At 39.3% G+C, this 72089-nt stretch overlaps 2 protein-coding genes across 2 annotated transcripts; both read left to right on the top strand.

Annotated features, from left to right (window-relative positions):
- Positions 1-7805: 7805 nt before the first annotated feature.
- Positions 7806-8591, top strand: GJB6 (gap junction protein beta 6; the record flags this gene model as incomplete). Its single annotated transcript, XM_081278911.1, has 1 exon — positions 7806-8591. The coding sequence occupies one exon, from the start codon at positions 7806-7808 to the stop codon at positions 8589-8591; it is 786 nt and encodes a 261-aa protein (XP_081135037.1).
- A 29963-nt stretch (positions 8592-38554) lies between these two features.
- On the top strand, positions 38555-43015 carry GJB2 (gap junction protein beta 2; the record flags this gene model as incomplete). The annotated part of the gene is made up of 2 exons (XM_081309199.1): positions 38555-38828; positions 42313-43015. Exon 2 carries the CDS (start codon positions 42335-42337, stop codon positions 43013-43015), a length of 681 nt encoding a protein of 226 aa, XP_081165325.1. The 5' UTR covers positions 38555-38828; positions 42313-42334.
- Between the last annotated feature and the right edge of the window lie 29074 nt (positions 43016-72089).

Below are 72089 nucleotides of genomic sequence, written 5' to 3' on the forward strand. Positions count from 1 at the left end.
TCACCCGCCGGAGAGCGGCGGCGCCGGAGCCGACCTGTCGGTCCCGCCGGAGAGGAGGGCGCCGTTCCGCGCCCAGAGCCCGCGTCCCCGCGAACAGGTACGCTGGCTCCCGACGCCCGGCGACAGGGATGGCTAACCCCAGGGCGCGAGCGGGCGGGACTGTTCGGGGGATCAGCGGGCAGAGGGGTTCCTCCGAGAAGCCGGAGTGGGTGAAGTCGATGTCCTTGTCCCCTTCCAGGCCCCTGGCGTCCTTTCCCAGGTGAGCCTGTAGTTGCAGAACAGAGTCGCCGACGGGGGTGGGGGCCGCGCTTCGGACTGCCAGACATCTTATCTGCCTCTCATCCGCATCCTCCGGTCTGCGCGCAGCCCGCGGGTTGCGTCCTGCTGGCGGGTGGGCGCCACCAGCGCCGCCCCCTCCTCTGCACGCTCTAAGGAACGAGGATGGACTGGTTTGACTGCAGCATGGTGCCCCTCTGACTTGCACGACAGGTTTTATAAATGTATCATATTATGTGTGTAAGTGGACAGAGGGGGGGGGGGACGTGCCCCTTTCCTCCATTTCCTTCATTGTGTTTTGGAGATTGTGCGTTGTGGGTTTTCTTCGCTTTGGGGGAAGGAGATCTCCAACGTGTCGCGCTTGAATGTGGGAAGCAGAAAGTCAGAACCAGGGAAGGTGTTTAACTTCAGCCAAACTTGCAACTTGGAGCGGGAGGAGAATCCTTGAGAGAACTGACCAGTACGAGCTGTATACTTTAAGTCTGAGGAACTTGTGAAATGCAGGTGACAATCATGTGGACAACAGTAATTAAAAATAATTAGTGACACATCTCAGTTAAGAAGTGCATACACGGGTCTGTACTTCCTGTCGGATAAAGGAGAATAGCCCTAGATGTCCCTGACATCCTATGTTTTGCTGACTTGGGCTCGCCTCCCTTTCTGAGGAGCAGGACCATAGACTTGGGTGAGTGAGGTCTGCACGCAATTATGGCAGCCTGAAGAGGTTATGGACCTGCAGCAGTGATAGGGAGGGGGCGGGGGACCTAGCCCAGTAACTTCAGTGTCCCCTAAGTGGACTCTCATTGTCAGTTTGTCACTTGGTTTAGTTTAACCGTGGGCCTTTGTTCTTTTTCCTCAAGTAGACTTTATGCTTTTCTTGCCCCAGTTCTAGCAAAATGTAAGCAGTGTTCTAGAAGAAAATGTCCTGACCCAAAGAATCTCCTTAGAATTGCAGGATGCTTCTCAAAACTGCTCCTGTGGAGAGCTTTGTGCGTTGTTTGGACCCTGTAGAGTCTTTGGTGATGTTGTTTGCACTGTGCCAAGTATGGGGGAGGTGGGGCCGGTTATGAGGGAGAACACCAAGTCTCTAGTCCGTCTGGGGATCATGAAGGGTCCCCCTTTGCCATCCCTACAAGGAATAAAACCTGAAAGGTGTTGGTCAGTCCACCTGATCCACTGGTGGATGATTTTTTTATAAGACAAATTCTGATACAGGTAATGGTGACCTTATTCTTTTTCTCTTCTGAATTATAAGAGAGTTGAGAAGGAAAGGGACTACATAAGTATGGTCTGGCATTTCAGTAGGATGAAAGGAAAATTCTAACTTACATATCTTCACTGTGCATCTTTTGATTCAATCTGAATTTTCCAGGAATTATTAGTAGTTTGTGTAAATTAGCCAAAATGTTAAAAGACATAAATTTGTGGAAAAATAACTTTTGGTCTGTGAGGGCAAAATCTTCCCATGGGTACATTGTCAGAGCTTAAGATTTCTGTTTTACTTGCTCAACCCATGAGCAAGGAACTGAGCTCTAGGGGGCCTTTTTCATTTTTTTCCCAGAGTCATTGAAATCTAGTTGAACTTATATGTTTGGGAAGGACAGAGATTTGCTTTAATGAGCAGACACTGCTAACAAGACCCAGAGAAAGGAAGTTAAACTTAATGGAAATTATTTTTGAAATTTCCAATTCTTAAGTGAAGTAAGAAACATGGAATTCTGTGGATTGTCTGTTTTTATATTTAAACTCATAGAAAAAAAGTTCCGATTTTATTGAGTTAATTTTGAAGAAGTATATGAATCCCAAATATATTGTCATCATTAGTCATTACTTTAAAAACACAATTGCTGAAATTTTTCATCATTACATTTAAAAATCTACTACTGGGTTATCCCTGGAATGACCTGAGATTTCTAGAGAAAAAAAAAATCAATTCTTCTGAATTAAAGAATGAGTATGAGATTTAAAAAGAAAACTTGCTGATTTGGGGATACCAATTCCTCAAACTCTTTCTCATGACTGTTTTTTAATGTTTGAGGGGTGGCCTTGAGGTTTGGGGATAGGTGGTATTATTATTATTATTATTATTATTATTATTATTATTTTGATAGAGGAATAACTAAAGAGCACCTTTTGTTTTGTTTTGAATGAGTTTAAAGTGTGAAGCATTGAGTAATTGACAGTGTCTGAACTTGCCCTATAACAATTCTGGGGATGAAGGGGAAAAACTACCCACAAAATTCATTCAATAAACATGTGTGGCAGGAGTTCAAAGAGCATGCTCACAGGTACTATTTTTTGCTCAACAGGTGACATCCTTGCTGACTTCAGAAAGCAAAGAAAGATTTTATTTGTATCCCCACTGTGGACAGCTGACTTCTGGGCAATCAGGTGGTGGAGGAGAAGAAAGTCAGAAGCCTTGAAGAGGGACCTTGCCCTCATTTCTTCCAGCCTGACTCCTGGGAGTCCTTAGCAATAGGCTCAGGTTTGCTTGTTTTGCTTGGTCCTTATTTCCCTTTTATCCATGCACACTTCTCAACTCTCTAGAGCTCATGTGGACGATGTGAAGAGGGTGTTCTCTCCTCAAATCTATCAAATATTCACTGAATGACTCTGAAAGGACCACAAGGGAACAAAACCATGTAGAAAGTGAAAGGTCTTTGCCACCCCTTATGGTATGCTCAGAGGTAATGCTCTAATTTTTAGGATTTTAGTTTGGATTCTGTCTCCAGTGAAACTAAAATCGCACTCTTAAACCAATAGTGATTAAATTCTTAAATAAAAAGTTTTTAAATTACAAAGAAATCACATTGTTGTTAGAATGCCAATAGACCTAAATGATTTGAATTGTGAAAGGAAAGAGCAATTGATCTTTATAATACTTTGTGTATCCTCCTAAGTAAGGTCACTGTGTTATTTATTTGGGGAGCTAAATATTTATGACTGGAGCTTTAGTATCAAGAATTTGGCATGAATATATTTATTATAATTAGATATGCCACAAGACCAGATACATTTTACCTTTTTAAGTTTAAATATAACCACTTGCTTATAAGACGACCTCTATTTGTTCCTTATAAGACAGCCAGAAAGATGCCAGTTAAAACAAACCTCTGGTTTAAAAAGAAGGAGTTAATAGTTTACTTTTTATTGAAATAGCTCCTCCCATTGGTTCCAGCCCTGTTGATACAGGAAAGCAAAGAGGGATTTCTTTTATTGCCATTACAAAGGGTTCCAATGGTGCAGTAATTTTGGAAAGTAATGAGTGACAATTTCCCCAAGATTGTTATGCCTTCCAATTTTCTGTAACAAGGTATCTGTGAAAGATTATCCTTGGGGTTATGTGTTTTTACAAGGGAAGTCTCAGGGCTTCCATGGCCCCCACTTCTTTTCCAGGCCCATTCCTTAGACTGCCCCCACATTGGCCATAGTGCCTTTGCCCATTGACAAGGCAAGGTAGGAAGAGCAAGTGGAGCCCAGGGCCCCCTTCATCCTGACTAAATCTTCGGCTGTCTGTCACCTCCTTGCTCCCATGGCTCTTTGGGTGGGTAAGAGTCTCCTAGAGGCCACTAAGCCCTCCCAGTGACTGCAGTAATGTATTGGGAAATTTAGGGCTTAGTAATACCAGCATGGCACATTATCCTGGCCATAATACCAGAAGGTTCTTGGGTTTACATGCATAGATTTTTCTCTTGTTTTGAAAACCAAGATATTTGTCCTTCTCCAGCCATTGGGTCACTCTCTCATTCTGAATAATAACATTTAGATCACCTATGAAAAATCCCCCCAAATCAAAAACAATTCTTATATGATCCAGAAATCATAGAGTATACTCTATTCATAAAAGCATCATTCATGAAAGCCTAAAGGTGGAAGCAACATAAATGTTGATTGACAGATGAGTGGATAAACAAAATGTGGTATATGCATACAAAGAAATACTATACAGTCTTTAAAAAGAAGGAAATTCTGACACACACTACATCATGAACAAATCTTGAGGACATTATGCTAAGTGACTAAGGCCAACCACAAAAAGACAAGTACTTATGATCCCACTTATATGATATATGTAGAGTAGTCAAAATCATAGACACAGAAAGAAGATAATGACTGCTGAGGTCTGGAGGGAGAGAAAAATGGGGAGTTATTTTCATGGATCCTGAGTTTCTGTTTGGGAAAATGAAAGAGTTCCAGAGATCTATTTCACAGCAATGTGAATATACTTCACACTACTGAACTATGCACTTAAATTAAAAAGTATCTCAACAAAAGCAAAGAAAAATAAAGCTTCTAGAACATAGAAAAATGCAGATTCCATCTGCACTCTTTCTAGTACTCTAATATCTAATTCTTCTGGGAATAGAAGAATAGAATAAGTTCTCAGAAAGTATGCTCCCGCTTGACATCTCTTTCATGTTTTAAAAAATAGTTTTTAGCCAGGTACAGTGGCTATAACTTTCTTTTTTTTTTTTTAAAGAGAGAGGGAGAGAGTGAGAGAATTTTTAATGTTTATTTATTTTTTTTTTTTTTTTTAGTTTTCGGTGGAAACAACATCTTTCTTTGTAGGTGGTGCTGAGGATCGAACACGGGCCGCACGCATGCCAGGCGGGCGTGCTACCGCTTGAGCCACATCCCCAGCCCTGGTGGCTATAACTTTCTATAACTTCCTATAACTTTAATATCCCTGCTGAGCTGCTGGGATTACAGGAGGCTGAAGCAGGAGGATGGCGAGTTCAAAACCAGCCTCAGCAACTCAGTGAGACCCTGTCTCTATATAAAATACAAAATAGGTCTGAGGATGTGGCTCAATGGCCAAGTGCCCCTGAGTTCAATCACCAGTACCAAAAAAAAATGTTTTTAGAATAAATTATTTTTTATAAAATAGGGACATTAAAATAGACTTTCTGGACTAAGGGTGTGGCTCAGTGGTAGAGCACTTGCCTAGCATGCTTAAGGCCCTGGATTCTAGCCCTAGCATCACAAATTTTTTTTTAATTTTTAAAAAAAAGAAGAAGAAACTAATTTCTACCTCTTATTGATTATCTATTAAAATTATACCATCTGATCCAAGGATTGTGCCCAATATTTTGTACTTTGGGTTCAACTATCTTATTTTTCTTTTTCCTATTCTAACTTTTTAACTTTTTTATGTTCTGTTTTTATAAGGTTTACCTCATGTAGTATTCTAACCCGCTGAATCATGTTTATAGGTTTGGGCCACTCCACTTGAGTGTGGGGGTCTGAGTCATTTTCTTTCTTTCTATGACTTTAAAATCTCCACTCCTTGGGCTAAGGGAGACATCCCCTTCTTCTCTTACTTGACCCACTTAACCGTAGAGAATGGTCATTGAGAAGCCTCAATTTCCTATCTTTTCAAATCTTCAGCTATGAAATCCTACTCCTCTTTTCTTTTTAATTTAAAAAATTACAGTTCTTCCCCTAAAGTCTAGGCTAAGTTACTTCCATCCTGTGAGGTTCCCATTTGTACCACAGTGTGAGCTTTTCAAATCAATATGAGTTTGTATTTAAGAATCCAAATGTTCTTATCATATTCTATTTTAAAACATTTTGTTCTCCATAGTATTCAAGCAACTTTTAGATCTATAAACATTTTGACACCCGGGCCAAGGAAGGAGAAAGTTTTTGAACCAAGATGTGGACATTTCTAGCTCTGCCCTGAAGGCACCCTTCTGCCCTCCCCTTATAGTATGTGCCCCAACTTCCACTGCCTGGTTCAGAAGGAGGAAGAATCAGTACAGAAGTTATCAGAGGGATGGTTGTGGATGCTTCCTTACACCTAGCCCTAGTATCTTTCTGAGAAAACTGTGGTGTCTAAAAGCCAAACCCAGGGCAAAAACTGAGTTTCTCAGAAAGCCAATTAAAATGGGAGCTGGACTTTTATACCACAGGACTGCTGACTGTATTAAGGGTATAAAAGATGTTGCTTCAGGTGCACATTAGCCTCCCATTCCAAAGGGAGGGGGGTTAGTGTGGGGATCCAGGCACTTCTGGAATTGGGCAGGCTGCCTTCATTTACCCAGTTGCTTTGAGGAGTAGCTAACATCATCAGAGGTCAGGTCAGTGGACAAGGGCACAGGACCTGGGAGCTTAGAGGGGAAGGTTGACCAGCATCCCTTACCCATTTAGGGACAAGAAAATCTAAGACAAGCGGGCAGAATAACATTGGTGACTCCATCGTACCTCAACAGTGTATGAAAAATTGCCTGAGTGCATTCTTCTGGGGCAAGTGTCTTCCATTTTCCAAAGTTTCTCAAAGGATCCATCATTCATCTTATCTTGTTGTTTTGTTTTAAGAGAATGCTGACCAGTTCTTTAGTCTTCCTTGACAATGTAGGATAAAAATGCAGCTATTTGAATTATAACCAACATTTCTATAAATGCAAATGAGTCTATTTTCTCTCGGGATGTTTAATCAGTCATTAGCAGAGAGGGAGGCTCTGGGCTACAGTGACAGCCCCCTTCAACAGTGACTCTAAAGTCTTGTGTGAACAAGACCCATTTTTTGAGACCTGGTTACATGGAAGAATAAGGAAGCAATTTGTGTAAAACTTTTTGATTCTCTTTTGGAGGAGGGTAGTTGACACATTAGCTTTCCTAAGACTACATGATTTGATTCAAGCTAGATGTAAGTATAAAAATGATGCGATTCAAGCTAGATGTAAGCATAAAAATATCGTACAGAGTGAACTAATAAGTATTTGGTTTATTTTTCCCCTTCTTACTCTGCTTGATCAACCAGATAATGTCATTCTAACAAATGATTTTTTTTGCTTAGATAAACTATCTAATTAAATAAAATCTGTGGAAGTTCTATGAGCCCTTGGGTAAAAACAAACTGACATAATGTGTATTTGCATAGTGATTAAAAGGGAATTTGACTCGTCACAGTGGTGCACACCTGTAATCCCAGGGACTCCAGAGGCTGAGGCAGGAGGATCCCAAGTTCATGGCCAGCCTCAGCAATTTAGTGAGACCAATTTAGTGAGATCAAAAAACAGCAGAATATGTTTAGAGTGGGCCTTCCTTATTAGAAAACCTCTTCTAACAGATTAGGGGTTGAAGTTATAAAATACCAACTTAGTGGTATTTAACTCAAAATAAAAAGTAAATAAGGACTGAAATGTAGCTCAGTGGTAGAGCCCACCCCTGGTTTCAATCCACAGTACCAAAAATAAGGGCAAGGGGAGCTTGGACATGAATTTGTTTACCTGTGTTCCAGGATTAATGGCCAATAGCAGCATAATAGGTAATCTGAATTCAATTGAACTGAAAAGGTCCTAAACCTAAACCTTCCCTCAAAACAGTTATTTCTGGTCAAAAACAGCAGAATGTGTTTAAGTGGACCTTTATTCTTAGAAAAACTCTTACTAACAGATTAGGGTGTTGAAGTTATAAAATATCACAGTCTAAAAGAACTTTGCTCATGTCTATGACATCACCATGATACTACTTTATCAATTCACAGGCACTTTGCCTTTTTGCCTGTTTAGGAATAAAACAACACAATGGATTGGGGGACCCTGCACACTTTCATTGGGGGTGTGAACAAACACTCCACCAGCATTGGGAAGGTGTGGATCACAGTCATCTTTATTTTCCGGGTCATGATCCTCGTGGTGGCTGCCCAGGAAGTGTGGGGTGATGAACAGGAAGACTTTGTCTGCAATACTCTGCAACCAGGATGCAAGAACGTGTGCTACGACCACTTCTTCCCCATCTCCCACATCCGCCTGTGGGCCTTGCAGCTGATCTTTGTGTCCACCCCGGCACTGCTGGTGGCCATGCATGTGGCCTACTACAGACACGAAACTGCCCGCAGGTTCAGGAAAGGAGAGAAGAAAAATGAATTCAAAGACCTAGAAGACATAAAAAAGCAGAAGGTTCGAATAGAGGGGTCCCTGTGGTGGACATACACCAGCAGCATCTTCTTCCGAATTATCTTCGAAGCTGCCTTTATGTATGTGTTTTACTTCCTCTACAATGGGTACCACCTGCCCTGGGTGCTGAAATGTGGGATTGAGCCCTGCCCCAATCTTGTTGACTGCTTTATTTCCAGACCAACTGAGAAAACTGTGTTTACGATTTTTATGATTTCTGCATCTGTGATTTGCATGTTGCTTAATGTGGCAGAGCTGTGTTATCTGCTGCTGAAAGTGTGTTTTAGGAGATCCAAAAGAACCCAGACCCAAAGAAATCACCCAAACCATGCCATAAAAGAGAGTAAGCAAAATGAAATGAATGAGCTGATCTCAGATAGTGGTCAAAATGCAATCACAGGTTTTCCAAGTTAAGCATTTCAAGATAAAGTGTTGTCACATCCTAATGAAACATTTGTCTTCTCCAGGAGAAGACAACCTGAAAATCCCCTCTCTAGGCTGTAAAGTTTGTCTTTATAAATGACTTTCATAATAAGTAGATACTTGAGTTCACTTTTTGTAGAATACTTGTGCCATTCACATGTGACATAATCAAATACATGGTTCATCTCTGAAAACAAAACACTGGTTGAGACTGAGACTTGAAGTCACTTTAACGAGTTCATTTTATGCGGATCATCTGACCTAGTAGGTTTTCCTGAAAATTTATTTTACTGCTGTTGTTAAAGAACTTTTTTCTAGAAACTGATACTTTTATTAGTAAAAGATATTTTTATAGGATTGAATGTTTTAGTTCTGACTTTGAATTTATATAAAGTATTTTTATAATGACCAGCCTTCCTTATCTGAAAAAAATACATATGATGTTAGTTTTAGAACTGTACCACAGGTATCTCAATTTTGAATTTAAAAAAGGTCTATCTTGTAAATATTGTTTTGCATTGTCTATTGAGAAATTTATGAACTGTCATGATACTTTCAAGGTGGAAAGTGTTCTTTGTACAATATATTTTTACTGCTTCCTGAATGTAGATGGAGCTATATGGAAGTGGGATGCTTTTTAAAACTAGCCTGTTTGCCAATTGTTATGAAACAAACATAAATGTGATCGATTCAATAAAGCTCAAACCCATTGCTCAAGTCTTCATATGTGCTATGGGTCTCCGTTCCTTCTGGGTCCCTTGCTGCCATCACTAGTGGTGTGATAAGCTGATTGTGTTACTTTTGCTAGGGAGGCCACTAGCTACTGTGCTTAAAGTTGCTAGGACTTCAACAGAGATTCTTGCATTCTCATGATAAATGAGCACAGGTTGAGTTTAGCAACCTAACAGGTCCTCAGCTTGGAGAGGGATAGGCAGACTGCTTGTAGGACTCTTGGAAAATGTCCTTTGGGTCAGTTAAGACAAGATTAGGAAGATCTTCAACAGCTTTCCTAGTCCAGTCTATGTTGCTATAACAAAACACCTGAAACTGGGTGACATATAGTAAAGAAGGTTTATTTAGCTAAATGTTCTGGAGTTCCAAGATCTTGGCACTGGCATCTGCTCAACTCTGGATACATCAAAACATGACTTCATGATCAGAGCATATTTGGAGGGAAAGATCACATGGCAAGACAGAAGGTAAGCAAATGAAATGCCAGTCCCACTTATAACAATCCACTCTCAAGGGTCTTCCTGATAGAGTAGCATTGATCCCTTCCAAGGGAAGTGCTCCCATGATCTAATTACCTTACAATAGGCTCCACCTCTTAAAAGTTCCTCCACCTCAACATCACCACACTTGCCCCAGGCGTCTAGCACATGAAGCTTTGGGCAACACACTCAAACCATACCCAAACCACAAAAGCAGCCTTCAAACAAAGCTCGTTTTGAAAGACTCATTACCTAATCCCTTCAGTCCATAGTGACTTTACACCCAGAGATGGGGAAATCTCTCTCTCCCCAGGGATTTCCAGATTGAACACAGAGGGAAGGTGGGTATGAATGAGTCAGCCAGCCACAGACTGGTCACTCTTGGGAGTAATGAGGCACACACAAATGCAGCCTCTGTATAAAAGGATGGCCAGCCTAGGGCACCTTCAGGACACTGATGAATAATGGCACCAAACCAGAAAACTCCTAATGAATTATGAACATATATGAAGGCTTGCTATGGCACTTTGATTCCTAAAGGAACTGTTCAGAACCTCTCTCCAGAAAAACAAAAAAGTGATTCTCATTTTCTTCACAGTCTAAAGCAAATCATGGTTGTATCAGTTCATCTGAATATTCTAGCACCAATTTATAAAAATCAAGAATTAACCTTTTTAATCCATTTTTCTTAATCATGCTAGAATTAAAAAATAAAAATCATTTTACTTTTATCTAAATTAACATTGATTTGTAACTATTTTATAGTAAAATGACAGCTGGAGTAGTTGTGATGGGTGTAGTAATTTTTTAAAGGGAATCTGTTGCTTTTCAAAACATTTCCTAAAGTGGGGGAAGAAAATTTATAGACTTTCCAAGCACATCTGTGTTTTTTCAGTACTGTTATTATGACTTTAAAAAGAAGTAATTTAACTTTCTTTTTTATAAGAAATTAGTAATAAGTGTCCTTTGTACTTCTGTGAAAGGACTTATTTTTTCACTTTAATAATTTATTAATTTTAAAATATTTGTATCATTTGCAACAACTTACATTTTAATTTTTGGTGTGTTATCAGTTGAATGGGATAAAGCTCTTAGATATTCCAAAATATTTATAAAACATCTCATAGACTGTTGAAATCATTTCCAAAATGGTGATTATCTAACAACTAGTCATAAATTTTTTTAAGCACAAATCACACATTTTGTAAGTCTGTGAATTTATTTTAACTCTCGCTTTTAATTGATATATCAGGTATGTTTTAGAAAAATCTTTGAGAACACCAAAGGAAACTACCCCAGAATCTAATGTAGTTTGTTGTTAACAATGCATTAATGAAAGTATATTGCTAATAACATATTTCCTCAAGAAATATAAAGTTGAATAGTTTTATTGTAGAAAAGTATGTTACATTTCACCATGAAGTTCAATAAATCATCTTTTTTGTGAAGAAGAAAAAAAAAGAATTAACCTTTTAAAACAAAGTCACAATTTCATCATCGCTAGTCATCACTAATTTATCCTCTGATGTTCCTTTCTTTTGAAGTGGCTATTTAGGTATAAAATGAAGCCTATACACAGGTATAAGGCAGGGTCAGGGCAGATAATGCATCCTTGGTACAGTCCCAGCCTGGATGGAAGAGGGATTTCCTTCCCACCCTGCTCCTGAGAACACTTCTCTTCTTCGGGACTATACATATTTATTTATAATATGCAACGATATGTACACATAAGATACACAGAACTGCACGATTTAAATGAGTCTGATTTGATGAATCTTGACCTATGTTAACCCTTGGGATGCCAACACTAATTCAAGGGAATAAAGGGAGATCCATTACCTCCAAAAGTTCCTATGCTCCGTGTGTGTGTGTGTGTGTGTGTGTGTGTGTGTGTGTACAAGAGCATTTAACATAAGATCCACCTTTTTGGGAAAATATTTGAAGTGTACAATACCATATCATTAACTTCAGACACAATGTTGTACAGCAGATCTCTAGAACTTATTCATGTAGCATCACTGAAACTTTATACGTGTTGAATAACAACTCCCCGTTTCCTCAAACCCAATGGCCAACGGTGGACACCATTATTGTATTCATTGCTTCTATTAGGGTGACTGTTTTAGAGAGTTCCTATAAGTAGGATCATTCAGTGTTAGTCCTTCTGTATCTGGCTTATTTCACCAAGTATAATGTCCTCAGAGTTCATCCACATGGTAGCATAAGAGAAGATTTCCTCCCATATTAAGGTTAAATAATATTCCATTTATATGTATATACCACATTCTCTTTGTTCAAGTATGCATAAAAACTACAATGAAATATCATTTTGCAACTGTTAAGATGGCCATTATAAAAAAAAAAAATGGGGCTGGGAGTATAGCTCAGTGGTAGAGATCTTACCTGGTGTGCACAAGGCCCTGAATCCCATCTCCATAATTGATAAATAAATAAGTAAATAATGAGTGCTGGTGAAGATATGAAGAAATTGGAACCCTCTTGTTCTGTTGGTGGTAATGTAACTTGGGGCAAATGGTAAGAAAAACGGTATGGAAATTCCTCAAAATATTAAAACTGGACCTACCAGCAATCACGCTTCTGTGTGCATAGGCTAGAGAAGTGAAAAGAGAGGCTTGCACTTTCATGTTCACTGCAGCATCATTCACAATAGCCACAGGGCAGAAACAAAACCCTTTTTTTTATCTTCCACACCTTCCTCTTTCCTTTCCTTCTGCTCTTTAACCTTGCTAGATGCTCTTTCCCTCCACCTATGTTACCCCCCTTGCCATCTTCTCCAGCCTCCCATCAGGGCACCCAATTTTCCTCTCCCTATCTATTTCTCAGCACTGAATCTGGGTCCATCTTCTCCACTGAACCAAAGCCATTATCAGCACCAATGACTTCCTCAACACCAAATCCATTGGTTTCTTCTACCTATAACTTTTAAAAATATTTTTCTGGATTCCTAAATACTTCCTGACTTAACCTTGGGTTTCCTGACCTACCTCCAACTATGCCTCTGTCTTCTTCTGGCTTCTCTTCCTTTCCCCATCCCTGAGTGAAGTTACCACCAAGAAACATTCTTTCCTCACCCTACATTTTTCCTTGGTAATCTCACTTATCTGTACAATTACCTTGTAAGATCTTAGCCCCATAGGGTATGGAAAGATAAATAACTTGCCCAAGGTCACAGCTAATAAGTAGCACAGCTGAGAATCACATCAAGGCAGACTATCTGCAAAATCCTGGGCTTAGCCAGAACTCTGCCTCGCCTCCCACAGCTCTATGAATGGTGACAAACTTGTAACGTGTGAACCTACATATTTATTCCTCAGTTTCAACTGTTATCTATTCATGGCTAAACACTTTTCCAACCAATCCCCCCACCCACCCACCTGCTTCTCCCTTACTCTGGTTTTTCTAAAGCCAATCCAACACATATTATTTCATCTATAAATAGTCCAGTATGGATCTTTAAAGAATATGAAACTGATTCATAAAATTGCAATTTTTCTATTCCTAAGTACTGTTCAAATTGTTTTTCAGGAAACAGGCACAGAACCTTAGCTATGTTCTCATAGCTTAAAATGACTTTGAGAGCCTGGTCAACCAAAAGTTTCTGAGGATATGTAGAACTTGAGAAAGAACAGGACCTCATGGATGTAGATTAGAAGCAAGGGGTACTGCCAAGTGTAGCGGGACCAACCAGAATTATCCACCTGGTCCATATTGCACCTGGACCAGTGTACTGGGTGTAGACTGTTCCACCAAAAGACTCCTGATTACAGCCCATCATCCCTCTGTTTCCCCTTACCCTTGACCAGTCCCTTCATTACTGGCCAACTTGAGAGACAGATATGAGGACATTTCCTATATTCTCATTGATTGACCATCAATAAAACTCATTTTATGAATAGCAGTGCCATAGCATTGAGTTCTATGTGTATTTGGCAGCAAGCCCTTGCTTGGTAACAAATTCATACAAAACTTTTAAAACACAATGCCAGGCAGCCCGGAGATCCTGACAGAGGCCTGCCACCTTCCCCTCCACACCACAGCCCATCCTGTGCCTGCCCCGGGAGCCACCCTGTGCTGGGATTCCTTATTCACCAAAGCATGGCTCCTTGGCCCAACATTAGGGTACATATAGGCTTGAGGCTACCACCACCACAAAACTGGGATATCGCAGCTTCTATCAAGGGACAACAATAAGGATCTGGTAAGACATCACCAAGGTCCCATTGGGCCTGGCTGCACCAGAGTTTTTCTCTACTTGTGGTGCTAACAGTTATCCTGTTGCTGAGGTAACAGGAAGTCTTGTACGGGGTTTCCTATCTTGTTTCTCCTACTAACAGCCACTCTTATGATTAGCCTCTCACTAGTCATGTGATCTAATACCTCTATATTCTCACATCCTACCTCATAAACATCTCAGCCAACCTTCCAGTCCCCCCATCTATCATTAAAAACTGTAAGCCATTATGCAAACCCATTGACTATTTATGGTAGAAAATAACTGATCTCATCATTTCTGATTATAGTGACAAAATTGTAAGTGTAAAAATAGAAGCTAACTGATATATGGCTGCACATAGGGTACATTGAGTACTGTAATATTGAGCTTGCCCTTAAAAGTGGGTATTGATAACCTATAGGGACACTATAAGACAAAGGGGCAGAAGCTGTAATACCTCAGATCTACACTGTGAGAGAGGAAGACACATAGATGTCATGAAAAAACAAAGGAGGAAAGTACCCCAAACAAACAAAGATACTACAACAATAGAATCCACAGATAGCTCAGTAGGTGAAATTTCAAAGGAGGAGTTCAGATACATAACTAAAATGATTTAGGAATTAAAGAATGACCTAAGTGAGCAGATACAGGCAAAAATCAATCACTCCAACAAAGAGATAAGAAAGCAAATACATGTTGTAAGAGATTACTCCAAGAAAAAAAGAGAGATACTTTAAAAAAAAACAGAACTCCTTGAAATGAAAGAAACAATATACCAATTTAAAAACTCAATAGATAGCATCACCAGCAAACTAGATCACTTGGAAGACAGGACCTCAGACAATGAAGACAAAATATACCATCTTGAAAATAAAGTTGACCTCACAGTGAAGATGGTAAGAAACCATGAACAGAATATCCAAGAATTATGGGATACCATCAAAAGACCACATTTAAGATTTATTGGGAGAGAGGAAGGTTCAGAGTTTCAAATCAAAGGAATGCACAATCTCTTCAATGAAATAATATCAGAAAATTTTCCAAGCATGAAGAATGAATTGGAAAATCAAATACAAGAGGACTATATGACACCAAATGTACAAAATTGCAACAGATCTACACCAAGACACATTATAATGAAAATGCCTAGCATACAGAATAAGGATAGAATTTTAAAGGCTGCAAGAGAGAAAAATCAGATTACCTATAAGGGAAGACTAATTTGGATCTCAGCAAATTTTTCAACCCATACTCTCAAAGCCAGGAGATCCTGGAACAACATATACCAAACTCTAAAAGATATTGGATGCCAACCAAGAATCTTATATCCAGAAAAATTAAGATTCAAATTTGACAATGAAATAAAAACCTTCTATAATAAACAAAAGCTAAAAGAATTTACAGCAAGAAAGCCTGCACTACAGAACATTCTTGGCAAAATATCCATGAGGAGGAAATGAAAATCTGCAAAGGGAAGAACTACAAGAAAGGAAAAGCCAACCAAAGGAAAAACCAAGTCAAGCTAAATACCAAAAATAAATAAAAATGACCAGTAATACAAATCATGTCTCAATAATAACCATAAACGTTAATGGCCTAAACTCACCAATCAAAAGACATAGGCTGGTAGGTTGGATTTTTTAAAAAAATACCCAATAATATGCTGCCTTCAAGACACTCATCTCATAGGAAAAGACACCCACAGACTGAAGGTGAAAGGTTGAAACAAAATATACCATTCACATGGTCTATGTAAACAAGCAGGGGTTTCCATCCTCATAGCAAATAAAGTAGACTTCAAGCCAAAGTTAATCAAAAGGGATAAAGATGAACATTTCATACTGCTTAATGGAACTATACATCAACAAGAATAAGGATAATAGTTATAAGTATATATGGAAACTCTTCTCAAGTTCAAGAGTCAAATAGACCACAATACAATAATTCTGGGTGACTTTAACACACCTCTTTCACCACTTGATTTATCTTCCAAACAAAAGCTAAACAAAGAAATTATACAATTCAATAATACAATCAATAAGTAGACTTAACTGACAAATACACTTTCTTCTCAACAGCACATGGATCCTTCTCTAAAATAGACCATATATTTTTATGCCACAAAGCAAATCTTAGAAAAAACAAAAAAGTAGGAATACTACCCTGCATTCTATCAGATCACAATAGAATGAAATTAGAAATCAATGATAAAATGAAAAAATATACTTCAACACCTAAGACTAAATAATATGCTATTGAATGAACAATGGGTTGCAAAAGATATTGAGGAGGAAATTTTAAAATTCTTAGAGGTAAATGAGAACACCAATACAACATATCAAAATCTCTGGGACACTATGAAGGCATTTTATGCACGGAGTTCATTCCTTCAAAAAAGAAAAAGTCAACAAATAAATGACCTAACATTACATCTCAAAGCCCTAGAAAAAGAAGAACAAATCAACCCCCAAAGCAGTAGAAGACAGGAAATAATTAAAATTAAAATGAAATCAATGAAAAAACAATTGAAAAAGTTACAAAACAAAAGTTGATTCTTTGAAAAAAATAAATAAAATTGATAAACCATTAGCCATGCTAATGAAGAAAAGGAGAGAGAAAACTCAAATTACTAACATCCATGATGAAAAGGAAATATTACAATGGACACTACAGAAATACAGAAGATAATTAGAAATTATTTTGAAAATTTGTACTCCAATAAAATAGAAAATATTGAAGGCATCAACAAATTTCTAGAGGCATATGATATGCCCAAACTAAATCAGGATTATATACACAATTTAAATAGATCAATTTCAAGCAAGGAAATAGAGAATGCCATCAGAAGCCTACCAATCAAGAAAAGTCCAGGATTGGATGGATACACAGCTGAGTTCTACCAGACCTTTGAAGAAGAACTAACACTACTTCATGAAATACTTCACTTTCAAACACATTCTTTGAGGCCAATATTGCCCTGATTCCAAAACCAGACAAAGACACACCAAAGAAAAAAAAAAACTTCAGACCAATATCTCTAATGAATATAGATGCAAAAATTTTCAATAAAATTCTAGCAAATCAAATACAAAAATATATCAAAAAGATAGTGGGGTTCAAGTAGAGTTCATCCCAGGGATGCAAGTTTGGTTCAACATACAGAAATCAATAAATGTAATACATTTATGTAAATACAGCATAGCTTCATGTTCAAAACGCTAGAAAAACTAGGGATATTAGAAACATAACTCAACATTGTAAAGTATATCTATGCTAAACCCCAGGCCAACATCATTCTAAATGGAGAAACATTGAAGGCATTCCCTCCAAAAATTGGAACAAGACAGGGATGCCTTCTTTCACCACTTCTATTTAACATAGTTCTTGAAACTCTAGCCAGAGCAATCAGACAGATGAAAGAAAGTAAAGAGATTCTGATAGGTAAAGAAGAACTCAAATTATCACTATTTGCCGATGATATGATTCTATACCTAGAAGACCCAAAACATTCCACCATAAATCTCCTAGAGCTAATAAATGAATTCAGCAAAGTAGTTGGATATAAAATCAACACCCATAAATCAAAGGCATTTCTGTATATCAGTGACAAATCCTCAGAAAAAGAAACTAGGAAAAACACTTAATTTACAATAGCCTCAAAAAAAAAAATAAAACACTTGGGAATAAACTTAATGAAAGAGGTGAAAGACCTCTAAGATGAAAACTACAGCATTCTAAAGAAAGAAATTAAAGAAGACCTTAGAAGATGGAAAGATCTACCTTGTTCTTGGAGAGATAGAATTAATATTGTCAAAATGACCATACTACCAAAAGCACTATACAGATTCAATGCAATACCAATCAAAATCTCAATGACATTCCTCATAGAAATAGAAAAGGCAATCAGAAATTTATCTGGAAAAATAAGAGACCCAGAATAGCCAAAGCAATCCTTAGCAAGAAGAGTGAAGTGTAGTAATGGTGGCATTACTATACCAGAACTTAAACTATACTACAGAGCAATAGTAACAAAAACAGCATGGCACTGGCACAAAAATAGACCTGTAGACCAATGGTACAGAATAGAGGACACAGAGACTAACCCATATAACTACAGTTGTCTTATATTAGACAAAGGAGCTAAAAATGTACATTGGAGAAAAGATAGCCTCTTCAACAAATGGTGCTTGGAAAACTGGAAATCCACATTTAACAAAATGCAATTAACCTCTATCTCTCACCATGCACAAAACTCAAATCAAAGTGGGCCAAGGACCTAGGAATTAAACCCAAGACTTGCACCTAATGGAAGAAAAAGTAGGCCCAAATCTCCATCATGTCAGATTAGGCCCCAACTTACTTAATAAGACTCCTATAGAGCAAGAATTAAAACCAAGAATCAATAAATGGGATGAATTCAAACTAACAAGCTTCTTCTCAGCAAAAGAAACAATCAGTGAGGTGAATAGAGCGCTTACATCTTGGAAGCAAATTTTTACTACAAGCACATCAGATAGAGCACTAATCTCTAGGATATATAAAGCACTCAAAAACCTTAACACCAAAAAAAACAAATAACCCAGTCAATAAATGAGCCAAGGATCTGAACAGGCATTTTTCAGAAGAGGATATACAATCAATCAACAAATATATGAAAAAATGTTCAACATCTCTAGCAATTAGAAAAATGCAAATCAAAACTACTCTAAGATTATATCTCACGCCAGTTAGAATGGCAGCTATCAAGAATACAAACAAGTGGTGGCAAGGATGTGGGGGAAAAGGCACACTCATACATTGCTGGTGGGACTGCAAATTGGTGTACCTAATCTGGAAAGCAGTATGGAGACTCCTTGGAAAACTTGGAATGGAACCACCATTTGATACAGCTATCCCACTCTTTGGTTTATACCTAAAGGAATTAAAAACAGCATACTACAGGGACACAGCCATATCAATGTTTAAACATTATTCAGCATTAAGAGAATAAAATCATGGCATTTTCAGGTAAATGGATGGAGTTGGAGAATATAATGCTAAGTAAGTAAGCCAATCCCCCAAAAACCAAAGACCAAATGTTTTCTTTGATATGAAGATGCTGACTCATAATGGCGATGGGGAGCGTAGGGAGCATGGGAGAAATGGAGGAATTTTAGACAGGGCAAAAGGGAGGAAGGGGGAGGGAGAGGGCAAGGGGGTAGGAATGATGGTGAAATGAGTTAAACATCATTACCCTAAGTACATGTATGAAGACACAAATGGTGTGAAAATACTTTGTGTATAGTGAGTGACTTCAAAAATTGTGCTCTGTATGTATAATATGAAATGAATTGCATTCTGTCATCATGTATAACAAATTAGAATAAATAAAAAGTTTAATTAAAAAACACAATGCCAACCCCTCTGGAAAGCAGTATAGAGATTCCTCAGAAAAGTTGGACTGGAACTACCATTTGACCCAGTTATCCCACTCCTGGGCATATACCCAAAGGACTTAAAATCAACATACACAGACACATCAATGTTTTTAGCAGCTCAATTCACAATAGCTAAAACTATCGAACCAACCTAGGTGCCCTTCAATAGATGAATAGATTTTTTTAAATGTCGTGTATAAATTACTCAGCCATGAAGAATGAAATTATGGCATTTGCTGGTAAATGGATGGAACTAGAGACTATCATGCTAAGTGAAATAAGTGGGTCCCAGAAAATCAAAGGTCAAATGTGCTCTCTGATATGTGGATGTTGACTCACAACAGGTGGTATGCAGGGAGGGGTGGAGGTTCATGGATTAGGACAGAGGGAATGGGGGGAAGTGGGGACTGAGAATGGAAAAGACAGTAGAATGAATCAGACATATATATTTCCTATGTTCATATATAAATCTATGACCAGTGTAACTCCACATCATGTACAACCACAAAAATGGGAAGTTATACTCCCTATATGTATGATATATCAAAATACATTCTACTGTTATGTATAACTAAAAAGGATTTATGTATAAATAAGAAATTTTTAAAAACACATCATAATAAAACTCCAGTCAACATTCATAATTCCCTAGCCATCCTATAAATGTTCCTTTCTTCTAAAAAACTTAATATTTGGGAATAGTTCTAAATTCATATGCAGGTATAAGAAATAATGAAGAAGGCTGGGGATGTGGCTCAAGCGGTAACACACTTGCCTGGCATGCGCGGGGCGCCGGGTTTGATCCTCAGCACCACATAAAAAGAAAATAAAGTTGTTGTGTCCACTGAAAACTAAAATAAATATTTAAAAATTCTCTCTCTCTCAAAAAAAAAAAAAGAAAGAAAGAAAGAATGAAGAGATCTCGTGTTCTTTTGCAACATCTTGCAAAACTTTAGAACAGAGGCTCCTTAACTTATGATGGGGTTACATCCTGATGAACCCTTCATAAATTTAAAGGTATAATACATTGATAACAAATTTAATCCATCCAGCATACTGAACATCACAGATGTTCACAGCACACTGTATCTGTGGATTCCCCTCATCATCCTGGAGTTGGCTGGGATCTGTGGTCACTGCCACAGCTCATTATCACAAGAGAGGATCAGACCACATATTGCTATCCCAGGAATGATCCAGATTCAAAATTTAAAGTACAATTTCTACTGAAAATTACTTTAGTACCATTGTAAATTTGGAAACTTGTAAGTCAAAAGTCAGAGTGCTTCTAGACAAGATCACAACCAGGAAATTGACATTAATAAGGTCAGAATACCAACATTTCTGTAAGGAGCCCATGTTGCCATTTTCTACCCACACCCAAATCCCTCCCTTCTCACCCATCACTTCCCCACCTTCAAGCCTGGCAAACACTAATATGCTACTACTTCTATAATGTTATCATTCAAGAATGTTATATAAGAGGAATCATATAGTATATAACCTTTGGGCATCAGATTTTTTTCTCTCAGCATAATTCTATGGAAATTCATCCACATCCTTGTGTCTTTGATAGTTTGTTTCTTTTTATTGAGAGTAGTATTCAATATTATACATGTACCAGAGTTTTTTAGTTATTTACCCAATTGAAGGACATCTGAAATTTTTCTGGTTTTTTTATTTATGTGAATAATAAACATTCATGTACAGGTTTTTCTTGAACAAGTTTTCATTTCTCTATAATAAATTCCCTGGAGTCCAGTTGCTGGACTACATGGTAGGTACACTGTTCGATTTTAAGACACTGACAAACTGTTTTCTACAGCAGCTGTATCATTTTACATACCCACACTTTAATTAAGTGTGTGGTCCATCTTCAGTTAATTCTTATATAAATCTGAGACTAAGTTAGGATTCATATGTTTTGCCTATGAATGCCCAATAGGCCCAGTACTGTTTGATGTTTTTCCATTGAACTGCTTTTGTTGTTGTTCTTGTTCTTGTTTGCCAAAAAACAATTGGACATGTCCATTTCTGGGTTTTCTGTTCTGATCCATTAACCTTTGGGTCCATCCCTCCACCAATATTCAACTGTCCTGATTATAGTAATTATCTTTGCTGGCATAACAGTGGTAGGATATGTTTTTCCTGGGACATTTGGCTGAAGTGAACATGCTATTGTCTAAAATGTTTGTGTCTCGCTAGGATTCCCCTTTACTTGTCCTTTGGCTAAAGACAGAAGGCTTTTCCTGGGTTATTCTCTGTGGTGTTTTGAACCACTAGCTTTCCAACCCCTCTGCCCTCAGCATGAATTTCCCAGTGGATCTCCCTCTCCACATTCCCTGTTCCTAAGCTTCCTCAGGGCACTGTGTTGTTTCCCAAGGGTCATTCACTCATCCCCACCTCTTGGGTGTTGCTTAAGCTATCTCCTACATGGAAGTCCTGCCTCTGTCCCCTCCTCCAGCTTGTCCTTCTAAAGTGGTTGGAAGTCTTCATTGTGGAGGTCCCCTGCCTCACCCCCAGCAGAACCACTCCTTCCTTGCCCTCCTGCCCAGCCTTGCTCTGAAGGTGTTTGAGCATTCTTTATGCCAGGACAGGGGCTCCTAGTCAAAGCAGAGATGATCTCACTCCTTTTCCCCACCCCAACCTGTCTCTTCATGTAGTGTGCCCCAACAAGTGCGCATTGGACTAATCTGAGTATGAAAGACCAGCATTTTCTTCCCCAAATTTTTGGCATGGCTATTGGGAAAGGGAAAAGGCTCATTAACTTCCCTGCCCTGGAGATGGGAAGCCCAGTGAACAACTTCCCTATTTGCCAGGCTTGCAGTTGCCATGGTTTCTCCAAACCACAGGGAGTACTAGGTGAATGCTGATTGACAAACAGAGCCCATTTGGCCAAGGTCTTTTCAGGTCATTTTAATAAGAAAAAAAAACTGGTGAATTAACAGAATGCCTTGAAACCATTCAGATGACAGAGTGCAGTGAGAAAAATTCACCAAGATGAGGAATGAAATTAAGTGGAAAACAGTCAAGAATTTCTTTAAAGATTTTAACACTGGCAGCAGATAGTCCATCATTCATAAGCCTCAGAAACATGAAGGTACTTGTTAGTCTAAATTATTTCTAAGCATGATTTACTAGGCAGGTACTAAAGTAATATCTTTCTAGTTTTTTTCTAACATAATTTTTAAATTTATGGATTCAGGATTAATGTGGTATTTTAAGTTCTGATTAGCCCTAAGCTATAAGGAATTATTTCTTTGTATACCATGTTGCTCTTATTCATCTCTTATTCACTCAGTCGTTAGTTTTCTATACAAAATATATTGGTACAACTGGAAGCAGTCTCTTCTGGCTGATCATGGGTGTCTATTAAACTTTCCTGTGTTTGGAAAAGGGGAGGCAAAAATCCAGAGGAAAATTTAATGGTTTTGGTTGAACTTCAGCCCTGAGAGATCTATGAATGGTCTAATAAACTGCTCACAGGAAACAGACACTCCTCAAGAATTAGTATTTGGATTCGGCCCCAATACCAGAGATGCTCTTGGCTGAAAATGTGCCACAACCTCTAATCTACTTCCTAGATGCTTGGAATTTGAAACTTACCATATTGTACCTCCTGTCTGTTCACCACAGCTCGACTATGAACAGATGACTGACTCCCCTCAGTTGGAGCCAAAATGAGGTCAAAATCTTAAGCATACCCTAAAGTGCCTCTGTCAAAATTACACTTAGCTTGGGCTCTTGTAACAGAATATCATAGATAGAGTGGCTTTTAAACCAAGGAAATTCATTTCTCACAGTTCTGGAGGCTGGGAGGTCCAAAATAAGGCACCAACAGATCTAGTGTCTAGAGAGGGCCTGCTTCCTGGTTCATTGAAGGGGAGTATTTTGTTCTGTGCTCACCTGGGGAGGGGCAACAGAGCTCTCTAGGGTCTCTTTTTAAAGGTACTAATTCCATTCCCCCTAATCACCTCCCAAAGGCCCCACATTGTAGTACCATCACATTGGGGGTGAAGATTTCAACATATGATTTGGGAAGGGGATATAGCATTTAGTCCACAATGAGTTCCAAGTTCAATTACAAGATCACAAGGGCCAAATTCACATAGACTACTAACCATGGATCCCCAAACCTACTGGGCCAGGATTTCTGATCTCAAAGCTTAGAAATCTGTACTTTAGACAAACTCCCCGAGTAGATATTTTAAATACCAGCTTCATTCCAGGTTCTCACAGAGCAGCCAAACTTGTCAAATTTCAATGTGCCTAAGAATCACCCGGTGGGGTCATACAATTTGTCCCAATGCCATCCCCAAAGTATAATAATTCAGTCAGCCTGAGGTGAGCTTGGGAATCCATATTTTCACAAGTTTCTTGGGCCATCCTCATGCTGATCTTCAGAAATAGTCCCAGACACGCCATTTCAAGCAGGCTCCTTGAAATAGCTCTCTCTTTTGAAGTTTCCACTCCCAGAAATGCATGGTAAGTTTGTGTACTTTCAGCCATAGGGTGACAAAAACAGTGTTTAAATGTTCTAGATTGAATCCCAAAATAGGAGTTTCCACCTTTCATAACTTGTTCCCTGGAAAGAATGGAAGTGCAGGACACGGTCATTTTTGGCCGCCCTCCCCCACACCAGTCACACCACTTCTGTGACCACCCTTAGTACTTCTAAGGACTTCCCTGGCATCCATCTGGTCTACCAGTGTTTGATAAGTCTGGAAATTATTCTTTCCAAGATTACATTCGATCATCACTCTTCTCACAAAAGAAGCCACATTAAAGAACTCTGATAAGTCTTTCAGGATCCCCTTTCCATCTTTACCCCACTTAGTTTACTCATTTTTTGCTTCCTTTGGTGCTACAGACCTTACTGCTTTTTCTGCCAGCTCCTTTGCTTTGTGTTCCTGGGGCTATCTTCTTTCTCCTGTCTTTCAAAATGTTCTCCTTTTATCTTTTCTGATACTAGCAAAAGGTCAGGAGCTGCTAAGCCTGTCACAAGGTGAGAACCAAGTGTCCCCATTTGCTCCGGGCCTCTCAGATTCACAGTCTTGGATGTGGATGGGAAGTGATCACAGGCACAGAGAAATCATTTGAGTAAAGATGATAATTCCAATCACTTCTCTAAAGATGGGACACACCTGGGTCCAGTAGTTTTTTCTTTCAGCTATGACTTCCTTCATTATAAAGAGGAAATCTTTTTAAATTGGAAACTATGGTTTCTCAAGCATCCACTGTCCACCTTAAGTCAAGTGCTGCTTCAGGCATTGTGTGTTCTACATGGAGTACGTGTGTCACCCCCATCCCCCAAAGGGACACACAGCCCCTGAGGGCTGAACTATTTTGCCTAAGGCCACAGAGTTGATAAGGAAAGGAACAAAAACTCAAATTCCAGAGTCTCTGATATCCTCCAACACATGGCCCTCAGGAGACTGGGAAACTGGAACAGGTATGGACTGTGGGGCTTAGCTGTTCTTGAGCACCTTTTCCAAGGTGCTATGTTCTGCCCTCAAACACCACATCCCAGTGCACAGGACTGGGAGAGGGAGTCAAACAAGGGCAAGGCTGGAAGTAACTTGCTCCCTAATATGGAGGGTGTCTATGCCCTCTTTCCTGGTCCATGAGCGTTCATTCCACCAGCCTGTCACTTGTCTCCTCATCGGACATCAGAAAATCATTCCCATCTGGGCATCAACATGATTACACTTGTAATCCCAGCAACTCAGGGGTCTGAGGCAGGAGGATCATCAGTTCAAGGCCAGCCTTAGCAACTTAGCAAGACCCTGTCTCAAAACATTTTTAAAAATTAAAACAGAAGAAATCTATTCTTACAGTACATGCCAATACTGTAAACATGTTTATTTTTTGATTCTGAAATCTAGTTTAAAGAATTTACCCTATAGAAAAATTACTTTGCACAAAGATTCATATCCAAGGGTGTTTTTCAAAAAAAAAGGAAATGATTTACATATCCTATGTTAAAGAATAACTTAGAGACATTAGTATTTGCAAAACATTTACTCATTTGTGTGAAGAAAAGCAGGCGTTTGGCCACTACTGTTGTGTATTTAAAAAAATAATAAAATCAATAAAAGATAATAAAAGAAGAAAGAAATAGTAAAAACAAAAAAAAGAAAAAAGAAAAGCAGGTGTTTGGCTGTTGTAAATAGAGGGGAAAAAGCAAACAGAATTTGAAAAAAAAATCAAGGGAAAGACTGAAAAATGGTATAAGAACGAGAAGCCTTTTCCTTCTTTCTTTCTTTTTTCTTTTTCCCCAAAACCTTGAGAGCTTCACTTGGAGTCTTTAAGTCAGACTGTCTCCCCTTCATATCTTCAAGTGACCTCTTAACAACTCCACCTCAGTGAAACCCAGTCTACACCATTTCCCTCAGATTCCCTCTCAGTCAGTTGGAAAATGGTTGAGCAAATTAGAGTTGAACTATGTTGTGGAGTAATAAGAAGTTGTTAAATAAAACAAGACAGATCAATAAGCACTCACATGGCAAAACTGCATGTGCTGTGAACCCTTGTGTGCACACATACAGGGTGTATGTGTGTCCAAAGGTATAGAAGAGTAGACAATCTCACACCAAAAGGTTCATGAGCAGGACATAGACAAGACTTTCAATTTTCATTCTGCAGGATTCTGTACTTGTTTGTGTGTCAATTGCCTAGTACTTGTCCTTTAAAAAATCAGTAAACAGTTAACTTACCCTGAAAAGAAATTTTCTTTGTACTTAGGCACAATGTCACCAAGTAGGTTTTTTTTTTAACTGCAGATATAGCCATGTCACTTGTCAAATTATCAAATTGCTTCTATACTACCTGGTAAATAACATACAATTGTCCTTTAGTATCCACAGAGGATTAGTTCCAGGAGCCCTGCAGATACCAAAATCCTAGAATGTTCAAGTCCTTGATATAAAATGGTGTGGTGTTTGCATAGAGCCTAACTCATTCTTTCTTATTTTGAGTCATCTCTAAATTACTCATAATACCTAAAGCAAAGTAAATACTATGTACATAGTTGTTAATCTATAGTGGCTAGGGAATAATGATAAGGAACCTTCAGACAATAGAGGGCCTATTGTAATAGTAGTTATGATAAGAGGTAAGTAAAATAAAATAACTGTATAAATGCTACTATAAACTAAAATTTTGAGAGTTTCACAAGGGCAATTGATAAATGGGCCTCCAAGGACAGCTATATCTGGGAGTCTCCTACAACTCCACATACTAGTTCAGCAATGTACCAGAGGACAGACCAGATACACCATGGACTTCAGAGGAATCATCAGTCTATCACTATCTCAAATTATGTCATTTTTGTTTTTCAGTAATTATTAGTAATTACTTACAATTAATAAAAATTGTGATTCTTGTGTGAGTCATAAGTGACCAGTGTTTATATCTATAAAACAAAATTGACAGCATCTGAAATTGCCCTATAACAATTCTGGGGATGAAGGGGGAAAAACTACCCACAAAATTCATTCAATAAACATGTGTGGCAGGAGTTCAAAGAGCATGCTCACAGGTACTATTTTTTGCTCAACAGGTGACATCCTTGCTGACTTCAGAAAGCAAAGAAAGATTTTATTTGTATCCCCACTGTGGACAGCTGACTTCTAGGCAATCAGGTGGTGGAGGAGAAGAAAGTCAGAAGCCTTGAAGAGGGACCTTGCCCTCATTTCTTCCAGCCTGACTCCTGGGAGTCCTTAGCAGTAGGCTCAGGTTTGCTTGTTTTGCTTGGTCCTTATTTCCCTTTTATCCATGCGCACTTCTCAACTCTCTAGAGCTCACGTGGACGATGTGAGGAGTATGTTCTCTTCTCAGATCTATCAAATATTCACTGAATGACTTTGAAAGGACCACAAGAGAACAAAACTATGTAGAAAGTGGGAGGTCTTTGCCACCCCTTATGGTATGCTCAGAGGTAATGCTTTAATTTTTAGGACTTTAGTTTGGATTCTGTCTCCAGTGAAACTAAAATGGCACTTGTGTGAGTTATAAGTGACCAGTGTTTACATTTACAAATTCAGGGATCTATAATAAAATATTACAAATAAACTCTCAGGAATAGAAAACAGAGTGTGTGCAATTTTTAATTTTTCTTTTAAATATAAACAATAATCTTCAGAATCTACAGTAGAAAAAAATAATAAGCGATAGCATAGAGTATTTCCTTATAGTGTAAAAAAATCAATACAGCCTAGAACATTTTTTATATCATTCAGGAATCAGTAATAATTTATATTTTAGAAATAAAGACAATTTCAGGAGCTAGAGATGCACTTGATGGTAGAACACCTGCCTAATATACATGTGTATTCATACACAGAAGAAGAAAAAAATTGATTTCAACAAAGGCAATGGCTTATTATTACAAGAAACATAATCATTAAATAAAAATATGTTCAGGTCATTACATGTTGAAAATACATACATATATTTTATCAAAATAACAATTATTTTCAGTTAAAGCTCATGATCCAATAAAAGTAAATTTGTACTCATCAATAAGGAAAGACTTAGAAGTTCACCATAAAATAAGTTTTATGTAATCCATCATTTGAAGTAATAAAATTCTAAAATTTTACCAAAAGATATTTATAAACAATTTTTAATTCATAAAATATGATAAGAATTGTTAACATTATCTTGTGTATGGTTTTATTTTGATTTATTTATTTTTTAACTTTTAACAGGATTTTCCATCTGGTAGACTTATTGTCATATCCCCTTCAAACACGATGCATACAAAATAAAAAATTAAAATTAAAATTAAAAAAAAAACACGATGCATACCATATTTTAAAGATTACAGGCTGCCACTGAAAGAAAAATTTTATACAGTAACTGTATAAAAAACTGTATAAAAACTGTCCTACATGAAAAATATACTTAGAAATCATGTGAATAAAGAAAAAGAAAACATGGTTCAATCTCCCATGGAAGACAATTCGGAAATATCTATTAAAATTACAAATGTACTTACCTTTTGATCCAGCAAATCCAGGTCAGAGACATTATCCTATAGAGGGATCTGCATATGTATAAGATTATACACACACACACACACACACACACACACACACACACAAGGCTAGTGATTACAATATTAGTTGGTATTATTTAACACTTAAATGTCAATAGAATTTACCAGTGAAGCCATCTGGACCTGGAATTTTCTCTATGAGAAAGATTTTTTGTTATACATTCAGTTTTCTTAATGATATATTTTCTATCTCTTTTTGTGTCCATTTTGATAAGTGCGTTTTTAAAGGGATTTGTATTTTCCACTTCAATCAAGTTATTAAACTTATTGACATAATATCGTTCCTAATATTTCAGCTTTAATTCTTTACATATCTGTAGGATCTTCAATGATTTCCCTTCTTTCATTTCTTTTTTAAATTTTTCTTAGTTGTCAATGGATATTTATTTACTTATTTATTTATTTATATGCAGTGCTGAGAATAAGTGCTCACCACTGAGCTACAACCCCTGCCTTCCCCAATTTCATTTCTGATCCCATTGATTTCATTCCCCTCTCTCTCTCTCTCTCTCTCTCTCTCTCTCTCTCTCTCTCTCTCTCTCTCTCTCTCACCTCTCTCTTTTTGGTACTGAGGATTAAACCCAGGAATGCTTAACCACTGAGCCACATCCCCAGCCCTTTTTAAAAATATTTTATTAGAGACAGGATCTTGCTGAGTTGCTAAGTGCCTCACTAAATTGCTGAAACTGGCTTTGAACTTGCTATCCTCCTGCCTCAGCCTCCTGAGCTGCTGGGGTTTACAGGCAGAGGCCACCTTGGCCAGTCAACACATCTTTCTTTTTTTATTGATTGATCTTGCTAGGAATGCTAAAGACTGAGTTGGTGCGGTGGTATTTGGAGATGGAGATTGAGAGAGAATTAGGTATAAATGCGGTCACAGGGTGAATAAAGCCCCCATGATGGGATTAGTGCCTTCATAAGAGTTTGCTCTTCTCTCTCTTTGCTATGTGAGGACACCACAAGGAGCCTACTTTCCAGAAAAGGAAAGCAAGGAGAAGGGCCCTCATCAGAACCTGATCACTCTGGAATCCTTCTGATCTGGACTTCCAGTCTCCAGAACTGAGAAAATAAATTTATGATATTTAATCTGCTCAGACTGTAGTATTTTGTTATGGCAGCCAGATCAAACTAACAAAAGGAGTGTATTGATTTTATTAATATTTTCAGAGAACTAAACTTTGACTCACTTCGGTTTTCTCTAGTTCACTGGGTTTTTTGTCTTTGTTATTTCCTAGAAAGGAACACTTACATTGTCTTTCATTTGTTCTTCATTTTAAACTCTTAAGGTGGAAATGTAGTAATCAATTTTAAACTTTTATCCTTTTTAAAAGCTATGTATTCGAAGCAAAAAAAAAAATTTCCTTTAGCAAAAATGCTTCAGAGGCATCCAAAATTCTTGATATTTGTGTTTTTATTTCCATTCATTTAAAATCCTGTGGAGCTAGGGATGTGTCTCAGTGGTAGCATGCTTGCCTAGCATGCACAAGGCCCCGGGTTCAACCCCCAGCCTAAATAAATTGCACACATAAATAAAAGTAAAATATTTAAATTTGTGATTTATTCTTCCACCCATGTATTGTTGTTATTTAATTTCTAAATATTTGGCAATTTCTAGATATACAAATATAGATTTAGTTCTGCAAAACTCAGTGTTATTTCTATTCTTTGGAATTTATTGAATTTTGCTTCACAGTTCAGCACATTTTTTTCTCATATGTACTTGAAAAGCATGTGTTTTATGCAGTGACTGCACATGGTATTCTATAAATGTAAGTGAGGTCAGGTTAATTGATAATATTGTTTAAATATTCTATACCCTTAATAATTATTGTGAACATGTTCTATCAATTACCCAGTTATTCTAACTATGAATAACTTCGGTGCCTTCACTTTTGCCTCATGTATTTTGGTACTCTGTTATTTAGTGGATACCCATTTAGGATTGATGTCTTCTTGAGGAAATGGCCCTTTTACCATTTGAAACATCTATTTAAATTCTCGTAATCTTAATTTGAATTATGTTTTGTGTGGCACAGTCACTGCTGCCTCGTTATGATTTGTTTGTACTATATATGGTTTATTTTAGTCTATGTGTCTACTTCTATTAACTATTTTTCCCTCCTGATATAGGTCTCTTTTTCCTGTTTCTTCACATGATTTGTAAATTTTTTTTTTTTTACTGAATGCTGGACATTGCACATAAAAGAATTTCCAATGGTGTTTTGCTTTTGTTTTTGTTTTGTTTTCCAGTGAATGCAAGTTCTTCTCTTTGCCAGGTGGTTGGAATTAGAATCTGGTCATTCAGATTTATTTATTTGTTTGTTTGTTTGTTTGTTGTTTGATTGGGGAATTGAACCAGGGTACATTATCCCCAGTGCTTTTTATTTTTTATTTTAAGAGACAAGGTCTCACTAAGTTGCTTAGGGTCTCACTGAATTGCTGAGACTGGCTTCAAAATTGTTATCCTCCTGCCTCGAGCTGTGGAGCTGCTGGGATTACTGGTGTATACCACCACATGCAGAAATCAGATTTCAAGAGTAAAGTTGAGCTGAGACTAATTTGAAATGTTAATTAAATTGGATGCATCTCTGATACTTAATGGAAACAAGGACATTTCAACTAACTTCACTATACATACCTTTCTATAACTTCACTGTGGAATGGCTTGCCTCTTTGATCTTGTCTGTATTTGAGTAAGAAGAAGGCTGAGAAATATATTTCACATTACTTTGGCTCTTCTTTCATTCAATTCTAACATAGTTCCAAAATTCAAGAACTTGAAATTGTCTAGTTCTCCTTTCCAGTCTTCCCTGCCTCTGCCATTTTTGCAGTAAAATTGGGAGACAGTGATTGTTGAGTTAAACAATTTATTTTTGTATTTGGGTCAAGTATTTCTTGTCAGTTTTTGTTGGTATGACAAATACAAATTTAAAATGAGAAAAAGTTTATTTTGGCTTGATTTCAAAGATTTCAGTCCGTGGTTGGCTGGCTCTGTTGGCTTTGGGTCTGTGGTGATGCAGAACATCATGGGGAGTGAGTGGTAGAGTAAAGCTGTCAGCTGATAGTAGCCAAGAAGCAGAGAGAGAGAAGGCCAGGGTTCCAATATCCCCTTCAAGTGTACATCTCTCATGACCTAAATCACCTCCACCAAGCCCAACCTCCTAACCATTCCACAAGAACCCAGCAGCTGCAGATCAGAAGGTCAACATATGAGCTTCTGGGGAACACTTAAGATTCAAACCATAACAGGTCACTTCCAAATGCCAAACAATATGGCCACTCACACTGTTATTAAAGTCTCGACTGATTTTTCCTTAAGTCTACCATCTGTTCATTTACAGAGACCTGCTTCTCTACCTTCCCACACATATAGGGTACTTCCCCCAGATATGGAAACAGCTGTGTCCAGCTCACCATCACTCCCTGTAATTCAGTTCTTCAAAGCTTACTCAGTTAAATGTGCTTTGGAATTGCCATAGAAAAGTATGATTTTCATATATCAGGTTTTTATTATTTTTAACCAAGGGAATAATAGTATTCTGCATTCTATATCCTAATGGGAAGCAGAAGCTATGTAAACAATAGCAAAAGAATGAAAACCATCCAAATATCAATCAATTATGGATTTTTAATTGTTATTATATAGTCAGGTCAAGGAAAACATGTAAAAGAATGAGGAAAGTTTTTGTTTACTTACATAAAAATATTCCCATCATAAATCAAATAAGAAAAGCAAAGTATATTTTACGTTTCATGCAAAAGGAAGAAAAAAAGTAATGAATATTTATATAGATTCAAAACATGTATAGGTTTCTACCACATTCCTACATATCAAATGAATATTCCTCCATTTATAATAGGGTTACATCCCATGGGCATACCATGATAACTTGACAATGTCATAAATCAAAAATATATTTAATGTGCCAAACATCATAGTTTAGCAACACAGCACACAATAAAGTGTCATTTGTTTCCCCTGTGATGTCTGGGCTGAGTGGGGGCTAACTAGAAGCTGCAGTTCACTGCTACCTGCCCAGAATCATGAGAAAAGATCATACCACAGGTCACTAGCCCAGGAAAAGACCCAAATGAAGAATTTGAAGTATGATTTCTACTGAATTCATTTTGCTTTCACTCCATCAAGTCAAAAAATTGTAGGTTAAATCATCGCAAGTCCAAAATCATCTGGATGTAAAAATTCTGAAAAGACAAAAACAAAATTAGTAAAAGTTGCCCAGGCAGGCCTTGAACTTACTATTGTTGTTTTGTTTTGTTTTGCTTTGTTGGGGGAGGGGAGGCAGTAGTGCTGGGGATTGAACCCAGCGACTTACATATTCTATGCAAGTGATCTACCACTGAGCTACACCCTCAGTCCCCATTATGTATGTGGATTCTTAAGGCTCAATTTTTACTTGTATAAAATGAGATTTAAAACACTTTCTTCACAGAGTTCTGCAATAAATGAACATTTGACACACTTTGAAATATCAAATCGTGGATAAATAATTAACACAGACACCATTGTATTGGATTATACTCAGAGATTCCTTCATTTATGTGTATGTGCTTTTGTGTGTCAATTATATACTCTAAACTTAGTCACTCAATTATGTTACATCCACAACAGTCTATTGTTTTTCTTTGGTAAACTGTAAGCAGGGATTGTGTCTTTTCAAAACCTATCAACCTAGTAGTCTACATACATGTTGTGCAGCATGTAAGAAAAAGTGAATGTTTCCCACTGTATAATTATTAAGAGGCTAATATCAAGATTTTGCAGATTTCCCAATACTATCTTCACCCACTGAAAGTGTATATATGGGAGCCCCATATCATCAAAATAGTCTAATATTCTAAATCCCACACCACCACTGATTCATTTCAAAGCCAGTAAAGAGATGATAAAAGCATTATGTTTATTGCCTCCTCTTTTCCAAAGCACAGTTATCTCAAGTATGCTTTTGACATAAAAATTCTCCATCTGGTTATTTACATACAATCCACTAAAATGGCTCATTCATGACAGTTGCTATTAGATACCAATGCACTATTTATATACCTTTTCAGACAAATTATTTTATTTAGTTTGTAAAATAACAATCAGATGTTATTAGTGCTTCTCAGATCAGAAAGGGGAGCCCTGGTGCAAGAAGTATAATGATAAATTGTCCTTTCCCAATCTGCAAAAAAGTTCCTAAGCAGCCCATCCACCAACACATCTCACCAGGTAGGGGCTTGCTGTGCTTGAGTTTAGACAAGGAGGCCACTCTTGGGGCTCCCATGCCTCTCCCCTTCCTAATAACATAATTTCACCTGCAGCCCAAAGTAATATATCTGCCCTGAAAATGGAATAGAACAGAGGCTTTCCAAGAGTTTTCCTAACAGCAACCTACAGCAGGAAATGCATTTTACACTGGATCCAGGACACATATAGCTAACAAACTTCTTATACAAAGCATTACTTACCCTTCCTTACAGCAACATACTCTACCTGGTGTGGTAGTGGTCACCTATAATCCATGCTACTCCAGAGGCTGAGACAGGAGGATTGCAAGTTCAGTGCTAGCCAGGGCAGCTAGCAACACTTTGTCTTAATTTTTAAAAATAAAATAAAAGGGCTGAGAATGTTGCTCCGTGGTAGAGCGCCACTGGTGTTCAATTCCCAATAATTGTGTGGGGAGGACGCAGGTGTAGCAACACATTCTGGTACTTTATTTTCTATTCTATTTTACTTCATTTTTTCAAAGCAGGAAAAATTATTATACAGCCCATTAATGAGGTCAAAAGCAGAAACTCTATAGACTAAACGATTATCCATGAAGTGTATGCACCAAACAGAGGTTCCTGGCAAGTCTTCCCAGTGCCATCTACTGTGAGCTCCAGGTATTGCAAACCCTCCCCACCCTCTCCCACCTGCCTACCCATCTCCACCCACCACCACCCCAGTCTTGGCACAGACTTTTAAAGAATTGAGATTAAATCAGAGAACACTTCTACCAAAGTGGAAATGGCTCTGAAACTAGCATTTCATGAAAAGCTGCTGTAATCTATCAAATATAACATAACCTGTAATCAATAGTCCCTTGTCAAACGTATGACTATGTTTTTTCTATAGCAGTACATCTTGTGTTTTCTCTAACTTGTTCCAAAAACTATTCAAAATAATATAAATTACAATATTGCTGTGACATAAATTAGAATATAGAAATCTCCTTTTCTCCTCTGTGAATGATGCAATATTTCTGTGTTGACAAGCCACTGTATAACTTACAGAATTTAATTTTTATATTCTATAGAAGTATATTTTTCATAGCAGTCAATCTAAGGAGTTATAGTTCTGCATTCATTTCTGACCAAAATGTGTTTTGGATGCAAATACATTTGGAAATATCTCTGTAATTTCTCCATGGTCTGCTTAAAAATCATAAAAGAGCCCACGTTCACCCAGCAAGGCTAATGCAGCAATTTTAATTTACCCAGAATATTTTATGTGTGAAATAAGAATAGAATGAAAACAACAAAATGCTTATGACTATTTGTCACAACTTAAAAGTAGCAATTTTAAATGAGACGTCTTTAATTTGAAAGTAAAGAGAACAATTAAATTAGTGAAGTCTGAAATCTTATTCTTTTTTTACCCTTTGAATATAACAATTGAATTTTCCCCCTAAATAATCTGACATTAACAATTTTCAGAAAACATAGTGAGGGTGTGATTCAATGATGCAGAGAGAAATTATTAGTGAAACAGTGTTCCCTATAATAATCACCTACAAAGATTAAAAAGGTTCACAGGAGAACCACTCCTTCATTGAAATTACATTATCATATGTAAGTTGTTATTAATTATCCAGGGATGCCAGAGGGCTCTTCAGTTTCCAACTGCTATTTTGGGAAAGGCTGAATTTTCTCTTTTTTTAACCAGTTATTAATATGATTAATATTTCATCATTAAAGTCAAGAAAAGAGGGTGTGGCCCTATAGCTAATGGATTCAACTTGCCCTAAAATTGCCAACTAGTAGGCAGGGGCTCCATGCTATTAAGTCTCTTCTCATATTGCAACATTTTCTGCCAACAGATGATTTGTGAGTCAGAAATGTAACTGATATATTTTTAATGTGCACTCAGAGCATCCTTCCCAGGGGGAATTCAGAAGGTTGCACCAACAGGCAGCAGGCAAATAATCATTCATCAAAATGTCAAGAAATATGATTTATCTAGCACTGATTTCTTGCACAACAATCAGTTCTTTCTACTGGATTTATTTTAAAACAACTGTCAAATTAAAATACAAATAGCTTTAAATGTTAGACTTTTCACCTTGTAATCTTACAAGTGCATCATTTGCAATATCTGCATAAAAGTTCAGTTCAGTCATAATGGACCAGGATTTACCTACTTGGTACTAACATATGTAAAATTAGCATTCATTTCTCTTTGATGTGACAAGGTGTGGCTGTCACAGATCCTCACTGGTTAATCATCAATAGTTACTCCACAGGTCTCTGTTCTTCCCTGACCATTGTCCATCCTATTAGTTTCATTCAAAGTCAAACTGGGAGATACCAGAGTTCTTTGCTTAAAGCCAAGCCCAAAACTATTCTGTGTCTGGTTAATCCCTACCAGTTAATGAGTTAAAGTTGAGTTGGTCAGCAGCAGGTATGTCCAGAGCTCTACTGATCTCACGAAGGAGTAGGAAGGATTGGGGTAGAGGAGAAGGGCTGACTAGTGCTGAGCTTCTCTAGGATTAAAGTGTCAAAAGATGAAAACAGGATGAGAAAATTATGGTTTATTTCCAATGCTTACATTTACCAAAGTAATACTTTTAATAGAAAAAAATGCAGCAGTATGACAGTCCTATTTACAAAATGACTACAGGATTTATTTTTTAAAATATTAATTTGTGGTGCAATCTGCTAATTGGGTACATATCTAAGTTCATTTGGAGATGATCTCAAATATCCAAACCTTTCCCTACTATTTTTCATCTTACCTCTTCTCTTTTTTTTCTCCCCTACTCTGGAACACACACATACACAAAATTTCCTGCCCTTGGAGAACTCCAAAGCTACTTAGGAAGAAAACACCAATACAAAGAAAAACAACAGAAATCATGGAAAACAGAATAAAATCAAATGTTGAATTGTAACTGAAGACTTCAGAGCCGTAGGAGTTTTGACTATAAATTCCAAAATATGGAGTGATAGTTAGCCAACAATACACAATCGTTATTCAAATTTAGAGAATCAAATCAAGGAATACAAGGGAAAGAAAGCTGAACTTGTCATTGTGATATGGGCACTAAAGCCTAAGATGAAATTTTTCATCGAGGGAAAATCAATCTGCAATCTCCAAACCATCTTTACCAGCCAGCGTCCTACACTGGCTTTTTTTCATTCTAACCCAGCCAGGACTTCAATAGATTCCTAACAACACTGACCCTAAGAGACTAAAGGGAGAGCTCACCGGCCAGCTACTCCACCCCAAGACCTCTCAACCCTAAGGTGTGTTCAGGCCAGGAAGCTGCCTACACAGGACTGGCCTAATTTCTCACAAGCTGATTCAGCACATCTCTCCAGTGGCAGGGCTTTGGGCAGCTCCTGGGGCTTTGTCTCTTCGTGAACAGACACTCCCTCTTAGACTAAGACTTAGAACTAGAAGGTGAGGTAGTAGCCACGGTACCCACGGTACTCACGTTCACCCATGCAAGAACGGCAGATGTCGGCTTACGGCCTACGGGGCTCCAGCTTTGCAAGGAAAAGTCAATACCTTCACGCAAACTATGGTAATCATGGGAAATCCATTTCTGCCTTGTCAGGATGAATCATCCTCACTTCAGGTAGAACTGACCTGAGAAAACCCTGCGTGAGAATGTGCAGCCTGCTCCTCTAAGAACTGGCTGCTCTGAAGGAATCATGAAGCAAGGAGTGGGAGGAGACTGGACAAACGTGACCTACTCCTCACATTAATTTCTCATCTGACTTCCTGTCACTAACATCTCAAGACATCAAAATGCCCAACCAAATACCCAACCCTAAGTCCTCACATTGAGGCATCAAGCTTCGCAGAGAAAGAACTAAAGTGTGCGGGACATGCTTCCCAGAAGCTTCTCCAGAAATCCTATCAGTACCCCTTCTAGCAGTATGTGTACTGGGAGGGAGGGATCGGATTGGTAGACTTCATTCTGTGCTCTTTCCTTTCTGAATAATCTGGGCAACTACCCCTCCACCCCCCGCAAAAAAAAAAAAAAAAAAAAAAAAAGTAACCTCCTTGCAATTTCCCAATTGTGGAAAGAGGATGAAGCTGTCAGGGTCCGAGCCAGAGCACCCTCTGCAGATGGCCGGACGACTCCCTCTAGGCAGGCAGCTTTGACAAAAAGAAGCAAGACTTGTCACCTCCACACACACCCATTCTTGGCTCTTGGCATACCCTTCAAAGTGATCGAATTAAATAGGTAACTCAGAGAAATACAAGTGGGGATTTAGCCAACACTGATGGCGCTCCATCTTCACTGGCCCTGAACCCAATTTCCAGAGGCCCTGAGCCCTTCTCTGTGGTTCCCCTAAGTGACAGCCTCTCATGCATTGGAATCTCAGGACTTGCAAATAAATTTTCACATCGTTGGAACGCCTGCTTAAATAATAATAAACAGAATTTCAAATGCAATAGTAGTCTTGAACTAGTAGGAGTAGAAATAACATCAACAACTACTCTTCAAACCCACCTACTCCTTCAAATGCAGGGAGCTAGGGCCTGGGGCTTTGCGTCCTCCTAGGTGGAGACGCAGAGCCTTAGCTGGCTCCTGCCTGGCCTGCCCAGGGGCTGAAGGGGAGGGAAATAGGGCATTCGTGGAGCCCTGGACTCTAGGGAAGCTCCAGAGGGTCACAAGGGGACTCCGGAGGCTTAGAGGCTTTGGTGACCTCTTGGGGTTCGGGAGCCCCAAGAAGCTTCAGGAGCCGGGGAGGCCTGGAGTGCCCCGCCCGAGGCGCTGGGGGGGGGCGGTGCGGGCGGCAAGGAGCCGCCCCCTCCGTAACTTTCTCGGTAGCTCCAGGGAAGAGGCGGAGTGTGGGGTGCGGTTAAAAGGCGGCGCTGCAGCAGACAGGTGTTGAAGACCCGCAGCGCCCGGCGCGCTCGGCTGTCCCGACTTGGAGCCAGTCGGCTGCGCTCCGGCCTGCTGCGAGCGAGCGCGGAGGCGGCCCCCGCCCAGGACTAGCCCGAGATCCGAGGGAGCGCCCCAGTAGCTGCCAGAGACCCCTCGCCGCCCGCCGGGCCCCGCCGCACGCTCTCTCCGGACGCAGGTGAGGCCGCGGGCCAGCGTACCCCGCTCACAGCTGTACGCCGGGCCCGGACCTGTGATGCCCCGGGGCGGTCTAGGCCAGGAGACTCAAAGCCGAGAGGGACTTGGGGAAGGCCGGGGAAACTAAGCCCGGATGCCCAACCGCCGAGGTCTGGGGACCCCTAGGGTCTGGCGAGGAGTTCACAGGAGCGAGTCGTGACCGCTGCCTGGGGCTGGAGGCAAGCGGCGAGAGTACTTTCTGAGCAGGAGTATCATGGGCCGAACTCGGGAAGTTGAATGGGGCTGCCTGGGCTGGGTCTGCAGTGGCGCGCTGGGGAAAGGGACGAGGTGGCACAACCCCCGACCTAGAAATCGAGTTTGGCTCGTGGTGCGCGTATCAGAGGGAAAAAGCGGGACCAGACCAACCCCAGAGCTATGGTGGCGTCTGTTGCCGATATTACCAGGGGCTAATTCCCCCCACAGTCTTCTGGCTACTTTATCTGCCACCACCAAAAGTTTTAAATTAACCAAAAGCTTTTTTTTTTTAGAAAGCAAACTCACTGTAGTTTGTTAAGCAGGAAGCCTCCACGGGAAGAAACCGACCTTTACCTCCTCGCGTTCTCTTTGCAAAGAAAGTACTAGGGTGAAGTCGGGGCGGTTACCTAGAACTCGCACCTAATACAGTTCCTGGGACGGGGCAGACCGGCTAAACATGGGTCAGGACTTTGGTTGCTTTTCTTTTTCTTTTTCTTTTTTCTTTCTTTTCTTTTCTTTTCTTTTTTTTTTTTTTTTTTTTTAACACTTCAAGAGCTTTTGCTTCCAGGAGAAGTTCTCCAACTGGAAGGAAAACTCATAGGACACTTACTCTCAGAGGAGGTGGTGTGCAGTTGAGAAATATGTCCTTTTAGGATGCTTGCATCAGTCCCTCCGTCGCCCCTTATGGAGGTGGGGAATAAGCCTGCCCAGTGAGCTTTTTCCAGATTCCTCAGAGCTAGACTTTAGGACCTGAGACTATCTTGAGATGTGTAGGACAGCCATGCCTCCATGTGCCCTTTGAGTCCATTTTAAAACTGTGTTAAGTCAGTCACAATTAAAGACACTTGTAAGAAGGTGGGGAGCTGTGTAGGGACAGGTCCTTTAGATGGACCCACCAGTTAGGTAAGGGGTGGGAAGGTAAGGGGCAAATAACTCCTTGTTCCTTTTCTGGAACTGGGTGATTCACCTAGTGAACCAACCCCTGGACTTGTGCTCTGGCAATGCTCCAAGCAATTGCAGAGTGGCCTGGGCCAGGTAGGAACCTGCATGTGACTGCCCAAGTCAGAAGGCCAGGAGAGCAGCTCTGGGGAAAATTTGTACATTAAGAACAATTTCACCCTGCTTTTTTAGTCCATCTTACCTTGTTATTCTTATCCCATTGGGGGCTCAAATTTTAATTTATTCCTCTTCTTGAAAGGGCCTTTAAAGCAGGTAGCAAGCAGTAATGTGGGTGCAATGGCATGCACCTGTAGTCTCAGCTACTTGGAAGGCTGAGGCTGAAGGGTCACTTGAGCCCAGAAGTTGGAAACCAGCCTGGTCAAGATAGCAATACTCAAAAAACAAGTAGCTATAACTTTGGTTTTAGAACAACAACAAGATAGAGGTTACTTGGAACTGTATTTTTCTCAACTGAGGGTGACTAGACTGTTCTATAGAAATGTATAGGATCTGTGTTTGATACTATAGAGGTGGGCCAAGCATAAATCCCAAATTCCCCTTCCACCTCCATAGTTTTGACCAGGTATATGGAGGCTTATTTCAATAAGTGTCCTATTTTCCCTTTAGTGAGTGCATGAAAAACTGGAAATTCTAATTCCAGGAGATGGTTTTATTAAAATCTGAATGCTGTTTCTTTCAGTGGTTTTGCTGTTGAAGGCAGTATTAGATTGAGCTGTGAGACTTTTCAAAGGACAACTGACTCACGTAAGGGCCTCTCTGACAGTCTGAATTTAAATGGGTCAGGGCTGAACCTGAACTAAATCACCATTTTTTTTCTAGTGACATTTCTTCTTTCAAAGTGAATGAGGCTAAATTTTTTTTTACCATTTCAGTATATTTCAGTCTGACTTAACTTTCTTGCCCAGGGCTCTTATGCCTCCTCTGATCAAGGTGGCATTGAATAGGTTCAGTCAGATCTTGGTGTCCCACAGCAGCAACTGTAGGTAATGAGAGACATTCAGTCTGAGCCTGCCTTGAGAGTCCAGCAGGAAACAGGATGCAACTTGCCTAAAATCAGGAGCGCAGGATGCTTTTAAGTAAGAGAAGGAGGATTCATTACAGCTTAGAAAGGGTGGAAAAGAGGTGACTCATGAGGACTGTGGAGAGGATGGGATCTTGTTTAGAAGAGAAGTTGATTGTGTCAGACAGGGTGTAGCTATGAATCAATGAAGACAGTTCATATCCTGGGATGAAATAGAAGGCCTCTGGCTCATGGAAGATTATCCATGGGCCCCTTCACACCTGCTTTCAGTAAGGAGTATGTTACCCCAGCAGATTTTGGTTCTAAACTACAACAATGATAGGCTTCATTGGACCAGCCATGGGGAACCACTGGTTGAATTTTTGGTCATTTTTCATAAAGTGTCTCTTAGAAATACTTCTAACCATAACCCATACCAACAATACTGTTGCAACACTTATCTAAACAGATACTTCGAGTACTAACCAGTCAGTCCCAATGTGACAGTGAGGCCACCAGCCTGTACACAAAAATCCATGCACAGAGCAACTTTTCTACTTGAAGAGACCATTTATTCCTACTTTTCTCCATATAGAAGAAGGAATCAAGGCCCTTGGTGAAATGTGAATTTGCAGGGGGTGTCAAATGTAAATATAACCATTTGTAATAACCATTTCACTGCTACATCCCAAGCCTATGAAAATGAACTGAAATATTTTAAGTAAAGGGGTTCTGCAGGGAAAATTGATACAACACTGGATTAGGTGGACTTCCATAAATTATATCACCTGAACTTGGCCTCTCAGCATTTAAGGTAAAGTTGGTCAAAACTAGGGCAGTTCCACTGGTACAGTCCAAAACTTGTTGCTACCAGTGGATCTAACTATTGAACCCTGAATGGCTGTGGTGGAGTTGGGAATATCCCAGGAGAATCTGTGGAAGAATCAATAGATTTGGTCAGAACTCATTTGTACCTTTAAGCTAACAAGTACTTTGCTTTGGTGTACCCCATACCCCAAATATTTATTATATGCTAAAGATTGGGTGAATTACTCAAGTGAACAAGCTACTCATTATTAGAGAACACACAGAAACTTGTTCAAGATTGTTTAGGAGCTATATATTTAATCCTGTGGCAAACCAAATTGGTTTTGCCTTCACCATTTTGGAGGAGGATAGAGTCAGTGCTCAGGAAGAGATTTAAAAGTGCTTACTTTCCCAGACCCAGAGAAATTATCCAGATTCTGTCCAGACTAGTGATCTCTATGTCATGTTCATTTTTCTTCTCCAGCACCAACCTCCCAGAGAACAGGATGGATTGGGGCACACTACAGACTATCCTGGGGGGTGTCAACAAACACTCCACCAGTATCGGTAAAATCTGGCTCACTGTCCTCTTCATTTTTCGCATCATGATCCTTGTGGTGGCTGCCAAGGAGGTATGGGGAGATGAGCAAGCTGATTTTATCTGTAACACACTCCAGCCTGGCTGCAAAAATGTTTGCTACGACCACCACTTCCCCATCTCTCACATCCGGCTTTGGGCACTGCAGCTGATCTTTGTATCCACACCAGCACTCCTGGTGGCCATGCATGTGGCCTACCGGAGACATGAGAAGAAAAGGAAGTTCATGAAGGGAGAGATGAAGAATGAATATAAGGACATTGAAGAGATCAAAACCCAGAAGGTTCGTATTGAAGGGTCCCTGTGGTGGACCTACACCAGCAGCATCTTCTTCCGGGTCATCTTCGAAGCTGTCTTCATGTATGTCTTTTACGTCATGTACAATGGCTTCTTCATGCAGCGTCTGGTGAAGTGTAACGCCTGGCCTTGTCCCAATACGGTGGACTGCTTTATTTCCAGGCCCACAGAAAAGACTGTCTTTACGGTGTTCATGATTGCAGTGTCTGGAATATGTATCCTGCTAAATGTCACAGAATTGTGTTATTTGCTCATTAGATACTGCTCAGGGAAGTCCAGAAAACCAGTTTAACACATTTGCCCAGCTGTTAGAAAAAGATTGCATGAAAGGATGAAGCAACCTGTGCTTAGCTGTCAAGGTTCAGTCACCAGCATTTCCCAAGACAAAAGATTCCCATCTTAAACGCAACCATTCAACCCCCTCCCCAGGAGGCCTCACATGAAACTCCAGATGCCTCCATGGGGCTCTCCCCTCCCAAAGCTCCAAAATAAAGCCCTAATTCTCTGCCTGTATTAATTTTTACTAAAGTTAGTTCCAGTAAGATCCTGTATTGTTAGGGCTTATTCCTGTAAGATATTTTCATATTTTAAACGAAGGATTCTGGTATTTGTTTCTTCTTCTTTGGGGACGGGAGAGAGAAGAGCCAGGTTATAAAAGAAAGGCTGAGAAAGTTCAAGTGCTTCCCTTTGAATACTTTTGCCAAGTTTCCCCCAGTTAAAGGTGAACATAGAAAATTGTGGTTCTTTTATTTGCTTTGGAAGTTTTAATCTGTAACAATGGACAAAGTTATCTAATGCTTCAAGCTCTGTTGTACTTTTTTTTTTAATGAAGACTTTAAAATAAGATAGGTTCTTTTGATGTTTTGGAAACCATTATATGTTCCTCCTATTTCAAAGTCTCAGATTGTGATATGTAAATGGTTTGTATTAGATCCTACAATTTAATTTAAAAGATGGCCTTTTGGTTATGAGTACTTTGCAGTGCTGCCAAGAGGCAGCCTGCTATATTAATAGTGATTATGTTGTGCACAACAATGTTGCAGCCTCTCTCAAGACAAACTAGAAGCTCTTTGTGATGGCCTATGATAGCAGATGGCCTCTTTTCAAAAATTTTAGTTTTGCATAAGAAGTACAGACTAGAGATACCACCAGTTGCTACTTGCAACAAGGCTGACTCAACATCTTCTCTTCCCCTCCAACATTTGCCTTCTTCATTACTGTGGTACATAGTACCCAACCTCAAAAGAACACTGATTTAAAGAGGTTGCGCCGGAATTGTTTTGCCACAGTACAATTTAATGGTGCAGAACAAAAGGGGGTTGGGAGATAGGGGGGTTTACTATTTTTAAAGAACCAATGGAAAGACTAGACTCTAAAGTCTGTTGATTAAAAATGAGTTTTTTTCTACTTTGAATATTTGTTTGCTGTTCTCTTCAGCATCCATTTTTTTAAGTGAAAATAGAATAGGCCTTTGTAGAAATAGAAACTAGGGTTTAGATCAATATGTAATAGTTTAATAGGACAAATTGAATCCTGATATTACCATTATGCTTGACATTTCCAAAAAACAATAATCGACATACTTCAATGAGGGGAAACATTTTCCTGTTGGCAAAAAATAGTAATGTAAGACCATTTTGTAATAATAAATAGCTTTCATTACTTGCTTGTTACTGAAATACTTTTGTAAAGTCTCAAATAGCTATTTTGCATAAGTATATTCATATTTTATATTTGATAACACCTCATGAGTATATTAACAGGTTATATCTACCCACTGTTCTGGGATTCTTCTGCTTCAGTTAAAGCAAAACCTCTGTGACTAAAAAAAAATATTGGTAAGAAAGGAAGAAAAAGATTATTTCTGTCCAAACTCATGCCATTTCTCACAGATTTTGACTAACACCATCCTAAGAAGGATACAATGTGAAGATTAGAAAAAGCTTAGAGAATACTAAACTGGGGTTAGTTATGTGGTCAGTTTGGCTCCTAGATGAATCACAGGACTTAAAATTTTTAAAATATTCTTCATATATAGAATTCAAATTAAAAAAAATTAAACTGTCCTTCCTGAAGAAAGCTGGCTGAGGCATGAAAAAAAAAAGTTCTTCTAAGGTACCTTTTCCATGGAAATTTATTTCTCTCTAGTAGTATGTAACCAAAGCTGGCTTATGAAACTGCTTTGTGTTTCTTGGTGGTCATACCAAGGAAATACACCTGCCAGACCAGCCTGTCTGAGCATGACTGACTGTATGTATGCAGCTGTCTCCAGATGGCCACCAATGCCTATGTCCTTCGAGGTACAAGCTTTCTGTCCAAGGCCTCAAAGCATTTCACACATCAATAATTGAGTATTTTATAGAGTGCCATACATTTTAAAAATGAATTCAAAAGGATAAAAAGAAGCCACTTCCCACCAAGGTATTAGAAAAGAGGTACATAATCCCTACCTACTTTCCAAAGTGCCCTGCACATAGGCTGTTAAAATAACTCACAACTTTTTAAATAGCTAGTTTCACTCCTACAAACTATGAAGATTATTACTCTCAAGGTATTAAAAGACAGAGCCCAAGTCATTACAGACCACTACTGCCCATTTTAAAGAACCGATAAAAAGGTCTGGACATATGTCTGAAAATTAAAGTTTGAACTCTGAAAGCAATAATTCCAAATCTGTATTTGTATCTCAAATCAATGAGTAGCAATTTGTATGGGGAAGAAAAAAAAAACCTGTTTAGAAGGGTGTCCTGCCAGCTGAGCCCTCCGTGTGTATGAGCTCTGGTGGTTTATGAGCAGTGAGTACAGCCAAGTGACCAATTTTACCTGCATGAGATTCATTAACAAACTAGAGAACAATTGTCAAACAATTCTTCATAGATGTGCACTTTCAAAAGACAGGCCACAGCTGGTGTGAGTGGATCAGGTCTACTCAGAGGACCAATGGTGTGTTCTGTGAAGGTCCGTGGCCTGAGCTGCCCTAGTCACTGTCCCTAACCAAGTCATCCACCAGAAAGCAGCCAGCAAATTCCGAGAGGCTAGAAGTGTAGATGGGAGCTCACTCACTCTAACCTCAATTTCCTTATCCTACAGTGGGCTTCCTGAATACCTCCCAAATTTAGTGGCAGTCAAATGAGAAAACTTATGTAAAATCTCTTCACCTGGGATGGCACTAAGTAAGATATATTGTCATCTCTTTTCCACTTGATAAATCCCAAGCTGGAGAAATGATGGATGATTTTTTAGATAGGAAGGACTCTAACAAAGTTTGATCACCTGGAAGCTTGAAAAAATACACATTTACACAAAGTCTGAAAAAAAAAAAGTATGAGGCAGGGGTAAGAGAGACCAGCCACATCAGCATTGGGTAGCATAGCTGAGTGCAGATACAGCAGCAGAAAAAAAGATAAGGTGATGACAGCTATGTTAGTCCATAATTCAAGAAACTCAACATTGTAACAAAGAAAGGTATTGATTTGCTGGTCAAAGTCTCTACCTTTCATATGTATCACCAAATACTTTACATCTATTACCTCCTTGTTCATCCCCACAGCAGCACTAAAGTGTTAGGCTATTAGGCTTACTTCAACGGAATGGATCGAGAAGATGCAGCTCAACAGACAACATATCAAGTCCAAAAGCCAACAGCAGCCCATCCTACCACACAAAGGAGATGGATTGGACCTGTTGGTCCAATAGGAGTCCTTCCCCAGCCCATCTTTCCTAATGTTGATAAGATTCAGGAGACAATTTCAACTTCATGAGACATTTTATTCCATTCCTACATATTGTTAATGATTCATTTCCTTAGGTGATACATATTGCACACCAACTAAGTGCCAGGAAATATTAGGTACTGGGACTATAACTTTGAACAAAACAAAAGCTCAGCTTTCTTGATGAAGGAGGCAAACTGTAAAAAAAATCCCTGCAGATACTATCTGCTATTGGAAAGTGATAGAGAAAAATAAGACCATGGAAGGGAAACAGGAAGTGCCTGGGCACCCCAAAAATGCTACTTAAGGTAGGCTGATCAGGGAAGGTCTCTCTGTTGACACCTACAGGAACTGGATAACAAGCAACATAAATATCTTAGGAAAACATCCTAGTGAAAGAGGAAGGTCAGGACATCACAGTGTGGCTTGATGGGAGGAAATGAGACCAAACAAGAAGGCAGTTGGGTCAGATTTGGTGTGCAGGCCACTGTGAGGACTTAAAATTGCAAGACTCTTTCCCATGTTATGCCCAAATCTGCCTCCTTACTGCACCTGTTCTGTAGCATTTGTTCTGCCCTCTCTTGGTAGACCAGAAATAAGTCTACTTTCTACTCCAACACCCTGAAAATGGATGAGAATAGAGCCAAATTCAATCTTGACTTTATTCTCTATTTACACAGCTTCACATTCCCCAATTAGATATTTATTTACTTATGCAACATTAAGCTACTGCTGTGTACTGCCCTAGTAGGTAAAGACTGCCTTAAGCTTCCCTAAGAAAGAATGAAGAGCATTCTCTGATTGTCAAGCTGTAGTGACTGCCAGAAGATTCCTCCTCATGGCAGGAAATACACACTTTATGGTAGCACCATGGAATCACTGTTATGGATACATTGGGTAATTTCCATTTATCATTTTAACAGCTTTGTCAACTTTGCTCAGTTTAAAACAAAAAGGCAACAATGTAACTTGTATAATTATAGACAATATATAATTTCATTTTAAATAATACAGAAACATACAAAATCAAAAGGGAAATTCAGAGCCAGGTGGTGGTGTGCACCTGTAATTCCAGCAAGTCAGAAGACTGAGGCAGGAGGATCACAAATTGGAGATCAGCCTGGGCAACTGGGTGAGACTATGTCTTAAAATTAAAAAAATTTTTAAAAAGAATTGGAGATGTAAAACACCCTGGGTTCAATCCCTAGTACTAGAAAATAAAAGGAGAAGGGGAGAATTCAGTCTCATTTCACTCTCCTATCCAGTAATCTCAGTATCCACATCTCAATGTATATATTTCATATTTTTTTCCATATAATTATACAAACAGACTGTCCCCCAACCAACCATGGTTCAATTTAGGATTTTAAAACTTTCTAATGTGTAAAAGCAGTACACATATAGTAGAAATAATACCTTGAATTTTTAACTTAGATCTTTTCCTGGGTTTGAGCACCATGAGGGCAGATCCTCTCTCAATGCTGGGCAGTGACAGCAACAGAGACCACATCCTAATTCCCCATCACCCCCGCAAAAGCTCCATGAACACCAGAGAAAATAACCAACACTCTATGGTATGCTATGTTGCTAAGCTATGTTTGTAGGTTGATGGATTAAATGAATTTTCAACTTAAAATACTTTCAACTTACAGTGGGGTTATAGTATGTAATCCCATCAGAAGTAAAGGGACCTCTTTACTTATATACATATACACAAAAGCATACATAATGATTTTGGTTGGCACTTCCTATATCATTTTTCTCCGTGATATTTTCCTATTTAGTAATGTGCCTTGGAAATCTTTCAAGATCAGTATATATAAATATTTATTCTTTCAACAATGTACATTGTCCCATAGAATGACAGAGTTGTGTTATTTAACCATCTCCTTGTTCAGGAACAGTTATGCCATTTCCAACTTTTCATAAAACTGCCCTTCCACCCCCTATCAAAACATATTTTCCCTTTGCAGTTAAATACATTTTTCTAACCTACATTCAGGGCTGTCCATTTTCCATGTTAAGCCTCATCTTACTGGTTTTGGCTCATCTTCCTGGTTCTGGCTCATCCTTCTGGTTCATCCAGATCTTTTTGAATCGTGTCTTCAGTTTATTAGCAGTTCCATCCAACTTTACGGCATCTGTCAGTTTAATGAGCGTGCTTTCTCTGTGGTCACTTAAGCCAATAAAAATGTTGAATGTGGAATGCCACCAAAGATTTCTTTCTAGCTCCACATGAGTTCATTTACCAAAGAGATTCAAGATTGAAGTTTTAAGAATAAATGTACTAAGCCACATTTAGTTTGCAAGTTCCCACCATGACAGTAAGACTTTGTCAAGTGTTTTGCAAAAACAAAAAATTATCTAAGCGTGTCTACCATTTCATCAATCATTTTCAAAATACATTTAACAAGATCTTCATATGAGCAGAGCATTATTCTAGGCCTCTAGGACACAAAGATGGATTTGAAAGGAGATCAGAATGCAGGTGACAGATGCATATAAAGTGGGTACTTTACAAAACATTACAGTTTGTGGCAAGCTGGAAATGAAAGGTGCAACAAAGCCTACAAGAGGTCAGGACATTGAAATGGTTATTTTGATTTTCTTGAAGGTCCCAGGAACAACTTCATGAAAATTAAATCACAAAAGACCACAGGCTTTTGCCAGAAAACGACCTCAGACTGGTGGTTAGTTTGATATTTTGGTTTCTTTGAAAAGTTAACTTATCAAAGACTCGTTTTGCTACTTGATATTATAACTGGCTGAAGGATTTCTTGGAAGCCTTTTGTCCAGACTGGAACCTGCAATGATGTGTAAAGCCTCTCTCTGCTGCCATCTTCTGTCTATAAGGAGTTAGGACACTGCCTCTTTCTAAACCCCTGGGGCACCAGTCCCTATCTAAGAAATTCCTCCCCCTGAATAGCCACTTTTATCCCTCCATAAAAACCTCATTGTTGCCATTGTTCAGGAGTTTGTATTTCCAGTTTGTGGATACCTACCCATTGTTGTTTTGTTAGATTAACCATAAAAAAAATGAAAAACACAAATTCACACAAACACAACTATTTCTTCTCACCAACAGTATAACTTATAAGTAAAAGAAGTACAATATCAGTAAATGTTTATAATCGCACAGTTATACTTAGTGGCTTTCTATAAGGTTCTTATTTTAGTTTTTCCTCAGACTTCACTAACAATTCTGCCACTTAGGACCATAAATGCCATGAAATCAGATTACTTCTTTCTCAATACTAGTCCATGCAGGGAAATTTCCCTAATTTAAAAAAAAAAAAAAAGTTTAAATTGTTATCTTAACCAGAAAACAATTTATGCATTGTTATGCATACCTGTAATCCCAGCTACTCCAGAGGCTGAGACAGGGATATTGCAAGTTCAAAGTCAGCCTTGGCAACTTAGTGAGACCCTGTCTCAAAATAAAATAAAAAGGGCTGGGGATGAAACTCAATGGTAAAGTGCCCCTAAGTTCAATTCCCAGTACCATCACAAAAAAAAGTCATTGTCTAATATTAAGATGGCAGCTCTTTAAAGAGTCAGCATCATTTGGTTTTAATAGTTTTATATTCTTAAGGAGAGAAATCACTCAAAAATTTCACTCTTTGTTAATTGCAATGTCTCTTTTTAAAAACCTAAAATATGGGTTTATGGAAATTTTGAATCACAGTAACTCAGGAAAGAATTTTTCCCTTTTTCCCTGCCTTTGCCAAAGAGAGAACAATCTCAAACTAAACAGATTTGTACACCCATGTTCACGGTAGCATTATTCACAACAGTTCAAAGGTTGAAGCAACCCATATGTCCATCAACTGGTGAATAAATACACAAAATATGGTATGCACATGCAAGGGAATATCATTAAGCCTTTAAAAGGAAGGAAAATCAGGTACATGCTATAATATGAATGAGCTTTGAGGACATCATGCTAAGTTAAATAAACCATATAGGACAAATATACCTCTTAAAATACCTCTTAAATGAGGTACCTAAATAGTCAAATTTATAAAGACAGAAAACTGAATGGTAATCAGGGGCTGGAGGAAAAGAGGAATGAGAGTTGTTTAATGAGTTCAGAGTTTCAGTTTGGGTACATGAAAAAGTTCTGGAGCTGGATGGTGCATACACTTATTGCCACTGAACTGTGCCCTTAGCTTTAAAATGGTTAAGATGACAAATTTTTTGTTATATCCTTAACACAATTATTGTTTGGAAAATTTAAAAAGATCTCTTTTCTTACAAGAGACAATGGATGTTCTGCACTGAAAGACACTGTGATTAAAAGCATGTTAAAATGTGTTTTGAACTCAGACACACATCCAACACTGTTAACATCTCTTATTTTATTAACACTATCATGCACCAAAATAAATTCCAAAGCTTATGTATATTAACTGTAAACATTAAACTCATTGAACAAGTCTGAGCACAGACCTAAGTCTTATCCTGTATCATGGAAAACAACTGCATTCAAACCAGTCAAGTTATTTAGGAAAGAAGTACCAGAAAATAACTTTGCTTCAAATTCAAGTAACATGCCAAAAGTGGTCTTTCCTACTCTCAAAAATATACCAATATACCCTTGATAGCCTATCTATGTAGAATATTCTATGAATAAAAATTATTCTCAGGAAAGATGATAAAAATGGGGTTTGCTTCCATGATAAGCTTTTTAAAAGCTCATATTTCTCTAAGTCCCTGTGCTGTTAAGTTCTCTGGTCAATTATTTCCAAAATGTAGTATGACTTCACATTTATTTCAATATCTCATTTTGGAGTTTTCATTTCTATCCATAAGCAGAAGTTTTAGTAATAATCACATCATCTATATCCAGAAGTATATGAGAGTTTGGAAGAATTTGTTCCCACTTGTAAATGGTATGGGGGGAAAAACTGGGGCTAAATGAGAAGAACACTTGACTAGCCTTTGCAAGGACCCAGGCTTGAACCCCATCACCACACACACATACAAAAAAAGTCAAAAAATTAATTTTTTACCTTAAATTTTATCTTATTTTTTTATTTACTTTTTATTCTGATTTGTTATGTATGACAGCAGAATGCATTACCATTTATATTACACATATAGAGCACAATTCTTTATATCTCTGGTTGTATATAAAGTATATTCATACCATTCATGTCTTCATACATGTACTTAGGGTAATGATATCCATCTCATTCCATCTTTTTTATCCCCATGCCCCCTCCCTTCGCCTCCCACTCCTTTGCTCTATCTAGGGTTCGTCTAATCCTCCCATGCTCCCCCTCTCAACCCACTATGAATCAACCTCCTTGTATCAGAGAAAACATTCAGCATTTGGTTTGGGGGGATTGGCTAACTTCACTTAGCATTATTTTCTCTAACTCCATCCATTTACCTGCAAATAACATTTTATTCTCTTTTATTGCTAAGTAATATTCCATTGTGTATATATACCACATTTTCTTTATCCGTTCATTTACTGAAGGCATCTAGGTTGGTTCCACAGTTTAGCTATTGTGAATTATGTTGCTATAAACATTGACATGGCTGTGTCCCTGCAGTATGCTGTTTTTAAGTCCTTTGGGTACAGACTGAGGAGTAAGATGATAAAATCAAGAATCAGTAAATGGGATGGATTCAAACTACAAAGCTTCTTCTCGGCAAAAGAAACAATCAGTGAGGTGAATAGAGATCCTATAACTCAGGAGCAAATCTTTACCACTCACAAATCAGATAGAGCAGTAATCTCTAAGGTATATAAAGAACTCAAAAAGCTAAACACCAAGAAAACAAATAGCCCAGTCAATAAATGGGCCAAGGAACTGAACAGACACCTCTCAGAAGATTATATACAATCAATCAACAAATATATGAAAAAATGTTCAACATCTCTAGCAATTAGAGAAATGCAATCAAAACCACTCTAAGGTTTCATCTCACTCCAGTCAGAAGGGCAGCTATTAAGAACATAAACAACAATAATAAATGATGGTGGAATGTGATGGACATTATTATCCAAAGTACATGTATGAAGACATAAATTGGTGTGAATATACTTTGTATACAATCAGAGATATAAAGAATTGTGCTTTATATGTGTAATAAGAATTATAATGCATTCTGCTGTCATATATATATATAAAAGAATGAAAAATTTTTAAAAAGAAGTTTATATCCTAGTGAGAAGAGCAAATAAAATATTTTCAAAAAGTGAAAAAAAAACAGTAAGTGTTGGCAAGGATGTGGGGAAAAGGTACGCTCATACATTGCTGGTGGGACTGCAAATTGGTGTAGCCAATATGGAAAGCAGTATGAAGATTCCTTGGAAAAAATAATTTTTTTCTTGAAAAAAAATATTTTTCATCCCCTTGAGTCTTTGTACTATCTTTGAGTTTCCAAAAACACTCCCATGCTCCAATAAGTAGCCAACAAAGCCTTAATGAAAAACAAGAAATGGACACCTTTTGTTGCCATTGTTCTTTAAAAAGAGAGAGAGAGAGAGAGAGAGAGAGAGAGAGGTGCTGGGGATGTGGCTCAAGCGGTAGCACGCTCCCCTGGCATGTGTGCGGCCTGGGTTCGATCCTCAGCACCACATACAAATAAAGATGCTGTGTCTGCTGAAAACTAAAAAATAATATTAAAAATTCTCTCTCTCTCTCTTTAAAAAAAAGAGAGAGAGATTTTTCTCTTAGCTTATTCTGCATTCTGAATGGAAAAATGACTACATTTATAGGTCTATATTATGGGAGAATCATGTCCCTCTCGAACAAAAGAATATTCTAGAAGTGACAAATGTCCTGCACTTTGATTCTCTGAGTTATTTATGTGTGTTCAGAATTTTGTAAAATGATGTTACTTCTTCATCCAGAGAAGAGCACAAGAAAACCCAGGATATCTACAGGGAAACTAAGTTGAATCCAAGGGTCCTCTAACTGAAAAAACACCAAATAATTCTAGACTTACAAACTCAGTCTAACTTGACTCTAAAGAAGTTAAAAAACTAAAATCCAGTTTGGGGCTGTAGAACCTTGCAGAAGGGAATGATAGGAAGAGAAGACCACCCTGCTCACATTCCTGAAAATAAGCAAAGTGCAGAGGAATAAAGTTTAGTTAAGCAGGAGAGTTTCCAGCATGCTGAGGAGAGCAGAAACCTGGCAAAGCTGATGTTGCAGGTCCTTGAGCAGAAAGATAGACTTGGTGAACAATGGGAAGCTCTTAAATGCTTCCAAGCTAGAGAACCACACACTCAGATCCAAGCTCCAGAAAGATGAACTTTAACTTAAATAGGGTAATAAAACAAGAAGGACTAAAGGGAGTCAGAGATATTATTTGGAAGGCTACCAGAATAGGCAGATACAGGAATTATAGTCAACTTAATTTGGTGACAGAAGGGCAAAATACATATTAAATAATGTTTTAATAATAACCACAACTAGGAGCAGGGCTGTAGTTCAGTGGCAGAACGCCTACCTAGCACATGTGAAGCACTGAGTTTGATCCTTAGCACTACATAAAAATAAACAAGTAAAATAAAGGCATGCTGTCTATCTACAACTACAAATTTTTTTTTAAATGACCACAACTTTCATTGTTGTGGATTAATTATTCAGGGTGAGAGGGAAAAGGAAGACAAACATGCCTGACTTCTCATGCCTGAGCAGTACACAATAGAAACAAGGAAGTCTTCAAGGTATCTGTATCATAAAGGGAGAAAATAATCTGATTTAAAACATATTGAAAATAAGGCACATGCAAGGTGGGGAAAGCAGGCATATCTTAAAATACTTTACTAAAATTTGTGCCAAACAATCAGGGCAAAGGATGGGGGTGTAGCTCAGTGAGAGAGCACTTGCCTAGCACACACAAGGCCCTGGGTTCCATCCCTAGCAACACACACACACACACACACACACACAAAAGGTACAAACATACTGGGGCTAGAAACATTCATGTGGGCAACTTTCCTTGCAGCTGAAGACTGAGGTCATGAAAGGAGGCAAGATCCTGAAGGGAAAGAGGAGATGGCAGGCAAGGGAGGTGGTGAGGTCTCTATTTGGGATGTGAAGGGACCAGGAAAAATGAAGAACCTGAAAAAAGCAAAAAGAATAGAGTCTTTGCTCAGGAGTCAGGAAAGGTAGTTGGGTTCCCACAAACAAGACCCTATGACAGAACTGAGTGCGTGTAGTTTCTTGGGAGATAAAGGGAATAATGGCAATGGAGTGGGGATCATCCACAGGAAGGACAAGGGAGCCTCACTGAGCATTACTGTGGCCAAACACAGTTCCCTCTTGCAGGAAGCTCTGCAAGCCCAGCCACAAGGTATGGGCCCTGGTCATGTTCACCCCACACCTGTCAATCATTAGCTAAGGACCCCCTCTTTCCTCAGATATCTCCAAGCAGGGACAGCCCACAGTGCTCAGGGGCAAAGTCAAATGAAAAGGCAAGTGCTGCAGGGCAGTCTGGACTGGAAATGTAATGGACCCAAAGGGCTGTGGTAAGCAGAGTTCTGGCAGCACCTTCCAGAAAAGGAGTGAAGTCAAAGGTGAGGCTAAGGAGGGTGTGATGTACAAGCTGCCATATTAGGTCTGGAGGGCACTGGTTAAGGAAGTGGAGTAGGCAGGGGAAGGTGTGGGAAGAGACAGCAATGCTCAATATCCCTAATCATTGGTGAAATGCAAATCAAAACCACGATGAGATCGCCTCACACCTGTTAGAATGGCTGTTATTAAAAAGTCAAAAGATAACAAGTGGTGCTTAAGATGTTGAGAAAAAAAGGAAGGCTTGCCCACTGTCCGTGGGAATATAAATTAGTACAGCCATTATAGGAAGTAGTATGGAAATTCTTCAAACAATTAAAAATAGAACTGTCATTTGGTTCAGCAATCCTACTGCTGGGTCTATACTTAAAGGAAACAAAATCCGTATTTCAAAAAGATATATGCACCCCATGTTTATTTCAATACTATCCATAACAGCCAAGATATGGAATCAATCTAAGTGTCCATCAATGGATGAATGGATGAAGAATATGTGATGTATATACACACAGGAGTACTATTTACCTTAAATAAAGGGGTTACCACATTAATACGTACAATTTCATGTTTTATGTTCCAGTTTAAAATAAATTTAATTTTAATTTAAAAATTAATTTTAAAAAAGGAAATCTTATCATTTGTGAAATCATGGATGAACCTGGAGGACATTGTACTAAGTAAAGTAAGACAAACATAGACAAACAGAAATTCTGATGCTCTATTGTATACTAGTGTGACTATGGTTAATAATATTATATTGTGACTTTCAAAACAACTAGAAAGGATTTTGAATATTCACACCACAAGGAAATGATAAATATTTGAGGTGATGGAGATGCCAGTGAAAACTAAAACTTTAAAAAAAGAGAGAGATTTGGGGCTGGGGCTGTAGCCCAACGGTAGGAGAGGGCTTGCCTAGCGGAGGCCCTAGGTTCCTTTTCCACTAAAGAGAAAAGTTTGGGGCTGAAAAGAAAGGGGGAGGGGCAAAGGCCAATGGAGGTGTGGCTGGGGCAAGCAGCTGTTTTCCACTCTACTTTGAGGGGGTGCTCCAGGTGCGCTTTCCCATTCCAGGGGCTCATTGCTGCCAGCACAGCCCTCCACTTCTCCAAGATGGGTCCTGTTTCCAGTAGTACATGTCAGGAGGCAACGTGGCTGCCTGTCTCCAAAGAGGATGTCTCTGAAGAGAAAACAGGAACATGTCCGGGTGCTTTCCGTGACACAGCCAAGAGCTTCTGAACAGCATCCCTGAAAGTTTCCCAGAGAACTGGAAGCAGAGGGCCAGACCTTTCCAGACCCTGTCAGTCCCCGAATAAAACAAAAATAATAGCATTGGTTCCACCTACAGCCTGAAAACAGCAGCTCTGACAGGAGCAGTCGCCTACCCAGAGCAGCATAGAATTAGAGCCATTTTTTGAGGGCAGGGTAATTTGCTCACTTCATAGCATCTACAGTTTTTAGTCTGTCACCAAAATCATGGTTGTTTTGTACTCACACATTCATCCTGTGGGCAAAAGCCATAGTATTGATTGTTGCATTTGCCTGGAACCAAATTTACCCAATCTGGGCTTAGCTTGTTGAGGGGCCAGGATGAAGATCACACCTGCTTGGGGTCCTTCTTGAAGGTAGTGAAGGCACTCACAGCTGAAAGACAGGTATAGTCTCCACAGCTCAAGCTTGTCACCCAGGTGAGATCCTAGGGCCAGAGACATAGCTGGCTTTTCTCACTGAACATTCAAAGAGTAAATGAGGTCATTTACCACCAGTACTTCCTTTCCACAGAATGCTGAGGATCAATTGTTACCTGTGTGACTCTTTCTCCACTCCCTCCCCTCCTCTTTTAAAGGCCTTCTCTTTAAAGAATAGTTAGTCTCACCTGTTTGCCAGGTCTCAGGTATGCAGAGGCTATTCAAAATGTCTTGAGCTGACTTCATCTGGTGCAAACTATTCACAGCAGAAAGAGGTCACCTGAACAGTGGCTGCTTTGCTTTCTTTCACAACCATATGATTCTTAAGATAAAAATATCCCAAAGCACATTTTGTCTTAAAAACAGAAAACCAAAACCATGAAAAACACTTGTGCCTCTTTTCATGGAAGGAGAGCCCTCCCCCTTTCAGAATTTGGAATGGCAGCCACATAGCCTTCACCCCCTTTACACACAGTGTGGACTTTGGCTCAGATCCCTTTTTCAAATTGACAGTGTGATCTAATCGGAAGGTCTGGATTGGATAAAAGGATACAGAGATTCTGGCAAGTCTTCATTAACTGGTACCGCCCAGATTGGAAAGATAGATCCCTTTGGGGAAAACTGGAGAGATCATTATCAAGCAACAATTTGAAGAATTCATCAACAGCATCAATAAGAATATCAATATTTGTAAGCTCCTCTATAACTCTGCATACCCCCCTTTACTTCTATATTTAAGTCTAATGACAGTCTTTAAGTTTGGTGATATTATTCTGTGTTCACAGATAAAGAAATAGAGTTCAGAGAGATTAACTTCTGCCAAGGTAATACTACTTATAATAACTAACATTTACATAACTTTATAAGTTTTCAAACTAATTCTAAAAAAAAACAAACGAAGAGACACTTGTCAGAGTAGCTAATACACGTGTAGTTTCAATATATTTAATTGTCCCTTCTCTTTGCCAATGTTTTTATCTCCGTCATACTAATAAAATAGAAGTGACCTTCCCCATGTTACAGCAAGCAAGTACACTTCAAAGAACCAGAGCAAACAAGTGTGTAAGACAACAAACAAGTGGCTAAGTTGGGATTTGAAAGACCTTAGTCTTTTATATTTTATGTAATTCAATTTATAATTCAGTTTTATAATTCAATTTGAATATATGCCCAATATATTTTTTACATAATTAGTAAATTACTTCAAACTTTCCTAGTATTTCAACAACTAGCAGTCAAGACAAGAGCATTCTCTGTTTTTAAGATGGCATCAGGGAGCTGGGCTGTAGCTCAGTGGTACAGCACTTGCCTAGCATGGGTGAGGCTCTGGGTTCCATCCTCAGCACCACCAAGAAAATTAAAATAGTGTCAGGCTGGTGACTTTGAAACTCATTGGAGGGGAACTATTTAGCAGTTAGACTGAAATAGAATCAAATAACCCCACCACTGCAGGGTCAAGAGTACACATGTTTGAATTCTCAAGTACTTAGTCCAAGACAAACAAAACGAAAATGATCTTATATTAATCTACATGTGTTTACTTCCTCCTCAGCTGAAGGCAGAAAGCAGGCAGGGCCCTCAGTTCTGGAGTTCCATCCAAGAGGAGACTCAGTCCTGCTCATTAAGTACCACCTTCAGGGGAGCTGGGGCTAACTTCAGATCTCCAAGTGATTCAACCTGAGGAAGGGAGACCATAATTATCAAAAATGTGAGGGTGTTGTGGGAAGTGAGGATGATTCAGCAAACATTTTGATTTCTCTCTGAGTCAGTGCCAAGACTAGGTCAGGACAGGTTTTTTTAAAGGGCGTGGAGGCCTCATCTTCAACAACCAATTAAGAAGCAGAAGAGTCTTAGTGAGGAAGGAATAATAACTTGTTGGAGGTTTTAACTAGATGGAGAAGTGAAATGAAGGGAAGTTTAAAACTATGATGTTGGGGTTGGGATTGTGGCTCTGTGGTGGAGTACTTGCCTAGCACGTGTGAGGCATTGGATTTAATTCTCAACAATGGAAAGAAAGAAAGAAAGAAAGAAAGAAAGAAAGAAAGAAAGAAAGAAAGAAAGAAAGAAAGAAAGAAAGAAAGGTAGGTTCATTGGCAACTAAAAAAAATATTAAAACAAAACACTGTGATGTTCAAGGTCTCAGACACTGTCCCGATGACAGGCAAGCATGGCTAAAGGAACATCAGTACAAGTTGAGGGGAGTTAGTTGCTAGGCATTAAGGTCTATCAGTATAAGAGACAACCATTTGGCCACTAGGCCATGAGGACGCCTGGAATGTGCTAACTATGGGACCATATCTGCATGAGGAAACAGTACTCACCAAGTTGCTCTACTCCAGCCCTCACCCAACTCATCAGAGAACATGAGATCTAGGGGTCTTCAAACTGGAAAAAGTGGTCCTGTCCCCTGCCCATTCCACTTAGTCAAAACACCTACTAAACACTTAACATACTAGTCCTCCTCTTAAGAGCACAAAAGTGAATAAAGATTACTGCTGACAAAGACTGAGATTCAGATAAGAAGGTGAGTCAGAAAGATAAGCATCATACAGTGCCCCAGGTGGGACTCCATCCTGCACTCATATTTCTTGAGGCTGCCTGATTGAATAACACTGAATGTTCCTCTCCCTCTCCCCTCCTACCTCCTCTGACCTGCTGCTGTCCACCACCCCTAACCTCATCAGTCTCTCCTTTCCATGAGAGTGAAGATGGAAGATGGAACCAGCCCTGCAAAGCTTGGTGCTCTCTGACCTTTTCAGTGCATGACTACCTGCAGACTAAGGGTTGTGATCTGCCGTGGGAAGATGCTGTCATTTGTAAGCAGGTACTTTATTTTGAAAAGGGGTATCAAAAGTCACCTTATCTTGGTTTTATAAAACTGAGATCTTGATTTCTGTCTGCCTATCTATCTAATTTCTTGTTTCATTCTGAATTTGGAAAGTGCTTTAGTTTGGACATGGTTTCTCCCCACCAAACTCATGTTGAGGATTGGTCCTCAATGTAATGGTGTTGAGAGATGGAGACGCCTTTAAAAGACATTTGGGCCAACAGGGATCTGCATTCATAATGGGTTAACGTTTTTCTTATGGGATAAGAGTTTGCCCCCTTTTCCTCTCTTCTGCACATGCCCACTTTCCTTTCTACTTCCCACCATGCATAGAGCAACATGAGGCCCTCACCAGAAACTGGGGTGATTCTGGTGCCTAATGTTGAACTTCTCTGCTTCCAGAACCATGAGACAAAACAAATATCTTTTCTTTACAAATTATGTAGTCTCAGGTGTCCTATTATAGCAACAGAAAGGGAACTAAGGAGGGGAGCTCAAAGGATGTCCCCCCACCACACCTTAATGTGGATCCACAATTCAGCAAAATTCTCTGACCTCTCAGAACATCTCTCTCCTTCCTGTCAGTTCCAAATTTGCACTGAACCTCCATCTACAGAACAAAGAAAGGAGTGGTTCCCTCTGCCTCTGGTACCCAGGGAATACTTCACGTGGTGAGAATGTTTAATAAAGCCTGGAAGGATATCGGGTGAGGAGGAGCAAAATTCACTAAAGCAGAGAAAACAGGGCCAGCCAAGCATGCTGGGCAGATGAGACAGCCTGTTAAGTGCACACCACAGGCATTTGGACTCAATATTGCTTCCTCCTCTCCCTGAGAACAGCCTGACACAGGCCTGTTCAAAGACCCACACTCTCCCTGGAGCCAGGGTTAGTATTCCCCAGCAAGCGCCCATAGCCATCCTCTCCTGACACTCAGATGGCTATGGGAAACCCCACTTGATTTCCTCTTTGCCAACCTCAAGTTCACCAGTTCTGGAAGGCTCCAAGTGTTCCTCTCCATCAGATTATCTACTATCATGTTCAGAGATTCTGCTGCGATGGGATGAGCTGCCAAGGCCCTAGCTTCACGGTAGGGTAGATGTCAATTCTCAGACTTCCCTGCATCCTCCAGGTCATGTGATCTCATGACTGTCATGCTCCTATGGCCACCTCCCACCAGCTCAAGAGGAAGGTACAGTAGAAGATCAGTCCCTGGTAAAGCACTGTGGACACAAACTGGTCACTGCTTTTGTCCTTGGAAGTGACCTATCTCCTCTAATTTATCACTGACAATGTTGACCTTCAGCTACCATTTCTCCATTTCCTAGGACTTGAAAGGAAAGTGACCAATTTATTCCAAGTGAGCTCTGCCACAGTTCTCATCATATAAAGATGAAAAAAAAAAAAAAACACTATTTCATTCCCTTGTTCTCATTTACACAAGTTGTCCTTTCAAAACCTGGGCTGGGGTTGTGGCTCAGTAGTAGAGCGCTCGCCTTGCATGTGAGAGACCCTGGGTTCAATCTTCAGCATCACATAAAAATAAATAAACAAATTTTTTAAAAAATGGACCAAACTAAGTTCATAGCACTGCACCATCATCACATGACAAATGGCCATCAAAGTCCAAAGGCTCTCATACACTTTGCTTCTACTCTCAACACTCCATTAGATCCTGTGAGTCTCCCAGTCCCTCCCACCTGTTGGCCCCTCCTTATTCTACCTCCTGCCACCCCACACCCTGGCTAGCACCTCAGCCCTTACCTCACTGACCTGCTGATCCCTGGTGTTGGATTTGTCTTCTAGCAATCTTGCTGCACATGCTCCTACCAAGGAACACTAAGGAACTGTGCCCATTCACTAGGGCCAATGCTCTATCTCTAACTGTTGATATTGTACAGCAGTCTTTTGACTCATCCTCACATTCCTGAATGTTCAGGGAGCCCAGGTGTGGGGCAGAATTCCTCTATTACTGCTTCTAGTTCCCAAAAGCAAAAATATAGAATTAATTCATCTTCCTAGAAAGTGTCAGGGCCTAGAGACTGGATATTCATAAGGGCAAGTATCCTCCCAAATTTTCCTATTGTATGGAAGATAAATTCCATCCTCACTGGTCTGCCACCCAAGGACCTTCCACATTCCAGCCCTAGTCTAAACTTTCACATTCATTTTTTATTGCTTTCCAAGTGAAATCCTTCACTCCAGACCAAGTGGACTCTTTTCAGACCTGTGGACATGTCCCATTATGTTTTGTGTGTATATGGTAGCAAAGATGTACAACATAAAATTTACTGTCTTAACTATTTTTAGTACAGTTCAATGACATTAATTACAATCATTTCTGTGCAACCATCATCATCATTCTCTCTCTAGAACTTTATCATATTCCCAAAGAAACTCTGCAACCATTAAACAACAACTCATCTCTCTTTCCAGCTCCTGGCAACTACAATTTTACTTTCTGTCTCTATGAGGCAGAAAGTGGAATCAATTTTGGTCCTCTTATTTCATTTAGCATGATATCTGCCACGCAACCAGCTCGAGCTTCATGAAAGAAGGTTCGAGTCATAAGAAATTGCTAGTGAGTTTTAAATTAAAGAGACAGACTCTCATTACCTTTAACACAGCTTAAAGGTAGGAGCTAGGAGATGGCTTCTCGTAGCTCCCGCCTCCAGCCACCTAATGCGGTAGTGAGGTTTACAAAGAGACTAGTGAGAGAGGGAGAGCATGCCAGGGAGTAAGCTTTTATTGGGGAACAAAAAAATAAAGGGAAAATCCCATCCAATGAAGGTTAAGGGGGGCAGCATCCCAAGGTCAAGGACTACGATTGGGTCTTCAGGTCAATAGCCAGGCACACCTCTGCACGGACAAGCCCTTGGACCTGGGAAAGGGTGGGGGAAACTCAGACACAGCTGTGTTTAAGTGCCTCTCACCCAGCCAGGAAGGTAACTCAAATCACGTGTGAGGATGGCCTCCCACAATGATATCCCCACATGCTGCATATTGCAGCATGAGTCAGAATTTCCTTTCTTTTCAAGGCTGACATACTCCATTGTGTGTATATTTTGCTTATCCATTAATCTGTGAATGGGTTCATAAGTTGCATTCACATTTTAGTTACTGTAAATAATGCTGCTATGAATATGGGTGTACCAATATCTCTTCAAGACCCTGCTTTTAATTATTTGAGGAATACACTCAGAAATTCTGGACCATAAGGTAATTCTATTTTTAATTTTTTTAAGGAACCACCATATTGTTTTCCACAACAACTTACACCATTTTATATTCCCAGAAATAGTGCACAAGAACTCTAATGTCCACATCCTAACGGATACTAGGGGATATCTCATTGAGGTTTTGATTTGCATTTTCCTAATGATACTGAAAATCTCTTCATGTGCTTATTGACCATTGGTATATCATCTTCAGAGAAATGTCCAGTCAAGACCTTTGCTCATTTTTCAATCAAGTTGTTATTCAGTTTTAGGACTTCTCCGCATATTCTGGATATTAATCCCTTATCAGATACATGATTTTCAATCATTTTCTTTCATCCTATGGGTTGCCTTTTTACTCTGTTGATAGTGTCCTCTGATGCACAAAGGTATCTAATTATCATGAACTCCAATTTTTCTACTTTTTAATTTTATTACCTATTCTTTTGACATAATCTTCAAGAAATTATTACCAAATAAATGATGTGAATCTTTTGCCCAATGTTTTCCTTCAAGAGTTTTTCAAGGTATTTGATCTATTTTAGGTCTTGATCTAATATTTATATATAATGTAAGATTAGGTTATAACTTCATTCTTTTACATAGGAATGTTTTAGTCAGGTTTTTTCACTGCTCTGACCAAAATACCTGACAAGAACAATGTTAGAGGAGGAAACATTTATTTGTCACTCAGGGTTTCAGAGGCCGCAGTCCATAGACAGCCAGGTTCATTCTGGGCCCTAGGTGAGGCAGAATATCATGGTGGAAGAGTGTAGCAGAGGACAGCAGCTCAGGACATGGTAAAATATATGCCCCAATGACCCACCTCTCTAGCCATGCCCTTTCTGCCTACAGTTACTACCCAGTTACTCCTTATCAGAAGATGAATGTGCTGATTAGGTTAAGGCACATAATCCAATCATTTTACCTCTAATCTTTCCTGCATTTCACACACGAGCTTTTGGGGGACACTCACATGTAAATCATAAAGTGGATATCCAGTTTTCTCAAAACTACTTGTTGAAAAGACTGTCCTGTCCCCAACTGAATAGTCTTAGCACCCTTGTTGAAAATCATTTGACCATTTGTATAAAGGTTTACTTCTGGGGTCCCTGTTCTGTTCCATTGGTCTGTATGCCTGTCTTTATGGCCAATACTGATTACTCTAGTTTTGTAATAAGTTTTAAAATCAGGAATTGTGAGTCCTTCAACTTTGTTCTTCCTTTTCAAGATTGCTTTGGCTATTGAGAGTCCCTTGAGATTCCATATGAATTATAAGATGAATTTTTCAGCCAGTATCTCTTACTTTTTGCTTTTCTACTATTGTGTCCCTTGTCTGGGCCTTGCTTTCCACCTGAAACATAAATCATTCAAAATCCAGCTCAATTACTACCTCTGGTATTTCCCTGACTATTTCCACCTGTATTGATTTCCCTCCTCTGAGCTCCTGTTCATCTGTGCCCTGCAAACTCACTGGTCTCTTCTCATCCTTCTTCAAGTTTCAGTTTAAAGGTCAACTGACCTAAAGTATAGCTTTCTATTAGTATTTCCTGAAACACCAAGTTTTTTTCTTTAAAGTATTCACCAAGATTAATAATTAAGTTATTATTAAGTTAATTATTATACAAAGAGATTCTGAAATATAAAATTCTTTCCCATTCTAACATCTCTGAATAGAGAGCTGGGTCATTTGGTGATATCTGACAATCATAACCATAGCCTATATTTTGGTAGTGCATTCATGATGATATGTCTTATAGTCATCAGTACTTTGGATTTAGTGAAACACAGTACTTGTTTGCTTATGTATTTACACATTTAGTGAATTTAACCATTTAATGCATGACTGTGACTCCCACAAAAAACAGAATTCAGGGTTCACTTAGGCCTTTGTATTCATCAGGTCTTCCATGAGTTGATATTGAATGACCAATATTAATTCATACTGATAAATTTTAAGCTAATAAATACATCATGCTTCCACGGAAGCCCCACAATTCCTAAAACAGAGCCATTTTAGACACACCCAATGCAAAATAATTATGCTAGGTAACATCTAGTACTTGGTTGGTCTGTGCTCTCTGACAGAAATAAAAAGATTAAACTTATCTCTCACTCTTTTAGAGGAAAAGCAAGGTAAACCCTGTCCTGAGAATATGGTGGTTCAAGCTTTCTTTTCTTTGGCAAACAACTGACCTGGCCTTTATAAACAGAAGGCCTTTGTAAAGTGAAATCTACACACATGAGATCTTTCATTTTTGCCTTTGTGGCAAACACACTGTGCCTTGGGGACATCACACAAGAAAGTGATGTCAATTTCTTTCCCAAGAGGATTGATGATCTTATCTGTTGAGAAAAATGGCACCCTTCTGTGCTCTTAATAGCTGCTAACCACTTATAAACACATTGTCCCTACACATCAAATAAAGTGAATCTTGTATAAGCAGGAAGTTAAATTTGTCCTCTTATGAAGGGACATTGAGTTCCTGCTCATCAAATCTGAACACACAGAGAAGCAACCTGAGCCAGATGAGCTCAAATTCTTCAGTAACTGCCACCTGGTGACAAAAGAGCCTCATGGAGAGCAAAAAGGAGGGAGAGGAAGAATCATAGAAACAGTTTTGTGGGGTTTTTTTAAATTTCTGTTTATACTCTCTCCAAACTAAAATAGAAAGTTTGTTTTGCAATGAATTCTTTCAACATTTGATCAAATCATTAATTATGTAAATGCCTCTATCCAGCATATAACTTTTGCAAGGAAGGGAAAATAATGACATCAGTAGTGTCATTCTTTCCCCCTAACCTCTTGAGGGCTGATACTTTCATAAAGTACAATGTAAATGTCACAACAACATCAACTGCTATACAAATTTCTAAGTAATAACATTGAGGTCAATTTTTTGAGCACCAAACTTGTACCAGGCACCATAAAAGATCACTTCATGCACCAGGTCATGGTATTTGCCTTCACATAAACAATCTCCATTTTGTAGTGTATGAAACTGGGGTCTATGAGCTTAGGCCACTTGTCCAATGGGAGAAAGCTAATAGAGCAGACCTGTGACTCGAACTCAGATGTTCTCTTAATTATCCCAGAGAATACACTAATTACTGTTCTGATAACTGTCATTGATGGTAGGAAATTTATCAGCAAGAATTGGTGTGGGGAGCCTTGTCCTGAAATACCTCTGCTCACTCATTCCACCATAGTGACAGGGGTCAGGGAGAAGGAGGTAGAAAGGGCTAATTATCAACAGAAAAGAGCAACTGACAATGAGGGCTGAGATGAGGTAAATACAAAATGGCATACAGCTGGCCCCCTATGTCCACAAGTTTTGCATTGACAGATTCAACTTTCTGTAAATCAAAAATATTCAGAAACAAAATTACATGTGGACTTCTTTCTTGTGATCATTCCCTAAATGATACAATGTATCATTTAAGTTGTATTCCATATTATAAGTCATCTAGAGATCATTTAAAGTCTATAGGAGAATGTATGTGAGTTCTATGTGAATACCATGCTCCCCACCCACTCTTCAGGGCTGGGGACTAAATCAGGACCTCAAATATACCATTTTGTATAAGGGACTTGAGCATCTGAGGATTTTAGTGTACACGGGAGTCCCTAGAACCTATTTCCCAGAGACAACTCTATTAGGCAAAAGTAAAATAAAAAGGAAAGGATTAGAAAAGGCGAGTGAGAAGAAAAGGTAGTCAGAAGAAGCCAAGAAAGAATCAAAAAAGGTAATCAAAGCACAAGCCCTGGTTAATCAGTGCCACAGCCAGCATACCTCCCAGCCTCAATTCCAGGATTATAAGGTGCTATCTTGTGCAGTCTGTCCTTCCTGAAAGAGCAAAGGTTGTTTTAGGAAAAGGGATCATCCCTCCCAAATCTTCTTCAGTTCTCACTGGGCAGAATCAACTTGTAGTGTCTCCCACCAAGTGACTCAAAGACACACCCTTTTCCTCCTCCTGTACTTTACACAGAACAGCTCAGAAGTACACTTGACAAGTCTCCAAAATCAACAGAGTCGTCCACTAGATTTTGTTCAATGCTTTGACACACTATGCTTATATCCAGTCTTAATTAAATCTGAACTCATCCTCCCCTTTCAAAATGAAGTCTTCCATCACCTCTGCATACATGCATTCCCAGGCCACTCCCTCAGAAATATATGCTCCCCAGACAGCCCAGCTACTCCTGCCACCTCACCCAATGGCATCTCCAGCAGTGGGAACTGCCACATCCTGAAGCCACCACTTCTTCACATCTCTGGTAGAGTATGTAATGGATTGAAGCAAACGCCATTTTCTAATAACTTATTCATAGGTTATAATTGTCCCTTTGGCAGATGTACAAAATAAGACTAAACTTTTTACTCTCTGTAGATAGATAGATAGATAGATAGATAGATAGATAGATAGATATTCCTCCACCATATGACATTTCAGTCAATAACAAACCACATATTCTAATAGACTGAAAAATCCCTATTGCTTAGTATTTTTACCACATCCTTTCTACGTTGAAATATGCTTAGAAACACAAACATTTGCCATTATATTACAAATGCATAGTATTAAGATTATAAAATGTACAGTATGTTAACATAGTATAACATACTGTACATTTTGTAATCTAGGAGCAATGAGCTATACCATATAGCCTGGGTATGTAGTAGGCTATATCATCTGAGCTTGTGGAAGTACACTCTATGAAATTTGCACAATGAAGAAGTCACACACACACACACACACACACACACACACACACACACACACACCTGGTTAATAGCAGAAGTTGGGGCTAGAAAATTCATATTAATATCCTGGCTGTACCACTTACTGTGGTCTTAGGAAAGTTCATTCACCTTTCTGAACCTCCATTTCTTCATTGTAAAGCTGAGGAACCTACGAGCGTCAATGGGTGGCTGGAAGGGTTAAATATGTAAATTTCTAAACCCAGGGCCTGGCACATGACAAGTGCTCATCAAAAGGACTAAGTCTCTTCCAAGTTCTTTTTCTGAAGAAAGTATCCCTAGTCCCTTCTCCATCATTTATGGTTTTCGGGTCCCTTCTCCATCCTTTTAAGTGGGTGATATCCCACTGTTTAAATAGATGGTATTTTAATTGGATTCTATACCAAGTGAAATGCACTCATTGAAATGCAGTTCACACAGCACTGAATGGGGACACCACCCCTCTCTGGTGCTGAAGATTGCCCTTTAGTAAATGAGTTTCTTCTGGCAGAGGTTTTCCCATCAACACCATCATATTAACACATGTGGACGTGTGCTGCCTTGATTCATCATCCATGGAACTGAGCTTTTATATAACATGAAAGAGGAAAACAGGCTTATTCCTAGCCGCAGGTGTTGGGAATCAAGAAGCTTGGGAGGTCACATTCATGGGGGATCACAAAACATCTTAGAAGGGGTGTGTTGTGGGTGTCATCAGTGAAGGGAGGGTAGACAGAAAAGAATTGAAATTGGGTACCCAGATGGCAGAGATGGTGAGGGGTGCCCAATGCAGGCTCCAAGGCTGCCAAGGCAGACAAGAAGAGGTGAACAGCAGGCCCTGAATTCCTCTGGATGATTGCCAAAGGTTCAGAAGAAACAGAGAGCGTGTGAAGTCCAGCTTTACAATCCTTTGTAGGAACCTCAAGAGCTGAAGAAGATGGTGCAGCCAAGGCAGCTCTGTGTCCCTTAGCTGAGACCCATCAGGTCCAGTGTGAGGAGCGTGTCTTCACACATGCCTTTGAAAACACATGGGGTATTGCACACCTGCTCAAATCAAACTAGACACCAGGAAAGGCAGAAGAGCCCAAACAGAAAACCACCCTTTTGTTTTAATCAGCTTTGTGTCACCATGACTAAAATACCTGACAAGAACAACTTAAAGGGACTGGGGCTGTAGCTTAGCGGCAGAGTGCTTGCCTAGCATGAGTAGGCACTGGGTTCAATCCTCAGCACCACATTTAAAAAAAAAATAAACAAATCTCCATCTACAACTACAAAAAAAAATTTAATTAAAAAAAAAAAAGGACAACTTAGAGGAGGAAAAGCTTATTTAGGCTCATGGTTTCAGAGGTTCAGTCCAAAGACCACTGACTATTGCTCTGGGCCTAAGGTGAGGCAGCACATAATGGCCCAAAAGTATGACAGAGGAAAGCTGCTCAACCAGGAAGCAGAAAGAATGAGAAGAGGCCACAGAGAAGATGAACCTTCCAGCATACGCCACCAGTGACCCACCTCCTCCAGCCTGCCCCACCTACCTATAGTTACCACTCAGTCCATTCAAACGAGAATGAACTGATTAGGTTACAGCTCTCATAATCCTATTATTTCACCTTCAAATATTCCTGCACTAACACAGGAGCTTTGGGGAGACAACTCAGATCCAAATCAAATCAAACACCTCTGAAAAATAAATCTCTGACAGGACAAATCAAACCAAACACCTCGGAAAAATAAATCTCTGACAGGACAAGAACCGTAGAGGCTGCTCTGCCTGTCTTCTCCTCACCATAGGACTTCCTTCTGGGACATGTCCACCACCTTCTATCAAAGCATCCCATGGTCCTAAATTAGTTACTCATTCTTTCTCTGTTTTGGTAACATTTATTTGTTTCTTTCTTTCTTTATTTATTTAGCCTTTTCATCAGACTGGGGATCTAACCCAGGGATACTTTACCACTGAGCTATATCCCCAACCCTTTTAAATTTTTATTTTCAGATAGGGTTTCACCAAGTTTCTGAGGATCTTGCTGACTGACTGAAGCTTGCCTTGAACTTGCAATCCTCCTCTCTCAGCCTCCTGAGTTACTGGGATTATAGGCCTGCACCCCCATGCCTGGCTAGTTTTCTTAACTTTCAAAATAAACCTAATAAGGTTAGTACTGTCTTTGAATATGTTAGCATGTTAGACATGAGATTCCGCTAGGGAGTTTTGAATTAGAGACAAGACTCTAATTACATTTAAACCAGCTCCAGGACAGCTTCTCCTAGCTCCAGCCTCCAGCCACCTATTGTGGTAGCGAGGTTTACTGAAGAGGAGAGAGAGAGAGAGAGAGAGAGAGAGAGAGAGAGAGAGAGAGACGCCAGGGAGTGGACTTTTATTGGGGAACAAAAACTTCCGGGGAAAATCCCATCCAATGAAGGTTAATGAGGGCAGCATCCCAAGGTCAGGGGTGACAATTGGGTCTTCCGGGTAGTGGCCAGACACGCCTCTGTACGGACAAGCCCTCGGACCTGGAGAAGGGTGGGGAAAGCTCTGACACAGCTGTGCCTAAGCGCCTCTCGCCCAGCCAGGGAGGTTACTCAAATCACAGGTGAGGATGGCCTCCCACAAAATACTATAAAGAAGAGAAAAAATATTTTCTGCAAAAAGTACAAAAGGATGATGCACCAACTTTCCTCTCTGTTTTCACTAAAATAATGGGCTTTAGTTTCTGAATACCACCAAGTTTAAATTCATTGCTCCAAATCCTAAAGAAAAAAAAAATTCTCAAGACCCTTTGAGATCATCAGAAGGTGAGGGGCTACTTTGTACCCTGAAAGGAGTGGGGTGAGTCATCTTGCACTTGGCAATGGTTATATCTGGAACTCCATTCATCTCAGAACTGCAGTCTGGTGACTTAACATCACCAGTGTTTGTCTTCTCTAGACATTGTCATAAGTTTTTTCTGATTTATGAATGACCAATTTCTTTTCCTAGTTGTTATGGTTTGGATATGAAGTATCCCACAAAAGGCTCATGTTTTGAAGGCTTAGTTCTTAATATAGAAAAGTTCAAAAGTGTTGTTTGAGGAAATTATTGGATCATGTGATCTCTAACCTTATCAGTGTATTAATCCTTTAATTGATTAATAATTTGAATGGGCTCCTGGGAGGAAACTGTGGGCAGGTAGGACATGATTAGAGGAAATATGCAACTTGGGTCAGGCCCATGGGGATTTATTCCTGCCCCCCTCTTCCCTTTCTGGCCACCATGAGGTGAGAGGCTTTCTTTCATCATGGCTTTTCTATCATGATGTTCTTGACCTGAGGCCCAAATCAATGGACTGAAACTACCAGTCTACCATGGACTGAAACTTCGGAAACCACAAGCCAAAAAAAAAAAAAAAAAAACTTTTCCTTTTCTCAGGTATTTGTCACAGCACTGAAAACCTGACTCACGGGAAATTGGTACTAAGAAGTGGGGTCAATGCTATGACTGTACTTCACCATGTGGTTTGGAAGTTTTTGAAACTGGCTGGTGGGAGAAATGTGGAGTTGCAGGCTGGCAAAGTCTTAAAATGTTTTAAGTAGAGCTTAACGGTCAATTCTGGTGGGAGCTTGAAAGACCAGAATGTGATGAGAATGTGAATAGTAAAGACTGTGCTCCAGAGGTTTTGGATGGGAACAAGAACTCTGTTGGGAACTGGAGTAGAAACTGTTTCTGGCCGAGAACTTGCTACATTTTGTTCATGCCCTGAGATTCTGTGTGAAGCTGAATTTAAAGGTGATGGACCAAATAATCTGGCAAAAGAAATTTCAAGGCAACACAGCATTCAGGAGATGGTATGGGTATGGCTGGATGCTTTTTGGTAGGTTGCTGTGACTATTATGAATAAAAAGCAGAGCAGAAAGATTTGAAAGCTTGTAGTTTGACCAGAAAAGTGCATATCAATTGAAGGCAAGGAAAGTATAATTGTCAAAGAGACTGGCACTACACATATACAATTAAAATGATGCCTCAAGAGCATCTCAGAAATCAGCAAAACCCAACCCATCACAAACTCAAGTGTATAAAAGGAAAACCTTGTTTGAAAGACTTGACTTTGAGAAGGGAGTGCTGGAGGGCCCTGGTCCCACAGTCACCTAGGAGGAAGTTGTTTTCTTAGAATTCATTGCGTTGTGCTCAGCTGCCCAGGCACTCAGAGACCATCGCAGTCATGGTCCAAGGGAGCCCTGTTATTGCTCCTGTGAACGGCAGACCTTGGCATTGACCACATGGTGCTGGTTTTGCAGGGGTGACGAATGCAAGAGTTACAGCGTCGTGGAAGTTTTCACTCAGATTTCACAGAAAGGCCTGGAAGCCAGGCAATGTGTGTCAGGATCAGAACCCCCCACCCCATAGGCATCTCCTGAGAGGGTGACACATGAAGCTGTGCAAATGAATCTGAAGCTGTACTGGAGACCCCAGGAAGTTGGGGATACCAGGACTATGGAACATCTACCAAAAAAAGCCGCAGGCAGGAAACAGAGCCAGGTCAAGAGAGAGGCCATGTGAACTGTAACTGGCAAAGCCATGGGGCAGAGCTGCCTCAGTTCTTTGGCACTCACATCTCCAAATTTGTGCTTTATGTTTATACAAAACAGTAGTAGAATTTGTTGTGGTATATT

Source organism: Spermophilus citellus (genome assembly GCF_964194105.1).
Source record: "Spermophilus citellus genome assembly, chromosome: 1".
NCBI classification, from domain to species: domain Eukaryota; kingdom Metazoa; phylum Chordata; class Mammalia; order Rodentia; family Sciuridae; genus Spermophilus; species Spermophilus citellus.